Genomic DNA, 72,089 nt, shown 5'->3' with positions numbered 1-72,089 from the left:
ATAACATGAGATTGGCAAAATATAAATAATGCCAATCATTTCAATAAATGCCAATAATGCCAATATAATCAATAAATAAATATTGAAAGCTGATGAAAGTCAAAGAATATTAAGGATCTTGAGTTTTCTTATATTATTTCCACTGCAATTTGCATATTAACATTTAATTTGTTATCAAAATTATTTATTTATTTATTTTAAAATTTGTTATCAAAATTATTTAAATGAATTCCTATAAAACATTTTTTCACATGGAAAGAAAATAAGTGATTTTCCTTAATGAATCTTATAATATTTAGTTCAGGAGATACATACCATACTAAAAATTTCACAGGCTACAAAACAGAGTTTAGAAATAAATCAGTTGAATAATTAGCTAACATAGAGAAGAAGGGTAAAAATGATTATCTATAAGAATTTAGTATTAATAAAATCTATAAAGTAAAATATACACAAGCAACTCAGAACTCTAGTAAATATTGACTGAAGTATGTTCTTTGTACAGGTTATGTAAGCATATCTAAGTTGATAATATCTGAAAATATTCTTTCATCACATACAGATGTATGCATTCACACACACACATAGCATGTACACAAATATACTTATTATGACACCCACTAGTTAGATGATTACTATTTCATACTCTAAACCAATAAATGGCAGTGTCACCTTGCTATACTACACTTTCCTTATTTTGAGGGCTGCTGGACAATCTGTGTGTTCTCACTCATGGTATCTTTTTCTGACTTTAATTTATACTGTAGTAAACAGTGGCTAGAAAAGGTGAAAGTGCTTAAGGTGCTGCAAAAATGCCCAGAGAGAGTATCACACTAAAAATTAAAAATGAGAAGTTTATGTTTGCTTGAAATAGGTAAGTACCTATTTCACCTGAACTATTACAAGTTCAACCAAAGTGATAATATGATAAATCTCAGAAATCAATTAGGAAAGAATTGGTGACAGTATTTTTTTTAACTTTCTATGAATCATTTTTTAAATTTATTTATTTTTAATTGAAGGATAGCTGCTTTACAACATAGTGTTAATATTTGAAAAAGTGATCTGTGGAAGCAAATAGAAGCTACTGTGTTAGAAAGAATATCGGCACTGCAGCCATTTAAAAAAGACCCAGAGGAATCGGGTGGAGAGGGAGGTGGGAGGGGGGATCGGGATTGGGAATACATGTAAATCCATGGCTGATTCATATCAATGTATGACAAAACCCACTGGAAAAAAAAAATAATAATAAAAAAAAAAAAGAGAAAGACCTAAAAAAAAAAAAAAAAAAAAAAAAAGGCCATGGATCACTGTCAGTAATTCACCATGCTAACAGCACATATCCATAGGAGTTATGTGGGATTTCAAGTGTAGCTGAATTTAATTAGCACTTCTTTTAAGTAAGATGACACTCTCACATAACAGAAGGAGCTTTATTTCATAAAATAGGTGCACTATCTTTGAGCGAGAGACAATTATGCTAAACACAATTTATCATTCATAATATTGAAACATGTGGAGATATTTTTCAGAATATATTTAATGTACATTATATCTTATACCCCACTGCTCTCTGTGGTAAATGGCCCGTGTAATCTTTAGAAGCTAAGTATTAACTTTTATATAAGTATTAATTACACTTTGTACTTTTTTATTTACTGTCAACCTCTTCTCTTTTAACTTCTGCGCAGTGACAGTCTTTAGAAACACTATCTGAATCCATAAGCCAAATAAGATGCACTTCCTTTCTGACACTTTTTTTCTTAAACTACTCCAATTATTAGTGATTAGATGATTAGTGACCAGTTCAGAAAATATATTCCTACATTTGTGTAATAAAACAAAAGAAAGTTATCCTTATTATACGTTCCATTTTATGTTTACATATTCAAATTTCTCTGCTCCAGTGCTGAAAAATGTGTCTTACTGTTCATTGTATAAGTGCTGCATACATAGTGTAGATTCACAACTATTTAGCTCAGCAATACTTTAAGGTTCCTTGAAAGGGCCTAATAAAGTATTTGAAGTTGAAGATAATTAGAGAACTTAAATACTGGCAAAATGAGAAACTAAAAAGAATGAGATATGTTTCAGTATCCTGAAAATAATAGCTACCAATAAGTTTTTAGTCTTCAAATTTTGAAAGTTTGTATTTCTTTGATTCATCTCCTTTGGAGAGGAAATTTGAAATTTATTAGTTGAAGCTTAAGAGAAAAAAAGCTAATGGCATACAAGTTTCCCAATATGCAGTAGCCTTTTGACTTTGGCCTGGAAGAACAATCTCTGGGAATTCAGTGAAATGTTAGAACAAGTGGCTCAAAGCAGATGTGCCATCTGTCCTTCCTGGCCAGTCCACATTTCATGGGCTTGTGTCTTATTCTTTTGTTTGTTTGATTCTTTGGTCAGTAATTCAATGCGTCCTTAGATATAGGATTTAGGAGTAGTTGTAAAAAAAATGTTTCATTTTTAGATCCCCTTGATATTTTTAGCAATTAACATTCCATTAATTTTGTGATTCAAGAATTATCCTCACAGGAACTTGCTCAACTTATTTGAGAAGGAAAAGGGAATATGATTTTAAAAATGCAAAGCAAAAAATCAAAACCACACAAAAACACACAAAACTTTACTACTCACATATTTTTCTTAAGCATAATACTTTCACTGAAAAGAGACCATTCAGATATAGGAAAGCAAGACTGACATAGTATAACAGTGGATAAACATAAACAAAAGGGCAGATATTCTAAAATTAAATATAAAATTAAGTGAAATATTAAAAAATTATCTAGAATATGATAAAATTATAGTCCAATAAAATAATACTTTGTGCAGTTATGTGGAATTAGTTTTTATTTCTTATTTGTACAAATGTTTAATCAAAATAGATTTTTGCATAAAATTAAAAATTTGAGGATATGATTTGCACTCAATAAAACTTTTAGATAGTGTTATAGAGCACATTTTCCAGTATCTATGTACCTTTCCTAAAAAATTAAAATTTCAAACCTTTTTATATAGTATAAATTTTCAATCTCTTTGTAAAATAGGAATCCAATGCTCTGTAATTCCCTTTTTTTAGTTAAGAAGTTATATCTGGCATTTTTTTAAAAATTGGCATATACATTTCTAACTCATTTCACTGTAGTTCATTTATAGATGCATCACCAGTTTAATTCAGTTCAGTCACTCAGTCATGTCCAACTCTTTGCAACCCCATGGACTGACTGCAGCATGTAAGGCCTCCCTGTCCATCACCAACTCCTGGAGTTTACACAAACTCACGTCCATTGAGTCAGTGATGCCATCCAACCATCTCATCCTCTGTCGTCCCCTTCTTCCACCCTCAATCTTTCCCAGCATCAGGGTCTTTTCAAATGAGTCAGCTCTTCGCATCAGGTGGCCAAAGTGTTGGAGTTTCAACTTCAACATCAGTACCTCCAATGAACACCCAGGACTGATCTCCTTTAGGATGGACTGGTTAGATCTCCTTGCAGTCCAAGGGACTCTCAAGAGTGAGTCTTCTCCAACACCATAGTTCAAAAGTATCAATTCTTCTGCGCTCAGTTTTCTTTATAGTCCAACTCTCACATCCATTCATGACCACTGGAAAAACCACAGCCTTGACTAGATGGACCCTTGTTGGCAAAGTAATGTCTCTGCTTTTTAATATGCTGTCTAGTTTGGTCATAACTTTCCTTCCAAGGAGTAAACGTCTTTTAATTTCATGACTGCAATCACCATCTGCAGTGATTTTGGAGCCAAAAAAAAAAAAAAATAAAATAAAGTCTGCCACTTCTTACTCATAAATCAATGCATCATCCTCATAAATCAATCCCCCTTTGATGGAAATTCACCTGTTACATATATATCCATGCAAAAGAAAATCCTGTAGAATAAACTGCTAGAATTGTAAGAAAAAATAAAATATATAAAGTAAATAAAGTAAAAAAGAGACTTGATTATCCAATAATTATAAGACTTCAATTTGGAAAATTTGTCAATGTTTGAGGTAGAGATAATTATTACTAAAATTACATATATGGAATCATGTTTATCCCCCTTTCTCTCTCTCTTCCTTTCTTCCTTCATTTCGCCCTCCTTTCTTTCATGTGTCCCACACTTACTTCCTCTCTCCTTCTTTCTGGCTTTCTTTGTCTTTCTCTATTTTTTCTTTCTTTAATATTGTGTATTTTTTTATTTTAATTCAATTTTATAAAATTCCAAATAACTTTCATTTTGTTTCATTTTATATTATAAATACATATTCATGAAATAAATATTATATACAATAGATATATAAATATATGTTTCCCATAACAAAATGATAAATGGTAGTTCTTCCCTGAAGGACAGATGTTACTGCACCCAAATGATGAAATTCAGTTCCAACTTGAAACACTGTCAAAATAAATTAGTAAAGCTATATTTATTCAAATAATTTCATGGTTTTAAGGTACTATAAAAGGGAGCCAACTCATTCATTTTTAAGTAACTGTTGCAGAAATACAATTGTTATGAAAACCACTGGAATGTTATAAAAGATTGAAAATAAGCAAGGAAGTAATTATACACATTATGTATATGGTAAATGCATAATAATACAAAATATAACACATAATATTTGTATTTGTAAATACAAATAATAGATTATGTATATGGTAAATATTATAATAATTCATATGCATAATGATAACAAATTGACATAAATACATGGCATTTCATTGTAGATATTATATTTCATACAATTTGTTGCTCATTTGCTCAATTGTGTTCAACTCTTTGCTACCCCAAAAATTGTATGATATTTCATACAATTATTTTGGTGTAAAAATCTCAGTTGACTTTTGCCATTTCAAAATTTTCTGCTTTGTCATTCTACACATCTTTTGTTATATTTTGCTCTACCTTCATTCCTAATGGTATAAAATCAATGTATTCCCTATACAGGCATAATCCTGCCTATGACATGTGTACTTAAAATTATGAATTCTTTAGATTTTTGTTATATTTACAAATTCATAGTAAGTAACATTTTCTAAGAATCATTATCCCAAAGGCAATGGCAAATTAGGTCATGACCCCATATATTAGAATGGTAGTTGGGATAGTTGCAGGGAAAAACATTTTTTGAAAACACAATTATCCAAGAGAAATCTATTTTTTTTGCACATCACACCATTTATTTAATAATGTATAGATACAGCAGTTACCACAAACTGTTGGAATGAGTTTATTTTATCCAAGAAAAACATAAAGTTGATAATTTTTATGCAAAAGCATATTCCAGGAACATAGAAAACTGTAAGCTTATAAAAATAAACAAGATATGTTTTCTAATATTAGTTACTTGCTGCATGTGGTGTTTTATATTCTGTTACTAAATATCTATAATAGAGATGCTGATTTATACTTGCTAGCTGACTCAACAATGAAAAAAAAAGATCCAGCAATAAATTACATAAGGAGGAGCAACTGTCCTGATAGTTAAACATTTCCTTAAAATAACCTATATTTGGAAGCAATTATATCCCGTAGTAGCTGTACTTTCTTCTTAATTCCTAAAATATCTCCATTAAAGCCTAACTCATTTAAAGACATCTTCCCATAAAAACAGAGGTAAAGCAAATACAGTTTTGGTGGAGAATGAGCCAACCCAAGCAATTTTCTGCAGAGATGTGTTTGTGTTCTGTTTATTTCTTAACTTAACCTCTAGGGAGTAGCTGTAGAAAAGTTGACTCTGAAATTATTCTCTAAGGGTAAATTTTCTTTTGGTCTTCTACTTGGACTGAAATGCTGTTGGGTAAAAGGTCACCTCACCTTACTGACTGCTTGTACTAACACCTTTAAATGGGGTCCTCTTTGGAATAAGTACAGGAAGAATTTCAAGAGCTGAAGAATTATTTCCTTTTTTTTTTTTTCATTTTGTATGTGAATACCGTAGTGATGAACTATTGTAAAGAAAAGTGGAAATTTTAGAACCAAGAAAATATTCAAAATTTTATCTTTGTTTCTGCAAAACTTTTCAGTGCTTCCTCATTATAATAATATTTAAAATATTTTTATTTAGTCTTTGTAAAAATTTTAATAGATTTAAGAGCTTTGATTTAGTGCTCACTTCGGCAGCACATATACTAAAAAAAAAAAAATCTTTGATTTATTGTATTGTAATTAATAAGAGATTGCTTTAACCTCAGAGTCAAATATGATAGTGAAAGTCATGTCACTCAGTCGTGTCCGACTCTGTGACTCCATGGACTGTAGCCCTGCAGGTTCCTCGGTCCATGGGATTTTCCAGGCATGAATACTGGACTGGGTTGCTATTTCCTTCTCCAGGGGATCTTCCCAACCCAGGGATTGAACCCAGGTCTCCTGCATTGTAGGCAGATGCTTTACCATCTGAGCTATCAGGGAAGCTTCAGAACGGTTGCTTACAATGGGAAATCTCCCTTTCCAGTAAAAAAGACCACCCAGAACATTAAAATCACAGTCTATTTCTCATAGTATGTATTCATACTGAAGATTAGAATTAAGTAATCCACAGTATGTTTCTTTCTTCTATTACTATCAGTGATGATGTGATCCAGAGTCATATTACAATTACTTGCTACTAGAACTAAAGATATTCTGTCTCTTACTCATAACAAATATAGTCTGTTATTCTGGTTTCATCAATCTCATGCCCAAATTCCCTTAATGTCTTAAAAAAGGAGCTATTTCCCTAAAATTTGTTGTATTATGCCTTGTAAGAAAAAGAATGATTACTTTCAATTTAGCAAAAAGTATTATAGGCAAACCAAGTGCAAGGCAATCTGTTATGTGCTGAGGATATGAAGATGAATAGAACCAAACTCTAAGAACATTACAGTCAAACCGTAATACAGGGATATACAACAATATAAATCACGCATGCTGAATGCACCACCGATGGGAAAGCTCAACAGGCCCTTGTTGACTATGGCAGAAAAGGATGTCTAAGGTGATGTATAACTGGGGAAAGGACATTTATGCTAAATTCTTGGGAATGTGTGAGAATTCAGATACTGATGTAGAAAATGCATATTCTATAGAAAAGGAACAGGATCAAACATATTCAGTACTGATAGTGCATAACTTATTCATTAACAAAATATTTATTGAGTACCTATTAGTTGTCTGAAAATGGGAAACAGGAATTACAAATTTAAGATACCTTTCTTCCAACGCTTAAAAATCAATTGGGGAATATGGTGGTGTAAGTAGTAAAAAGAAAACTCGCCTGCCAATGCAGCAGACATAAGAGATACGATTGAATCCCTGGGTTGGGAAGATCCCCTGGAATAGGAAATGGCAACCCACTCTAGTATTCTTGCCTGGAGAATTACATAAACAGAGGAGCCTGGTGGGCTGCAGTAGTGTCACAAAGAGTTGGACAAAGCTAAAGCAAATTAACACACACACACACACACACACACACAAAACCAGCTATGATAATCCAAGACAACAGAGTTCAATAAGGTCTTATTAAAGATGGGCACATGAGAATTTTAGAAAAAAATATTTAACCCCTTTGAGTTAATAATATGCAGTTTTCTAAAAGCAAGGGCACCACCAATGTATAAATGAATCTGAAAGTTGCATAGTCGTGTCCTATTCTTTGCTACCCTATACAGTCCACGGAATTCTCCAGGGCAGAATACTGAAATGGGTTGCCTTTCCCTTCTCCAGGGGATCTTCCCAACTCAGGGATCAAACCCAGGTCTCCCACGTAGCTGGCGGATTCTTTACCAGTTTAGCCACCAGGGAAGCCCATAAATTAATCTAAAATTAATCAAAGTGTAGAAACATGGTGAAGATAAGTACAGAAACAAACAACAACAACAACAAAAAGTCTGTTTGAAAATATAACAATGTGTAACAGCATAGCAACTTGGAGAAGGTGAAATTAGGTGAAAGAAAGATACCATGAATTGTCCAACTATTTGAGAAAATTCACTGTTTATGAAAATATTTATAGATTACTATACCATGTGTTAGGTTCTATAGTTAATGTTGGATACACAATTAGCAATATGTTTATTTGTTCCCTTGTATTGGAAAGACAGGTACTCAGGAAAATGCAATTAGAGTAATAATTAAAAGAGTCTTTAGGTATGAGGAAAACATTTGTGCAGATAGAATGTTTTATTTAATCTAGCATGCATGCTCAATCGCTTCAGTCATGACTGACTCTTTGTAACCCCTCCATGCTCCTCTGTCCATGGAATTCTCAGGCAAGAATACTGGAGTCGGTTGTCATGCCCTCCTCCAGGGGATCTTCCTGACACAGGTATCAACTCTGCATCTCTTATATCTCCTGGGCTGGCAGGTGAATTCTTTACCACTAGCTCCACCTGCCAATCCAGGAGATGTAAGTTCACGGATTGTGGAAGCCTCACTTGGAGAATTTTGAGCATTACTTTACTAGTGTGAGATGAGTTAATTGTTTGAGCATTCTTTGGCATCACCTTTCTTTCAGATTGGAATGAAAACTGACCTTTTCCAGTCCTGTGGCCACTGCTGCGTTTTCCAAATTTGCTGGCATATTGAATGCAGCACGTTCACAGCATCATCTTTCAGGATTTGAAAGAATGCCACTGGAATTCCATCACCTTCACTAGCTTTGTTCATAGTGATGTTTCCTAAGGCCTACTTGACTTCACATTCCAGGATGTTTGGCTCAAGATGAGTGATCACACCATCGTGATTATCTGGGTCATGAAGATCTTTTTTGTATAGTTCTTCTGTGTATTCTTGCCACCTCTTCTTAATATCTTTTGCTTCTATTAGACTTCTACCATTTCTGTCCTTTATTGAACCCATCTTTGCATGAAATGTTCTCTTGGTATCTCTAATTTTCTTGAAGAGATCTCTAGTCTTTCCCATTCTATTGTTTTCCTCTATTTCTTTGCATTGATCACTGAGGAAGGCTCTTATCTCTCTTTGCTATTCTTTGGAACTCTGTGTTCAAATGGGTATATCTTTCCTTTTCTCCTTTGCTTTTCACTTCTCTTCTTTTCACAGCTATTTGTAAGGCCTCCTCAGACAGTCATTTTGCTTTTTGGCATTTATTTTTCTTGGGGACGGTCTTGATTCCTCTTTCCTGCACTATGTCATGAACCTCCATCCATAGTTCATCAGGCAGTCTATCAGATGTAGTCCCTTAAATCTATTTCTCACTTCCAGTGTATAGTCATAGGGGATTTGATTTAGGTCATACCTGAATGGTTTAGTGGTTTTCTCCACTTTCTTCAATTTCAGTCTGAATTTGTCAATAAGGAGTTCATGATCTGAGCCACAGTCAGCTTTGGGCCTTGTTTTTGCTGACTGTATAGAGCTTCTCCATCTTTGGCTGCAAAGAATATAATCAATCTGATTTCGGTGTTGAGCATCTGGTGATGTCCATGTGTAGTATCTTCTCTTGTGTTGTTGGAAGAGGGTGTTTGCTATGACCAGTGCGTTCTCTTGGCAGAACTCTATTAACCTTTGCCCTGCTTCATCGTGTACTCTAAGGCCACATTTGCATGTTACTCCAGGTGTTTCTTGACTTCCTACTTTTGCATTCCAGTCCCCTATAAGGAAAAAGACATATTTTTTGGATGTTAGATCTAGAAGGTCTTGTAGGTCTTCATAGAACTGTTCAACTTCAGCTTTTTCAGCGTTACTGGTCGGGGCATAGACTTGGATTACCGTGATATTGAAAGTTTTGCCTTGGAAATGAACAGAGATCATTCTGTCATGTTTGAGATTGCATGCAGGTACTGCATTTTGGACTCTTTTGTTGACTATGATGGCTACTCCATTTCTTCTAAGGGATTCCTGCCCACAGTAGTGGATGTAATGGTCATCTAAGTTAAATTCACCCATTCTAGTCCATTTTAGTTCACTGATTCCGTGAATGTCGACATTCACTCTTGCCATCTCCTGTTTGACCACTTCCAATTTGCCTTGATTCATGGACCTAGCATTCCAGGTTGCTGTGCAATAATGCTCTTTACAGCATTGAACCTTGCTTCTATCACCAGTCCCATCCACAACTGGGTGTTGTTTTGCTTTGGCTGCATCCCTTCATTTTTTCTGGAGTTATTTCTCTACTAATCACCAGCAGCATATTGGGTACCTACCGACCAGGGGAGTTCATCTATCAGTGTCCTATCTTTTTGCCTTTTCATACTATCCATGGGGTTCTCAAGGTAAGAATACTGAAATAGTAATCCAGATTACTATTGTAGTAATCCAGAAAAGAGAAGATGGGAGTCTGGACTAAGGTAATAGGAATTCAGTTATAAATTTACCCCAAAATTGTGGATACTCTTATTTTGCTCAGTTGTTTAAAGAGAAAGATAATATTAAACTGTAATCAGGTTTGGGGCAACTGCATGAAGTGGTGCTAGTAAATAAATATTCAGTACTCAGCAAAGAAAAAGTAAGGAAGGGAAAGTAGTATTTTTAATTTGGATGTGCCATTTGAGAAGAGTAAGAACAAGAGGAGAAGAGTAAGAACAAGAGGAAAATATATACGGAAATAAAAATAAAATGATTTTTTGGAAGTGGAGTGATGTGATCATATGACATTTTAGAATGATAATGAAAATTTAAAAAATTGATTGAAGAAAAACAGTGATGAAAGCAAGAAGTTTTAGTATTATAGATCAAGTTACTATAGATAGTATAAACCAGAAGATCATCTGTATGTGAGGCAAAGAGAGGTTTTAATCTTGGAAGACTTAAGGAGATGACAAAAACGAGGGAGATGAAATGGATAAAAAGAAAGTTTGAGGAAAAATATAGGGAGTTCTCAGTCAGCACACATCAGTTATAGATACCCATATGGCAATAATTAGTACACAATAGTGAATGGCAAGAAAATCTCAGGGCTGGATATTTATTGTGTTTACTTGCTGAAGTCTTGGGGGAAAATGAAGTTAGTCAAAAGCATGTATCAGTCAAAGTCAGAAGACAGCTCACTATTCTGTTGGTTAATGGTCAGGAAAAGAAGAGAACTAGTACCATTGTACTTTAGAAACTAAAGCAGCAGGGAGAGTTTCCAGCAGCAAGATGTGAGCCAAATGCTCATAAAATATTTAAAAAGATTAAGACAAAAAGTAGATCATGGTATTAGACAATTTGGAAGGTTTTGGTGGTTTTGGCAAAGCAGTTCCACTGGAGTCATGGAAGGAGAATTTGCATCGAGGTTTAGTAAAAAATTGTGGCTATAAAGGGAGTAGATAAGAATGAAAAGGTAGGATCTGGTAGAAGGGAAGAAAGAGATGGGAAATATTGCTGGATTCTAAGTGACAGAATGATGAAACATATCTATATTCTAAACAGAGAACATATAAAAGTGAGTAGTTACTTTAGATAATATTGGAGGTTCTGTAGTGCAAAGGTTTCCATTTGTTTTATTTTCACATTCTTTCTATACCAAACTATGCATGAGAGACAATTTATTTTAACACAGTCAATTATTCAGAAGGAAATTAAGCCATTTTAAGTCACATAATTAATATCCTTTGATTGATGAAATCATCTATAAAACTACTCTTTATATTGATGCTTGTTTCTCTCCTACATCCTCAAACATTATCCTGTTTATTCAAGAACCTATAGAATGAGAAGCACATGTACAATACTAGGACATGGCATATTCATAGGTTATAACAATTTTGTAGCTTTCTTCAAAAAGAAAGAATGAGTCCCAATATTATAAGTGATGATTTTTATTTAGAAGTAAATTGTAACTGAATATATTCATAAATCTTTTTTTCTCTAAATAAAAGACTACTACATCATTTGCATTTAAATTGGTTTAATTTATTTTGATAATAGTATCCATCCATGCAATTTTATGCTAAAGAACTATTAAAAATCACTCTCTCCAATGTTATATTCCAGATACTACACCAAATTTAGGATAAGAAAAATACTTTCTCTGAAATAGAAAACTGAATAACTATGATAAACTTTCATATTCAGTAAAACAAAAAAAAAATATGACTTTGAAACTTAAAATTCTACATGTAAACAAAATAGAAAAAAATAAGGCTGCATAGTCACTGTAATACTAGTAATGCTCAAAATTCTCCAAGCCAGGTTTCAACAATACATGAACTGTGAACTTCCAGATGTTCAAGCTGGTTTTAGAAAAGGTAGAGGAACCACAGATCAAATTGGCAACATTCACTGGATCATCAAAGAAGCAAGAGAGTTCCAGAAAAACATCTATTTCTGCTTGATTGACTATGCCAAAGCCTTTGACTGTGTAGATCACAATAAACTGTGGAAAATTCTGAAAGAGATGGGAATACCAGACCACCTGACCTGCCTCTTAAGAAACCTGTATGCAGGTCAGGGAGCAACAGTTAGAACTGGACATGGAACAACAGACTGGTTCAAAAAAGGAAAAGGAGTATGTCAAGGCTGTACATTGTCACCCTGCTTATTTAACTTATATGCAGAGTACATCATGCTAAATGCTGGGCTGGATGAAACACAAGCTGGAATCAAGATTGCCAGGAGAAATATCAATAACCTCAGATATGCAGATGACACCACCCTTATGGCAGAAATTGAAGAAGAACTAAAGAACCTCTTGATGAAAGTGAAAGAAGAGAGTGAAAATTTTGGCTTAAAGCCCAACACTCAGAAAACTAAGATCATGGCATCTGGTTCCATCACTTCATGGCAAATAGATGGGGAAACAGTGGAACCAGTGACAGATTTTATTTTGGGGAGGGGGGTTCCAAAATCACTGCCGATGATAACTGCAGTCATGAAATTAAAAGACACCTACTCCTTGGAAGGAAAGTTATGACCACCTAGACAGCATATTAAAAAGCACAGACATCACTTTGTCAACAAAGTTCCATCTAGTCAAGGCTATGATTTTTCTAGTCATCATGTATGGATATGAGAGTTGGACTATAAAGAAAGCTGAGTGCCAAAGAGTTGATGCTTTTGAACTGCGGTGTTGAAGAAGACTGTTGAGAGTCCTTTGGACTGCAAGGAGATCCAATCAGTTCATCCTAAAGGAGATCAGTCCTGAGTGTTCATTGGAAGGACTGATGTTGAAGCTGAAACTCCAATACTTTGGCCACCTGATGCAAAGAGAAAAGACCCATTGGAGAAGCCCCTGATGTTGGAAAAGATTGAAGGAGGGAGGAGAAGGGAATGACCCAAGATGAGATGGTTGGATGGCATCACCGATTCAACGGACACGAGTTTGAGTAATCTCCAGGGGTTGGTGACAGTCAGGGAAGCCTGGTGTGCTGCAATCCATGGGGTCACAAAGAGTCGGACGTGACTGAGCAACTGAACTGAACTAATGACCCTAGAAAATTCATTATGTTTTTTATGCCTCAATTTCCTCATCTGTAAAATATAGATGATATTAGCACTGATCTTATGGAGTTGTTTTGGAAAATAAGTTTCTCTCTTTCTCAAAGACTTCCTAAATAATTATAAATTCTATAGAATTCTTAAATATAGTATACATGATAGACATGTACTTTAACCAACTAAGCCATAGGTCAACCTAAATACAGTATACTTATAGGTTATTTATTGTTACAACAATTTAATATTAAGCACATTTCAATTAATTTACCTGTATTATATTCAGTTTTATCAATGTCAAAATTAAATTGTTGTTGCTGCTCAGTCATGTGCGACTTTTTGCAACCTCATAGACTGCAGCATGCCAGGCTTCCCAGTCCACAATCTCCTCGAGTTTGCCGAAACTCATGTCTACTGAGTTGGTAATACCATGCAACCATCTCATCCTCGCTCACCCTCTTCTCCTCCTGCCCTCAGTCTTTCCCAGCATAGAGGTCTTTTCCTGTGAGTTGGCTTTTCTCATCATGTGGCTAAATTATTCGAGCTTCAGCTTCAGCATCAGTCCGTCCAATTAATATTTGGGTTGATTTCCTTTAGGATTGACTGGTTTGATCTCCTTGCAGCCCCATGGATGGTAGCTCACCAGGCTTATCTGTCCATGTAAGTTTCCAGGTAAGAATAATGGAGAATCGCCATTTCCTACTCCCAGGGAATCTTCTCGACTCAGGGATTGAACCTGTTTCTCCTTGGTCTCCTGAATTAACAGACAAATTTTTACCACTAGCACCATCTTGGAAGCACTTTATGATATGCATGCTAAAGTATGTAGGGTCATTTTGCCTATAAATATTTTCCCCAAATATATCTGCATTTTTGAACAAATGCCACACATACAAATGCAGGGTAAATCACACGTCTATATGTGTATATTGTTGTTCAGTTGTTCAGTCCTGTCAGACTCTCTGCGACTACATGGACTGTAGCATGCCAGGCTTCCCTGTCCTTCACCATATCCCAGACCTTGCTCAGACTCATGACCATTGAGTCCATGATGCCATCCAAACATCTCATCCTCTGTCATTCCCTTCTCCTCTTGCCTTCAATCTTTCCCAGCATCAGGGTCTTTTCAAATGAATCAACTCTTCACCTCAGGTGGCGGAAGTATTGGAGCTTCAGCTTCAGCATCAGTCTTTCCAATGACTCTTCAGGATCAGTTCCCTTTAGGACTGACCAGTTGGATCTCCTTGCAGTCCAAGGGACTCCCAAGAGTCTTCTCACACCACAGTTCAAAAGCGTCAATTCTTCAGCACTCAGCCCCTTTATGGTCCATCTCTCGCATCTGTACATGCATTGGAAAAACCATAGCTTTCATTATATAGATCTTTGTCAGCAAAATGATGTTCTGTTTTTTAATTAGCCTTTCAATTTAAACGTGCTCTTTTTTCCCCCTTTTGCATATTTATAATGCATATATTATATTATAATATTTACACTTAAATATCACTTCAGTATTACATTTACCACATTTTATAACTTCAAAAGGAAAATGAAATTTGCATGGATTCAATCGACATTAAACCCAATAGATATTTGATTTTATCATGTAAAAATTAATCTTTTTAATTCTGTGACATAATTTTGAATGCTTTTCTTTGGACTAAGCAAGCAAGAATTGAAATGTGAAAATGAAAAGCTGTATACTGAAAACTTTGTTTTGATGTAATTAAGGTTATGAGGTAATTTTGTAATTTAAAATTGTTAAAAAGATATTTAAATGAGTTTTAAATTTCAGTGTCAATTTTAATTTTTATAAATTAAATGTATTGTTTTTTAAGTTGACTATCAATATTTCTGTAATCAAAGTGGTAAAATATACTATTGTACAGAATAATAGTATTCTAGTTTTTCTTAACTTCTGTACATTTAATGAATGAGATCTCAAAAAATTGAATACATATAAGTTAAACTCTAAATCCTAAATCTTGAAGTATCAATGTGTATACATAAACACCTTTACCAGACAAATGTGTCATCATTCCCATTGTATCATTATTCCCATTGCATAGACTAGAAAATTGTAACTTCAAATGGATTTTTAAAAATGTCTGTGGTTATATTATTTATGTATTGTTGAATTACACCAAGTACAGATTAAGTATAATAACTCTGCCTGTTTCACTTCCATGAATATCACATACTCATGAAGTGGATCTGTCTTTTCTTCTCAATCACTATGTATTTTTATATGCTGCACTCCAAACCTGAAATGTTTCCATCTTAATTCCTGGACAAAACTCTTGCAAAACCAGATATTAAAAATGAAAACCCGTGATATGGCAAGAATTTATAAAATATGAGTAAGTGAGAAGAAACATGACACCTGTTTTCACTTCTCAAGAAAGATAAGTGATGACATTTTGGACCAAGTTAAGAATCACCTTGTAAATGTGAGAGTTGTTCAGCATTGCTAGGAGAAACTGTAAAAGGCAGACATCAATGCTGACTTTTGATAAGAGAGAATTAAGCCATGGACTTCCAGCAATTGATGATTTCCAAAATGTTTGCATTTTCCATTGGTCATTTCAGTGACTTGAAAAAAATATCAAAAACACATTGTTTCTTCAAGGAAATCACAAACAATGAAACAATGAAGCAACACATATAAGTGAAAGGTAAAAATAGGGATATGTAAAAAAATAGAACAAATACTAAACAAAGAGGGCTTGTATTATAGTATTAGTACCAGACAGAATTTAGGACATAAGTATTATAAAAGGTCTGTCTATAATGATAAAAGGACCAATTCAACAGAAAAGGAGCTCAACAAAGAGACTAAGAAAGACGGAGCAGAATACTTAGGGTAGTCAATTCCAGGTGAAAAAGAAAAGACATGTAAAAGGAAAATCACTCCAATATATAAAGAAACTTAAAAAGTCAATTACAAGTAAGCCTGACAGGATAGGATCTTCTAGCTTTTATTTTTCTTACTTATCAACTTTCATCTCTTTCTCTCTCTACATAGATAGATAGATAGATAGATAAATAGATAGTTAGATACAGATTTCTAACAGAATATTGATAGAATATAACAGTTGATATTAAAAGAGTTAATTAAGAACATTGTAATATAGTTTTAATATGAGATATAGCAATATTGTGCTTCCCTTGTGGCACAGACAGTATAAAATCTGCCTGTAATGCAAAAAAGCTGTATTCTATCACTGGGTCAGGAAGATTCCCTGGAGAAGGGAATGGCTACCCACTCCAGTATTCTTGACTGGAGAATTCCATGGACAGAAGACCCTAACTGGCTGCAGTCCATGGTGTCTCAAAGAATTGGACACAACTGAGTGACTAACACTTTCACTTTATTATTAACATTAATTAAAAAAATAAAACACCTATGTCACCAAAACAAGTTGTATTAAAAACATTAAAAATCATAACCTGATTTTGTTTATTGATTTACTCCATTTCATAGATCTGCCAAGGAGAAGGAAATGGCAACCCACTCCAGTATTCTTGCCTGGAGAACCCCGTGGACATGGGAGCCTGGTTGACTGCTGTCCATGGAGTTGCACAGTCAGACACGACTGAAGTGACTTAGCAGCAGCAGCAGCAGTAGCATAGATCTACCAAAACATCAGTGCTTTCAAAATATGTAAGTGAAATTGCAAAATATTTGACAAAGTATCCATTATTTTACCAGTAAAAGATCAAAGTAGGAAAGTGAGGTCAAGATATTTATTTTCTAAGCTCTCTGCTTGCTGCTTTGCAATGGGTTGACTGTCTTCCTCTATAAAAGTCATAGATCCATTCCCAGAACTATGTTTCCATGTTACCATCTTTTTTTTTTTTTTTTCAAATTGAGATTTTGTATCTTCAGGCCTTACATTGGGAATGTCCCCCTTCATATTGCTAGCTTCAGGGTATGTAATGTTTCTTGCCGGTTTCCTTAAACCCTGACCACATTTGTATGGTAGTCAGTTTATTAAAATTACAAATTACACAGTTTGGGAAAGCCATTTTATTTGTCGGCTGGAATCTAACTGATACAGTTAAAGAGTCTATGTTGGAATGACATGGAAATATAACTCAAAAATAATAATACTAGATTTAACTTAGTTTTATTGTTGATTTCTTTCTAGTTGTTTAATGTATAATACAATGCTCTACATAACTACTGACCAGAGCACTATCCTTTTAACCTTATAAAATTTAATCTTTAACATTTTATTTTTTAATATTTATAGCAACATTGATAGTTTATATAAAATAATATTAAAGTCTGATAGTAATTATTGAGAAATGACAATATTAACATCAGATTAGGTTCTCTTTTCATTAGAATAAGTTTTACACATAGGTAACACTTGACTCTTATGGAAAAAAAAAAAGAAACTGCTAGGTTACTATGCAGATTTTTCTGCCTTGGAGAAATGTACTTTATGAAAATTATAGTTGGAAAAAAAGTAGGCATCCATGATGACAGGAGGAGGAACAATGCTTGCTGTTGACAAATTGTTTTCCATTCATGTTAAACTAATCTCTTAAATTGTTAAGATGTTTTTAAAAAACTCAATCACCATCAAGCCACCATGATTATCTCATTTGTTATATAACTAAAACATTCTGTATGAAAAAGTGAAGTTATCTAAATTTTTAGCTTGGATCTTATATGAAAGAAAAAAAAGTGCAATTCTTAGGACGTTGTAAGTTTTCATAGGTAAAACAACTATGCAGCTGTGATTAGTCATGGGCTAAATGCCTCCTCAGAAGGGTCACATAAGAAGCCTTTTATTCCTCCTGTTTGAATCATGAATATTCTGTTGAACGCCTTCATTGTGTGAGGAAATTTACAAAGTAATGGATAGATTATTTCATGCTATATAAACTTTCCTCGTGTGGTAAGTACTGAGAACTGCATTCTCAGAGTTTTAACAACTTGCAGAAAAGTGAATTGAATTTCTGAAGCCTGGGAAATGATAAGAGAGAGGTGAAAGAGAGATAGTGTGCTAATGACCCTAGAGAGTTTGAAAATGTTATGGTCATGTCTTTGGAGAGAATCTCCTAAAAGGAGATAATGGGCATGGCTGAATCTGTAAAGAAAAGATCTTGCTATCAAGTTCCTGAGAGCGTGGCAATCAAGAGCCAGGGGCAGTCAGCCAGAACCTGAGTAAGTTATTCAATTCCTTCAGAGTTGAAGCTGTGCCTACACTACCAGAAACGAATTAACCACTGCCACTTTTTCCCCCTCCACGCTAAAATTAACAGACTATTCTTTTTTTTTTCCTTTGTTCATTTTATTGTAACGTGTGTTAAACTCATGCATCATGAAAGATATATAAAGGATATTTCATGAGATTATCTGACGGTATTTGGGAAATGAAACCTAAGATTTGTAATTCTTTAATATTGTAAATTCACAAATCTTTTTCCTGTTCAGTTAATAGCTTTAAACCAATGTATTTTCTTCTTTATTATTTCAGTCTTGCAGTAAAACATGTACCTTGTGAACACTACTATCACCCAGAATTTTGTCACACTTGGTTTCTCAAACTCTTGAATTAATCAGTTACAGTATTCCAATATTTCCTGACTTTTTACACACTTATATTCCACTATGTTTACCTCCAAAATTTAACTTTTCCATGTAATTGTATTCTCTCTATATAGACCAAATTTAGGCAATCAACCATACTTTTTGAAGTGCTGAACATAAACATCTCATTTCTTTTTTTTTCCCTCTGAATGGATTTTAGTTCCCAGTCCAGGAATCAAATCTGTGTCCCTGCAGTGGAAGCCTGGAATCCTAGCCATTGGACTGCCAATCAATTTCAATCACCTCATTTCTTAATCCATGGCTTTAGTTTCTATTATGGTACTAAAAAGAGCTTCTCAGGTGGTGCTAGTGATAAAGAACTGCCTATCAATGCAGGAGAAGTAGGAGATGCAGGTTCGATCCCTGGGTCAGGAAGATCCCCTGGAGAGGTGAATGGCTACCCACTCCAGTATTCTTGCCTGGAGAATCCCATGGACAGAGGAGCCTAGTGAACTATATAGTCCAAGGGGCCAAAAAGAGTCAGACATGACTAAGGCGACTTAGCATGCATGCACACAGATGGTATTAAAATAGAGGCAACGAAATGTGAGAGTCTTGAATATTACTTCTCTCATCTAAATGGCAAGACATTTTTTTCATAACTAATTGTATTGTCTTTGCCTCAAGATAAAAATGTACTATTTATTTATGAGTTCTAACAGTTGTCAGTGTTGAGGACTGGAGAGGTGAAAGCCCTGTAGACTTGTAAACAACTGGTATCCTTTCTTTCTTTAAACCCTGAAATAGGCCTGTGGCACATGTTTTATTTGTAGCAGCTTGCAGACGCCAATCTCTGGGTGAGTGAGGAAAGTCTTGGACCCACAAGGACAAATAGACTTCCTGTTCTGGGTCACTGACTAAAATTTGATCTCTTTTTTCTGTTCTGCTTGCCTATCCCAAGGTGTCTGTGTGGAAAGCGAGCCTGGTTCATAGAGTCTAGAATCTTCCTGGAGTGTGCCTCCTGCTGTAGCTCTGCTTGTCTTATTATTCTGACTCAGAAGACCTCAGTATCTCTTGGCAGAACATGGCCATTTCATGTTTCGTAGGGGAGGGTATTATTTCACCTGGGCATTTATTTTTGGTGGAGTATCCAATTCCATCTAGCTTATGGTGTTGGCCTCATGCAACATTGCTAGAGAGACATTTCAATCCAGGGAAGGAATAAGCCTACAGAGGCTACCTTCTCTTGCTAGGACAGAAATTGGGAAACACTGACTTTGGATGGGCTTTTCTCTTGGACGAGGAGAGACGAGATGTTGTACCTAGCTGTCTTTGGGTCTGCAACCAGTCTACTTTCTCCATAACATTTTATAGCTTTCCTATAATTCTTATACCATTTTCTGGATTTATAAGTTGACTAGCATGTGAGAGCTAGGAAAATGGGTATACATCACAGATTTGGTCTAATCATTATTTTTTTAATTTTAAATAGCTCTTTTAAGTCAGATATTTTAAACACATTGTGCATTGTATAAAAATGACTAGTCTTATATGAAATACTTGTTTTTCTTATTTCTGTAGTGCTGAAGTATACTGTTTTAAAAAATACTTTCTTCAAAATAATCTTTTACCTTCTTAGACAGTCATCCTGTGCTCAATATTTAAATACAGGTACTCAAAAAAGAATTGTTTTTGTCTATTTCCTAAAATCATGCTACATTTTATCTCCTGATTTGCTATATATTTTGCTCAGTTTTTAACTATTATCACAGTTTGTAATAATTTAGGGACACCTTTTTTTTTTCTGATCCTCAATCTTATATTTACAGTCTGTTGTCAGACATAGTTACATGAATGTATCGAGAATTTGACCAAAACAAATGCTTAATATTCCATTCAACAGCTGTCCAACTGCTGTGTTTCCTCTAATATTTCCTAATGTAAATTCTCAAGATTCAAGACCTGAATAATGTTCTTTGTCTTTTGGTTGCTACTTCTAAAAATGAAATTTATTCACTGGAACAAGCTAGGCCATCATTACCTTGCTCATAGAATATTAGGACAGTATCTTCCTCACTGTTCTTCTTATATCCACTCTCATCCTCTTATAAGTCTTTCATCATTCGACCACCACAGCTAAACACGAAATATTTTTCCAGGGAAACTGAACTAGTCTCAAATCCCCATACACGACTCAACTCTTCCTGTCTTTACACTATACTCAAAGTATTTCTAGGTCTTTTCTAGTTTCATACATATTTATTTATAATATATTATTATATTTAAATATAAATATATTGTGACAGCTCAACAACATTAGATATTATAATAAAAATATTACTTTCCCAAAACTGTCTAAATGCCAACTTTTAATCTGAATAGATGAGCCATACCTAACACAAGCACAGTTTAATTCATGTTTGGGAAACTGGAAAAATAGTGGTCTCTTACTTAAGAAGCTTAAGCTTATATTTTGTTAAATATACATATATATAATTTTATTTAAGATTAAAATATTACTATCACATTCTGCTAAATATAATAAGGAAGAAAAATAAGCAAAATTGAGTTTTTTTACATAAATAAATGCCAACTTTTCATACAAGTGGTTTTTATGCAATTAAAGAAAATTTAGATCAAGAATGAAAGAAATGAAACTAATTTTTACTATTCTGATACATGAATACAAAGATGATTTACTGTTAACGTGTTTTATTTAGTATCTCTATATTGGTACAAGAGAACATGATATATAATTCAGAAGGAACAAACTGCTAATTTAATTTATTTTTTCCTTAAAAGAGTATATTGTTCCTAACTTTTTTTACTTCCTTTTAAGACACAGTTTGCAAAATGGAAGCGTGCATATTTATGTATTTCGCTCTCTTATTTTGTTTACACATATGGCATCAATGTTACAAAATGTTTTTGTCTTATTTCTTAAAATAAAAATCTTGTGAATTGTTCCATATCAGTAAATGTAGGGCTAGCTTTATTTTCATCAGCTTAATATTGTTTGGTTATATATATTTTATATATCTAATACACACACCTATATATATATTTTTTTTTATTTGACTTGTACATTATGCTGGATATATAGGTTTCAATGTAATTTTGATATTGCAAACAATAATGCATTGACTACTCCCATCAACACCGAGAATAGTCTGAAAGTTTTCTCTACTTTCAAATTGAAAATTTATCATGCCACGGTTTTGTGGATGCCCCCAAAAGATATGAGACACTTCAAATTTTGTCCTCATAAAGAAAAGTACATTATCCAAAGGCAGAGTATAGTATTTGCTCTGATTCCTGGTGCCCCAGTTTCCACTGGGTGATGTGACAAGATCTAGGTGATACATGCACACTGAGTGTAAAAAGAGGAACTCTGAATTTAGAAAACCCAGGGCAGGAAGTCCTCCAGCCAGACTTTGTCCCAGAGGGAGGCATCATCTTTATTATACTGAGCAATAAACAAAACCGATGCTTGCTCTGAACAGAACATTATCCATATTTTCCAAAGATATTCAATACACTAACTTCCTTAAAGAGATAGTCTAGACTATCAGTGACAGCTCACAAGACATGTGGAAATGTGAAAGACTTATTGGGGACTGTTTCCCAATATATCTTTATTTAAATGTCACATATGTGTTTTTAACTGGAGGTTACACTGCCAATAACAAAATTGCTGAGCTTTTTCTGAAGCATTTTTAATTCGGACCAACATTTCAAACCATTCTATAGCAATGTGTAGTTTCCAGTTTCTCCAGCAGTATTGAAGAGTGTCCACTTTGTGAAACCCACTCTAACTCAATGATTTATCAAAAATATTTAAAAATTGTTTAGATATAATTAACATATATTAGTTTCAGATGTGTAACATAATGATTCAATATTTGATATATATTGTGAAATATTCACCAAAATAAGTCTAGTTGACATCCATCACTACACATAGTTACAAACTTTTATGCCTATGATGAAAACTTCTAAGAATTACTCTCTTTGAAACTTTCAAATGTATAATACAACATTATTAACTGTAATCATCATGCTGTACATTACATCCCCATGACATACTCATTTTTATAGCTAGATGTTTGTACCTTTTGACTCCTTTCACTCATTTCACGTATCCCTCTAACTTATGGCAGTAGTCTGCTCTATCTGTGAATTCATTTTTATTTTCTTAGTTCTATTTATTATTTTTTTAAGATTTAATATATAAGTGAGATCATACAGTATTTGTCTTTCTCTGCTTGACTTATTTCACTTAGAATAGTGCCCTCCAGGTATGGTAGTTCTAGTTTTAATTTTTTTGAGAAACCACCATATGGTTTTTCACAGTGGTTGCACCAATTTACATTCCCAATAACAGTGCACAAGGTTTCCCTTTTCTCCAAGTCCTTCTCAACAGCTATTTCTTGTCTTTTCCATAATAATCATTCTGACAGGTGTGAAGCAGTATCTGATTGTGGTTTTGATTTACCTTTCCCATATGATCAATAGCATTGAGCACTTTCTCATATACCTCTTATATTTATATCTTCTAAGGAAAATACTTATTCAGATCCCCTGCATATTTTTAATCAGATTATTTTTTTTGCTACTGAGTTGCCCAAGTGTTTTTAATATATTTTGAATATTAACCACTAATCAGATATATATTCTGAAAATATTTTAGCACATTTGGTAGGTGGCCCTTTTATTTTGTTGATTATTTCCTTTGCTATGCAGAAGCTTTATAGTTTGATGTAGTCCACTTGTAATTTTTGCTTAAACTTTTTAATATTTTTACATTTTATGGATGAAATACTATTTTCATAATGTTAAGGAAGAAAATGATTTGCTTTGAATAGCTAGTATGAACTATAAATTATTTTAGCATAACTATCTGAGATTATTCTTATTTATCATCACCTATAAATGTATGCAAATTTTCTGGAAAGCCTTGGGCACACAGAGCAGTGTTTCAGTGATACTTATACTGATGAAATTTTTGTAGAAACTTCAAAATTTATCCCTTCCCTTTAACTTATGGATTATAAGAATGCAATTGAAATAGCATATTACTGAATTCTACCGTGGTAGAATGAATATCCATAACTTTTCTTAGCAAAAAGATGGAATTTTGTCCTTCTGTTTTATTTTTTATAAATATATTTATTATATTCTATTATACATGCCTTTTATTATCATTGATTGCTTTATTGCACTATTTAGAACCTCGAATACAATACAAGGCTGAAAGGAAGAGATAAGAGTGTATATCTCCAGGCCTGATTGCCAATCCCAAGTGTAAAATATTCATGCTTTCACCATTAAATATCTTAGCTGAAATCATTAATTTCATTAGTGTCTTCTTTCAGTTGAAAAGGTGGTTTACTTCCTTCTTGGTTTAACTAAAGTTTTCTTTATTCATGAATATATATTTAATTGTATCAAATAGTTCATCTTTTGAGATAACCATATATTTTTATTGTTTATAAGCAAATATATTGGTTGATTTTCCATTATTGGATCAAATTGAATTTCTGTAATAAAACACATTTGGTCATGTGGCATTAAATGTATTATTTATTTTTATTGAATTTATTAATTAAAATTTTGTTGAAAAAGTATGTATCTTGTATTCATAAAGGATATCTATGTATAGATTTATTTGTAATATCTAGGTCTGACCATGGTGTCAGAGTAAAGTTAATCACACATTATGCAGTGAGAAACTTTTCAGTCATTTCAGTTCAGTTCAGCCACTCAGTCATGTCCGACTCCAGAACCTCATGGACTGTACCATGCCAGGCCTCCCTGTCCATCACCAACTCCCAGAGTTTACTCAAACTCATGTCCGTTGAGTCGGTGATGCCAGTCAACATCTCATCCTATGTAGTCCGCTTCTCCTACCACTTCAGCTTCAGGGTCTTTTCAAATGAGTCAGTACTTCACTTTAGGTGGCCAAAGTATTAGTTTCAGCTTCAGCATCAGTCCTTCCAATGAACACTCAGGACTGATCTCATTTAGGATGGACTAGTTGGATTTCCTTACAGTCCAAGGGACACTCAAGAGTCTTCTCCAACACTACAGCTCAAAAGGATCAATTCTTTGGAGCTCAGCTTTCTTTAGAGTCCAATTCGCACATCCATACCTGACAACTGGAAAAACCATAGCATGGACTAGACAGACCTTTGTTGGCAAAGTAATGTCTCTGCTTTTTAATATGCTATCTAGGTTGGTCATAACTTTCCTTCCAAGGAGTAAGCGTCTTTTAATTTCATGGCTGCAGTCACCATCTGCAGTAATTTTGGAGCCCAGAAAAATAAAGTCAGTCACTGTTTCCAGTTTCCCCATCTATTTGCCATGAAGTGATGGGACCAGATGCCATGATCTTAGTTTTCCAAATGTTGAATTTTAAGCCAACTTTTTCACTCTCCTCTTTCACTTTCATCAAGAAGTTCTTTAGTTCTTTGCTTTCTGCCATAAGGGTGGTGTCATCTGCGTATCTGAGATTATTGATATTTCTCCCAGCAATCTTGATTCCAGCTTGTGCTTCACCAGCCCAGTGTTTCTCATGATATATTCTGCATATAGGTTAAATAAGCAGGGTGACAATGTACAGCCTTGATTTACTCCTTTTCCTATTTGGAACCAGTCTATTCCATATCCAGTTCTAACTGTTGCTTCCTGACCTGCATTCAGGTTTCTCAAGAGGCAGGTTAGATGGTCTGGTATTCCCATCTCTTTCAGAATTTTCCACAGTTTATTGTGATCCACATAATCAAAGGCTTTGGCATAATCAATCAAGCAGAAATAGATGTTTTTTCTGGAAATCTCTTGCTTTTTTGATGATCCAGTGGATGTTGCCAATTTGATCTCTGGTTCCTCTGCCTTTTCTAAAACCAGCTTGAACATCTGGAAGTTCATGGTTCATGTATTGCTGAAGCCTGGCTCAGAGAATTGTGAGAATTACTCTACTAGCGTGTTAGATGAGTGCAATTGTGTGGTAGTTTAAGCATTCTTTGGCATTGCCTTTCTTTGGGATTGGAATGAAAACTGACCTTTTCCCGTCCTGTGGTCACTACTGAGTTTTCCGAATTTGTTGCCATATTGAGTGCAACAATGTAATGGCATCATCTTTTAGGATTTGAAATAGCTCAACTGGAATTCTATCACCTCCACTAGCTTTGTTCACAGTGATGTTTCCTACGGCCCACTTGACTTCACATTCTAGGATGTCTGGTTCTAGGTGAGTGATCACACCATTGTGATAATTTAGTCTCGAAGATCTTTTTTGTGCATTTCTGTGTATTCTTGCCACCTCTTTTTAATATGTTCTGCTTCTGTTATGTCCATGCCATTTCTGTCCTTTATTGAGCCCATCTTTGCATGAAATGTTCCCTTGATATCTCTAATTTTCTTGAAGAGATCTCTAGTCTCTCTCACTCTATTGTTTTCCTCTATTTCTTTGCAAGAAGAAATTTTTACTCTTTGTTTATTTTCACGTAAAATTGCAATTTAGTTCTTCCTTAAACTTTTCATAGAATTCACCAGGAAAGCCTACTGAGACCAGAGTTTCCATTTTGTGGGAAAATGTTTAAACAAAAATTCACTGTCTCAGTAAATACAGAGTCATTCTTCTTATTCTCAAAGGAGTTTCAGTATCTTTCCAACAAAGTCGTTGTTTCATTGAAGTAGTCAAATATACTGGCATCGAATGTGTATGTTACCTGCTCAGTCACTCAGTCATGTCCAACTCTTTGTGGCCACATGGACTGTAGCCTGCCAGGCTTCTCTGACCAGGCATTATCCAGGCAAGAATACTGGAATGGGTTGCCATTTCCCACTCCAGGGGATCTTCTCAACACGGGGATCAAACCCACATCTCTTGCATCTCCTGCATTGGCAGGTGGATTCTTTACCACTGTGCCACATGAGAAGCCATGCTGTGTGCGTGTGTGTGTGTGTGTGTGTGTGTGTGTGTGTGTGTGTGACTAGCAGAGGAGATCTGAATATTTTATTTTTACACAGGGACAAATAGAATGAGTCAGTCTAAGAAAAAATAACATTTTTCCAGATTTTTGATTTGTGCTTGTGGGTTTGAAAAACAGTTGCATCCCTTTCATAAATGTCTTAAGTTCCTCTTTCTATTTACATAAGTTTCTTGTATTTAACATAGCTAGTTTTTTGCTTGTTTTGGCAAGGATATGAAACCTAATTCAAAAATAAATGCTATAACATAGAGGAGAGAAAAAGTAGTTTAAGACATTTCACACTGGTTGAAGAAAAATTGCTTTTCCATTAAGAAAAATATAAATATATCTTAATATATAATGTGGCAATTATATAGTGAATTTTAAAGCTTACTGACAATATAGGAGAGTGTTTGGGTCACTGATTTATATTTTATTTCAGTTAAGGAGAAAAGTACAGATGCTTTGGACCTTAGTTCAGAGCTCAATTAACTTTGAAAGATTCGAAAGTAATTTACAAGACCATACAAGTATTTAATGAATCAAGTGCCAAGGGAGGTGAAAGTGCTTGAGCAAGTGATAATAATAAACCTCCCCCTTTTTGACCCACAAATCATGGATGACTTTCCGTAGCCTGGTAAGTAGGAAAACAGATTTTTCATGCTCAGGATGAAGTAAATCAAATAAATATAAAATAAAATAAGGGTACTCTTTATAAAGTAAACAAATAGAACTTAAATATAATAAATATATTTTGATAATTAAAGGTATTATTCATCAAACACCTTTGCCCTGGAATTCCCTTATATCTTTGTAGACTATGAAATTGTTGAAGGATCAATTTTCTTTCTTTCTTTCTTTTTTTTTTTTCCTGTAGCTCTACCTCTTCCCAGAAAGTCTGAGTGTCTATCAAAAAATTACTTGTTTTTATTATTTTGATGCTTTTTTTAGGTGGTTTGACAATAGTATCCTACTAACTTAGGGTCATTTAAACAAATCATGTGTGTTCTCTCTCTTCTCTGTTTGGTTTTTACTAAAATCCTCTGTAGTCTTATTATGAAAATAATTTTAAAAAGGCCACTTTTACTACATACTGTGAGAGCATCCCAGTATGAATACTCATGAGCCCATATACCACAGTTTTCATGGTATCTAAAGTTTTCTAGCATTTTGCATATTGCAATTGCTTGTAACACTGATAACTTGTGCTGCTAAAAGCCACTTGTACTAGAATATAAAATAGGAGAATAAGAGTGAATTTTTAAATTCTAACGTAGTACATTAGTTGATATACTAAACACTAGTTAGAATTAAAAATTATTTGAAAATTGCTTACATTGACATATATAATAGAAAATAAGCAGACTTTTTCCCACAATAATACATAATTAATGAATTAATCAATAGTTATGTGTAAGGTCAAAGAGCTCCATATATTTTGAGTCTTATTTAGAAATAATCAAATGTATGTCTAAGTAATTGATAGTGGGAATCCAATGCTTCATCTTAATGTTGAAATAGTGCATCAGAAGAGCTATTCAAATCATATTAAATACACATATATTTTACAAAATATTTAACTTTGCTAATTCAGTCCTATACTGTAATTATTTCTAAGTCCTTTTAGCATTGTGCTATCCAAGTGCATAATGTTTAATCACAAAAAAAGCATGGAAAGAATCTCCATAACTTACTAGTATGCAATCTCACATAGCCAATATGCAATTTACCTTTAGAATTTATTCTAGACCCAAATTACCTATTACCTTGCAGTTAAAAATATCTAGTTTATCATATTGTGTCCAAGATTATTAAAATTGCTAAATATTTCTCAACTTAATTGAAATTGAAGTGATCTCTATGTTAAAAAAAAATCCTTATAGTTCAAGAAATCTTCCTATCTAGTGTCAGAATAAACTCCCTTTGAAATTCTTTCCTTCATGTTTTACTTCACCTGCGTAGATTTTTTTCTTTTTGTTACTTACACTTTTTCAGCTAAAATAATATGAATTTTAAAGTACCATTGACCTGTTATTTTATTGCCCTTCAGTCAAACTTAAGCACATTAAAAACAAACTTCTTTGTTAATCTGTAGTTAATGAAAAACATTGCAAAATGGCCAAAAATCTAAAAATTCATATGGGATTCCTATGTGGTCTATCCATCATTCAATGAAGCATCAACATACACAAATAAGAAATATATGATTAGAATCATCAAAAGTATATGAATGGGAGATATTTACAGTTTCCTTTAAAATAATGAAGCAGAATATTGCTTCTTTAGAAGACATTTCATTTGAGGAAAATTAAAAAAAAATTTTCTATGTTATAGACTATAGAAAATAAAGTCTATATTATAAAGTTAAGGAAAATTGGTATTTAATTCTTATTAAATTTGTAATATCAAACTAGAAACTTCACTGAATAAGTGAATCAATTAAAACAGGTTTGAATACAATATTTTTATAAGAAAGCTGAAATTACATATATTTTTTAATAAAACTTTCTTTTTGATGTATCTCCAAATGAGACCTCAGAGGCTTATTTCAGAAGTTGAGGCCCATTCTTTTCATTAACATTCATAAATCATCAGTTATTAAAAATCTAAGCTTGCTATTAATACCTTGCAATTTAATTCACAAGTATGAAATTTTCTCACATTTGAAGAGCTGCATGTATGAAATCTCAAGTTCTTTAAGCAATGGCTTTAGGGATTTACTATATTATTAACATATTTATTGGTAGGTATTTATAGCTAAAGTTTTATATCTGTTAGCTGCATATATGAATATAACTGTAACACTAATTATCACTGTTAAATGTTTCTTTTATTGAGCTTGTAGATAATTACACTGAGAGTTAACTTAAACAAAATATCTTAACCAAACTGGTAAAAGGAAATTTGGCTGCAAGACCCTAGTAGTAAATTACTCAATGTTTAATTTAGAGACCCAAATTGAATCTTTGACATGTTTGATGACTGCTAGTCATATTTTATGCAGATAAACGCAATAACCTTTTCCAAGACTTGGGCAGTAAATAAAAGAGGCACTGATTTTATTGACAGCCCATGAGATGTGTTGTTACACGTGTCAGTTTCTAGAAAACCTGTTTATTAAAAATTTATAAGGTAGTATGTAGATAATCACATTGGGAAACAAAATTTGCTCAAGATTATGAAGACTAGTGTTTATTTATTTTTGCATTGTGCAGTCACTTTTTGAAATCCATCTTTAATTTGTGACTTCTCCAGGTCTTTGTTGCTGCATTCAGGCTTCCTCTAGTTACAAAGAGCAGGGACTACTCTCTAGTTGTGATGCGTGGGCTTCTCATTGTGGTGACTTCTCTTATTGTGGAGTACCGGCTGTAGGTGTGAGCCAAGGTGTGCAAGCTTCAGCAGTTGTGACATGGGGTCCCAGGTGTTCTGTGGCATGTGGGATGTTAATTCCCCATCTGGGACTGAAGGCATCTTCCCTGCATTGGCAGGCAGATTCTTAACCCCTGGACTACCAGAAAAGTCCTATGCAATAAATTTTTTATTTCTACACTTCACCTCATTAGCTACCCTATTTTATTTTTGATGTTGGAAAATAGAATATACATGTCACAATACAGATAATAAACCAAGTCATTTTTAGCTATTATAGTTAGAAATGTTTGGGGAATTCCCTGGTGGTCCAGTGGGTAGGACTCACAATTTTACTGACTAGGGCACAAATTCATTCCCTGGTTAGGGAGCTAAGACCTTGCAGGCTGCATGATGAAGGCAAAAAATAAAGGAAAAAAAAAAAAAAGAAAGAAATTAGAAACATATCTATAGTAAGTAAACACTACTTGCTTAATAGTCTGTAATAAATAGAAGGTATCCTTATACTTAGTATGTTAGACATCTAAAAGCAATGAGAGAAGTATAATTATGATATTACCAAGGTGTCTGATATATGGGAATCTAAATCCATATCAAGGTGAATATATAGTGTTATGGGTAAACCAGTATAAGGGGAAAAATTAGTGCCTTGTTGATAGATTTATTTAAATACTCCTGACAGAATGGTATCATACCAAATCACTGCTTAAAATGCTTTTAATGATACTGGTAATCTGGGGAGGAAAACAAAGCAATCAAAATTACTGTTGTGAGGTATATATTTTTTTAAAGATTCTTATCTTGCATCAGTACTTCACTTTGCATTTGAAAATATGACTCGCATGTACAAAATATTTTTTAAATAGAAAAAATGTTCAAATGTATAGCAATTACCATCAGCACTGAACATGAGTCTCAATATATTGTAGATGTTACTATTTAAAGCTCTACAAATTACATGATAGATTATATAATAAATAAAAATAATTGCTAGGAAATAAATTTACATGGAGATAAAGCTACATTTTCTAATTACTAGGTGAAATAAACTGCCTATTCTATTTCTTCAAATTCATTTGACAATTTTGCTAGTGTTCTGGAAGATATGTCTCTGTCTTTTACTCTGGATTAGTCTACAATAAGCAGAATTATAGCTAAATTTCATGTCATATTTTATTTAATTTAACTATTGGTAAAGTAAGAGATGATCAATTACTGTTTATTATACATAGAGATTTGAGTTTTATAAATATGCTCAATATTGGCTGGTGATATGAATAGTAGCTATTAATGTCATTGTCTTCCTTTTACTGGAAATTAGATGAGAAGGCCTGTATGATTATATGTATGAGTCCATTAAGGCTGTTATAACAAAATACCACAGGTTGAGTAGTTTATAAACTGTAGACATTTATTTCTCACATTTCTCAAAACTCAAAGTCTGAGATTAGGGCACCAGTTTGGTCCATTAAGGGTCCTGTTCCAGATTGCAGACTTTTTGTACCCTCCGTGTGGTAGAAGTGTCTGTGTTGTTTTCTGGGATCTCTTCTAAAATAGCATTCACCCACTTTCATGACTTTGCAGTAGTAATGAAAGTGATAGTTGCTCAGTCATGTCTGACTCTTTGAGACCCCATGGACTATAAGCTGTCAGGCTCCTCTGTTCATGGGGTTTTCCAGCAGGAATACTAGAGTGGGTAGCCATTCCCTTCTCCAGGGGATCTTCCTGACCCAAAGATTGAGCCTGGGTCTCTTGGATTGTGGACAGATTCTTTACCATCTCAGGCACCATGGAAAGCCCCTTCATTACTTAAGCATCTCTCAAAGGCTCTACTTCTTAATATTATCACCACTCCTTTTTGTAATCACCTCCTTTATAACGAGGTTAAAACATCTGCCTGCAATGCAGGAGGCCTGAATTCGATCCCTGGGTTGGGAAGATCCCCTGGAGAAGGAAATGGCAACCCACTCCAGTATTCTTGCCTGGAGAATCCTGTGGACGGAGGAGCCTGGTGGGCTACAGTCCACGGGGTTGCAAAGAGTCAGACATGACTGAGCGATTTCACTTTCACTTTCCTTTATAACCTTAGGATTTCAGTATAAATGAATTCAGGAGGAAACACATTCAGACATTCACATCATAGAAGCAGCTTAAACAATGCACTTAGTCATTTAGTATGCATGTGTCCAACTCTTTGCGATCCCTTAGACGTTAGCCTGCCAGGCTCCTCTGTCCATGGAATTCTCTAGGCAAGAAAACTGGAGTGGGTAGTCATGCCTTTCTCCAGGGTATCTTCCCAACCCAGGGATCAAACCTGGGTCTCCTGCATTGCAGGCAGATTCTTTACCATCTAAATTACCAGGTATTTACACTTTATCAATCCAAATTTAGATAGGTTTGACAGATGATTACTCATAAGTGGTTCCAATAATAGATAATCTAAATGTCCAATTTAATTGAACAATAACTTGTGAAGTGTCATAACACAGTTTATAAGCATGTTGAGCAGAACAATGGTCAAATATCACAAATTACAGCTTTTCTTACCAATATAATCTATTGTTTATGCTGTTATTTTCACTCCTACCAGCATGTTTAAAGCACAAATCCATAATATAATAAAGAAAAATAGTAAGTTCATATTAGGCTGGCACTTTAGATGATGAAATCCCTACTAAAATATTCAGAATAATTGGCATTTAGAGTTACTTGCTTAAAAGTATCACCAGGATATTTAAACTAGTTCCACATAGTTATTGATAAGAGATACAGAAATGCCATTTTCCTGCTAATAACTATTTCAAATATGGAGATGCAACACATGTGGTTTGAGATGAGCACATTTACAGCATTGTAGATAGGAATTAACTTATAAATAAGAAATACATTTTTATTTTTCAAACATTTAAAATTTAGCTTTTGTATCTGGATAAAGTTTCAAATCAAGAACTTGAGTGAAATTCACATTTATTTTATCAACTAATTTCCATAAGACTGTTTGTATTTCACACAGTGTGAATCACATAATGATTCACATATTGCACAACCTACTTTCAGGGATAGTAATATCATGCATCCAACAGTGTGCATTTATTTAAACTGGAATTGAGAAGATTTAAAAAACAATTTGTTTTAGAATCACATGCACATTTCCGTGTTGAAAACTTTTATTCATAGGAAAATGTATACTTCATAGGGCCCCTGCTTTAAATAAAGAAAGAAAATTTCAGAAACCAGATGTAGGCAGTCCCAAGATGGTTGAGGAATAGGACAGGGAGACCACTTTCTCCCCCACAAATTCATTGAAAGGTCATTTGAACACTGAGCAAATTCCACAAAACAACTTCTGAACTCTGGCAGAGGACACCAGGCACCTAGAAAGGCAGCCCATTGTCTTCAAATGGAGGTGGGACAAAATATAAAAGATAGAAACAGAGACAAAAGAGTTAGGGATGGAGACCCATCCTGGGGAGGGAATCGTGAAAGAGAAGTTTCCAAACACAAGGAAACCCTCTCACCAGCGGGTCAGTGGGGAGTTTTGGAATCTCAGAGGGCAACATAACCAGGAGGAAAAAATAAATAGATAAAACCCATAGATAATGCACCTAACCTCAACTCCTATCAGAGAAGTAGCCAAGACACCCGCGTCCACCACCAGCAAGTGGGGGCTGAACAGGAAGGCACAGGTTGCATTGCTTAGGGTAAGGACCAAGTCTGAAAGCCCTGAGGACAATCTGAGGGAGCTAGCCTGAGACAGCAACCCAAACTGTGGGACAGCCAGAGAGAAAAAAAAAGAGAGAGAGAGAGAGAAAACCTTCCTGTGAAAATCTCTAACCTAAGGCAGTGCCGGGCCACTCACAGAAAAAAAGGACTGAGCAAATACCAGAGGAGAGCTAGCCAGCTGTGTACTGGACCATCCCCCACCGGAGGCAGAGAGGCCGGCAGGCGACAGCCAGAGCTGGAGAGAGAGGGGCAATCATGGCCCCAGAGATGGCATCCTCCATCAAACTGTGAGCAGGCCCCCAGTTGCTAACCAAGTCGTCCTGGGATCCTGGATGGTTGACATATGCCAGGAAGGTCGCAGCCAGAGATCAGCCCCCCAGAGGAGACACACAGCACATCTGAGATGGAGCTACCACTGCACACCCAGGAAACTGAATGGCTGGGACAAGGGAGGTGATGAGACACACCACCCTTATCACCAAGACAGTGTGCTCAACAAGCACCGGGTCGCCTGAGCTGCTCGGACCTGGGAAGGGCACAAAACGCAGGCCCAACTGAGTCTGTGCCTTTGTAGAGTACCCGAGAATCTGAACCTGAGTGGCTTAGACCTGGGAAGTACACGCAACCCACGGCCCACTTTAGACAGTTCCCCTGCAGAGCAACCTGGAGCCTGAGCAGTGTAGACCAGGAAAATACACACTCTGCGTTTGTGTGTTTGGGGGGGGGAGTGCAAACCCAGTGTGGCCCAAACACCGCGAGCACTCCCCATACACAATAGTGATATCTGTTTGTGGTGTTCCTCCCATCCCAAAGCACAACTGAACAAGTGAGCCTAAATAAGTGACGACCTCTGCTGCCTTGCATCAGGGAAGCAATTAGACACTGAAGAGACTTGCAGACAGAAGAAACAAAAATAAACAGAGGGAACCACTTTGTAAGTCACAGGTCCAACAAATTAAAACCCTGTAGTTAGCATCAACTACATAGGAAGGGGCCTATCGACCTTGAGAAGAAGTATAAGCTGGAACAAGGAACTATCTGAAACTGAACTGACCCCACACTGCTTGCAACAGCTCCAGAGAAATTCCTAGATATAGTTTACCATTATCATTTTTTAAATTTTTATTTGTAAGTCCATTATAACTCCTTTAATTTTCATTTTTATAACCTACTATTACCTTGCAAAAAAAAAGACCTTATTTTTAAAGCAAATTTCGTATAATTTTTTTAAATAATTTTGTGATTTTCTTTCTTTTTTTTTTTTAATATTGTATTTTTGAGAGTCTAACATCTACTCTAGATTTTTAACCTTTGCTTTTTGGTATTTGTTGTCACTTTTGTACCTTTAAGAATCCAATCTACAGTATTCATTTTTACTTAGGAGTGTGATTACTGGCTTGATTGCTCTCTCTCCCTTTTGACTCTCCTTTTTCTCCCCCAGGTCACCTCTATCTGCTCTCTCCCCCTTCTCTTATCTACTCAACACTGTGAATCTCTTTGGGTATTCCAGGCTGTGGAGAAGACTTAGGGAACTCATTACTTCCTAGATCTGTCTCCTTTTAATGGCCCCTCTTCTCCTCCTGGGCCCCTCTATCTCCTTCCATCTGCTTCTCTTCTCTATGTAACTCTGTGAACCTCTCTGGGTGTCCCAGGCTGTGGAGAGCACATAGGGAACTGATTATTGGCTAGATTGCCCTCTCCCCTTTGGATTCCCTCTCTTCTCCTCCTGGTCACCTCTATCTCCCTCCTCCCTCTTCTCTTCCCCATGTAACTCTGTGATCCTCTCTGGGTGTCCCTCACTGTGGAGAATCCCTCACTGTGGAGAATCTTTTGCCATTAACCTAGACATTTTAATCATCAGTGTGGTATGGACAGAGAAGTCTTGAGACTCCTGTAAGAATAAGACTGAAAACCAGAGGCAGGAGGATTAAATCCAAGACTTGAGAATACCAGAAAACTCCTGACTCCAGGGAACATGAATTGACAAGAGCTCATCCAAAAGCCTCCATACCTACACTGAAACCAAGTTCCACCCAAGAGCCAACAAGTTCCAGAGCAAAACATACTATGCTAATTCTCCAGAAACACAGGATCATAGTCCTGCACATTAATATACAGACTGCCCAAAGTCACACCAAATCCTTAGACACCTCAAAACTCACTACTTGACACTTCATTGCACTCCAGAGAGAAGAGATCCAGCTCCACCCACCAGAACACCAACACAAGTCTCCCTAATCAGGAAAACTTGACAAGCCACTCATCCAACCCCACCATAGGGAGAAATCTCCAAAATAAAGAGGAACCACAAACTTCCAGCATACAGAAAGGCCACACCAAACATAACAATCTAAACAAGATGAAAAAGCAGAGAAATATTGAGCAGGTAAAGGAACATGATAAATGCCAACCAAACCAAACCAAAGAGGAGGTGGTAGGGAGTCTATCTGAAAAAGAATTCAGAATAATGTTAGTCAAAATGATCCAAAATCTTGAAAACAAAATGGAGTTACAGATAAATAGTCTGGAGACAAGGATTGAGAAGATGCAAGAAATGTTTAACAAGGACCTAGAAGAAATAAAAAAGAGTACATCAATAATGAATAACGCAATACCTGAGATTAAAAACACTCTGGAGGGAACCAACAGTAGAATAACTGAAGCAGAAGATAGGATAAGTGAGGTGAAAGATAGAATGGTGGAAATAAAGGAAGCAGAGAGGAAAAAAGAATTTAAGAAATGAGGACAACCTCAGAGACCTCTGGGGCACTGCCAAACACCCCATCATTCATATCATAGGAGTCCCAGAAGAGGAAGACAGAAAGAAAAGCCATGAGAAAATACTTGAGGAGATAATAGTTTAAAACTTTCCTAAAAAAGGGAAGGAAATAGCCACCCAAGTCCAAGAAACCCAGAGAATCCCACAGGATAAAACCAAGGCAAAACACCCCAAGACACATATTAATCAAATTAATGAAGAACAAACACAAAGAACAAATAATAAAGGCAGCAACAGAAAAACAACAAATAACACACAAGGGGATCCCCATAAGAATAACAACTGGTCTTTCAATAGAAACCCTTCAGGCCAGAAGTGAATGGCAGGACTTAATTAAAGTGATGAAAGAGAAAAACCCACAACCCAGATTATTATACCCAGCACGGATCTCATTCAAACATGAAGGAGAAATCAAAAGCATTACAGACAAGCAAAAGCTGAGAGAATTCAGCACCACCAAACTGGCTCTTCAACAAATGCTAAAGGATCCTCTCTAGATGGGAAACGCAGAAAAGCTTTATAAACTCGAACCCAAAGTAACAAAGTAAATGGCAATGGGATCATACTTATCAATAATTACCTTAAATATAAATGGGTTGAATGCCCCAACCAAAAGGCAAACACTGGCTGAATGGATACAAAATCAGGACCCTTATATATGCTGTCTACAAGAGACCCACCTAAAACCTAGGGACACATACAGACTGAAACTGAAGGGCTGGAAGAAGATATTTCATGCAAATGGAAACCAAAAGAAAGCAGGAGTAGCAATACTTATATCAGATGAAAAAGACTTTGAAATAAACGCTGTGAAAAGAGACAAAGAAAGACAATACATAATGATCAAGTGATCAATCCAAGAAGAATATATAAAAATTATAAAAACTATATGCACCCAATACAGGAGCACTGCAATATATAAGGCCAATGCTAACAAGTATGAAAGAGGAAATTAACAATAATGCAATAATGGTGGGAGACTTTAATGCCCCACTCACACCTATGGACAGATCAAGCAAACAGCAAATTAGCAAGGAAACACAAACTTTAAATGAAATAATAGACCAGATAGACATAATTGATATCTATAAGACATTTCACCCCAAAACAATGAATTTAACCTTTTTCTCAAGTGCACATGGAAACATCTCAAGGATAGATCACATCCTGGGCCATAAATTTAGCCTTGGTAAATTAAAAAAAAAAAAAAAAAATTGAAATCATACCAAGCATCTTTTCTGATACAATCAGTAAGATTAGATGTCAACTACAGGGGAAAAAAAAAAAAAAAAGATTAAAAATACAAACAGATGGAGGCTAAACAACACGCCTCTGAATAACCAACAAATCACAGAAGAAAACAAAAAAGCAATCAAAATATGTATAGAAATGATGAAAATGAAAACACAACAACCCAAAACCCACTGGACTCAGTAAAAGCAGTGCTAAGTGGAAGTTTCATAGCAATACAACTTTAAGCTTACTTCAAGAAACAAGAGAACAGTCAAATAAATAACCTAGTTCTATACCTAAAGCAACTAGAAAAACAAGAAATGAAGAACCCTAGGGTTAGTAAAAGGAAAGAAATCATAAAAATTACTGCAGGAAATAAATGAAAAAGAAATAAAGGAAACCATAGCAAAAATCAACAAAGCTAAAAGCCGGTTGTTAGAGAAGACAAATAAAATAGACAAACCATTAGCCACACTCATCAAGAAAAAGAGGGAGAAGAATCAACTCGACAAAATTAGAAATGAAAAATGAGAAATCACAACAGACAACACAGAAATGCAAAGGATCATAAGAGACTACTATCAGCAACTATATGCCAATAAAATGGACAACTTGGAAGAAATGGAAAAATTCTTGAGAAAGAAGAGTGGAACTGGAGGAATCAACATGCCTGATCTCAGACTATACTACAAAGCTACAGTCATCAAGACAGTATGGTACTGGCACAAAGACAGAAATATAGATCAATGAAACTAAATCAAAAGCCCAGAGATAAATCCACACACCTATGGACACCTTATCCTTGAAAAAGGAGGCAAGGATATACAATGGAGAGAAGAAAATCTCTTTAAAAAGTGGTGCTGGGAAAACGGGTCAACCGCTTGTAAAAGAATGAAACTAGAACACTTTCTAACACCATACACAAAAATAAATTCAAAATGGATTAAAGATCTAAATGTAAGACCAGAAACTATAAAACTCTTAGAGGAAAACATAGGCAAAACACTCTCCAACATAAATCACAGCAAGATCCTCTATGACCCACCTCCCAGAGTAATGGAAATAAAAGCAAAAATAAACAAATGGGAACTTATTAAACTTAAAAGCTTTTGCACAACAAAGGAAACTATCAGCAAGGTGAAAAGACAGCCTTCAGAATGAATGAAAACAACAGCAAACAAAGAAACTGACAAAGATTTAATCCCCAAAATATACAAGCAACACCTGTAGCACAATTCCAGAAAAATAAATGACCCAATTAAAAATTAGGCCAAAGAAATAAGCAGGCATTTCTCCAAAGAAGACAGATGGCTAACAAAGACATGAAAAGATGCTCGACATCACTCATTATCACAGAAATGCAAATCAAAATCACAATGAGATACCATCTCACACCAGTCAGAAAGGCTGCTATCAAAATGTCTGCAAGCAATAAATGTTGGAGAGAGTGTGGAGAAAAAGGAACCCTCATACACTGTTGGTGGGAACAGAAGCTAGTTAAGCCACTACAGAGAACAGTGTGGAGATTCCTTAAAAAACTGGAAATAGAACTGCCATAAAATCCAGCAATCCCACACCTGGGCATACATTCCCAGGAAACCAGAATTGAAAGAGACACTTGTACCCCAATGTACATCACAGCACTGTTTACAATAGCCAGGAAATGGAAGCAACCTAGATGTCCATAGGTAGAAGAATAGATCAGAAAGCCATAGTACATATACACAATGGAATATTCCTCAGCCATTAAAAAGAATGCATTTGAATCCATTCTAATGAGGTGGATGAAACTGAAGCCTACTATACAGAGTGAAGTAAGTCAGAAAGAAAACACCAATACAGTATACTAATGTATATATATGGAATTTAAAAAGATGATAACAATGATCCTATATGCAAGATAGCAAAAGAGACACAGATGTAAAGTCCCAAAGTCCCACAGTTTTTTGGACTCTGTGGGAGAAGGTGAGGGTGGGATGATTTGAGAGGGTAGTGTTGAAATATGTAAATTATCATATGTGAAGTGGATTGCCAGTCCAGGTTTGATGCATGAGACAGGGTGGTCAGGGCTGGTGCACTGGGATGACCCTGGGGGATGGATGGGAAGGGAGGTGGGAGGGGGTTCTGGATGGGGATCACATGTGTGCCCATGGCTAATTCATGTCAATGTTTGGCAAAAACCACTACAATATTGTAAAGTAATTAGCCTCCAGTTAAAATTAATTAATTAATTAAAAAATAAGAGAAAGAAACTAGATGTAAGTACTGGTAAGTACATCATGTGTCACTTCTATGAACTTGTTATTTATGTCACTAAAATTTGTCCTTTTGTTATAAAAGAAAGACAAGATAGGAAGTAATGTTCTATAACATTTAAATTTAAACAAAGTTCATTGGAAATGACCATGAAATTGAGGCACAAATGATATTTTAATTCTTTAACTTTGAAAAGTTTGAATTATTTCATTTCTAACAGAAATTTATGAAAGAGTATCAGAAACAGATTTTATTTTGCCTCTGTGCATTAAGATAGTAATGAATATCAAGCATTCAGATATTCATATGTTTATTTATCAACACATATTTTGTACATTTATTATATACAAAATAATTTTTTGGCTACTATTAGGATTAAAAAACTCAACTAGAATAGGGATTATAACTGAGTTAGGTAGGATATAAACCTAAGTAAGTATAATAAATAATATAAACCTAGATACAAAAGAGGAAATAAAAGTATCTTAAACAAAGCTCACTGATAGATAAAATGCTGCAAAATTTCAGAGAAAAGAGAAACATCTGTATCTGAGGGACCAAGGAAGAGTTCACACTTGAACCAGGAAGCAGAATTCTTTGTGGGGAAATGGGAATTTGAAATTACTCAAGTCTATGAGATGATTGTTAGAAAATATATAGAAATATATTTAGAAAGTTGAGTATAGTTCCCTGAGCTACACAGTAAGTCCTTATTAGTTATCTGTTCTATATATAGTAGTGTGCATAAATCAGTCCCAATCTCACGATTTATCCCTTCCCTCCCCTTATGTTATGGTAACCATAAGTTTGTTTTATGCATTGTAACTTTATTTTTGCTTTGTGGATAAATTCATTTTTACCCTTTGTTTAGATAATTAGTAATTTCAAATTCCCATTTTCCCACAAAGAATTCTGCTTCCTGGTTCAAGTGTGAACTCTTCCTTCCACACATAAGTAATATCATATAATATTTGTTTTTATCAGACTTCATTCAGTATGACAATCTCTAGATCCATCCATGTTATGGCAAGTAGCATTATTGCATTATTTTTTATGGATGAGTAATATTCCATTGTATATGTGTACCACATAATTTTCATCCACTCATTCAGTGATTGGACATTCAGGTTGTTTCCACGTCCTGACTATTGTTAACAGTGTTAACAGTGAACATTGGGGTGCATGTATGATTTTGAATTCTGGTTTTCTGCAGATGTATATCCAGGAGTGAAATTGCTGGCTAATTTGACATCTCTATATTTACTTTTTTAAGGAACCTCCATACTGTTCTCCATAGAGACAGTATCAATTTACAGTCCCATCAACAATGTACTTATTGTCAAAACAGAGAGAGATTCACAGGTGTAGAAAACAAATGTATGGTTACCAGTGAGAAAAACAAGGGGTGAGGAGAAGTATAAATTGGGGAATTGGAATTGGCATATACACACTGGTGTGTTCATGCTCAGTCGTGTCCAACTCTTTGCGACCTCATGGACTGTAGCCCACTAGGTTCCTCTGTACATGGAATTTTCCAGGCAAGCATACTGAAGTGGGTTGCCATTTCCTCCTCCAGGGGATCTTCTTGACCTAGGGATCTAACCCATGTGTCCTGTGTCTCCTGCATTGGCAGGTGGATTCTTTACCACTGTGACACATGGGGAGTCTATGTACATACTATTATATACAAAATACGTAACTAATAAGGACTAACTGTATAGAACAGGGAACTCTTCTCACTATCTGAAATGACCTACACGGGAAAATAATATAAAAAGGAGTGGATATATGTATATGTATAACTGTTTTACATTTCTGTACAACAGAAATTAAAACAACATTGTAAATCAACTATTTTCCAATAAGTTAGAAAAACATAAAAACAAACCTATGCTAAATGAAATGTCAGACAGAGAAAGACAAATACTGTATAATATCACTCTTATATGAGGAATGTAAAAATGTACAACTAGTGAATGTAACAAAAAGGGAAATAGACTCATAGATACAGAGAACAGACTAGTGGTTATGGGGAGGGGAGGGTGATGAGTGGGAGGAGGGGCAAGATAGTAGTAAGAGATTAAGAGATACACTTTATTGTGTATAGATATGAAGATATATTGTACAACAGAGAATATAGTCAGTATTTTATAAAAAATATAAATGGAGTATAAACTTTAACCCATAACCCAATAATGTACATCAACTATATCTCAATTAAAAATTGTTAAAAGGAAATATATAGAAAGTATATAGCAACAAGAAAATATTTGGCCCAGAAAAAGAAATATACTCCTATATTTTAATACTGGAATATATATTCTTTTTCCAGTGGATTATTAATATCTTCAGTTTCAGAGCATACTTTGCAGTTTATATCCTAAAATCATTCATTTTAACAAAATAACTCATATTTTTAAAATTGATTTTAGAAAGGTAAAGGATATGACATTTGCTTAATGAGAATCTAAGTCCCCTAGTATGAGTTTTGTACATTCTCTCGTTGTGCATTAAAAATTAGCAAAGCATGTCTGACCACAAATAGCAGGATATTTTAAAGTATTACAAATATGGCAATTTATTTTTCCTTTCAGGGCATATACTTTCTTATTGCTATATACAGTGAGAGAAAGAGAGAGATTGCAGAAAAGATTTTAACAACAATTTCACATACTTTTTACTGATGGAAAAATAATTGGATATTTTCCTTAAATGTTAAGGTTTCATAAATAAAAACAAATATAACTGAATTTTTAGATCTATTTTTTCTATTCTATATTCAAACTGTATAGATAAGTATCTCAAATTAATTCTGTGTTTTGTGATATGAATATGTACATTCATATTCCTGTGTATTTATAGTTCTTTATCATTTGAATCAAGTCTTGAAGGAAAAGCAAATGGTTAATTATATCATTGAATTTCTTGAGAGATGATTCCATAATAACTTAAGTTTGTTAGTAAAACAAAATGTAAAATTCATTTTTAAATACTGTAGTCATATGAAAATCTTTGATTAAGAAGAAACATGCAGAATTTGTTGCTTTGTTTATTAACACCTTAGAAAATCCTATCTAAAAAATGTATTTACTAACTAGTGATTCTAAAAATAATTGCATTAAATTTGATCTCATGAAGAATTCATAAGATTTAATTTAACATTATTCCTGTTTTTTAAATGCAAGTTTTTTTCATGTTGGCTTATAATGAGTTTGCAAAATAAGAATAATAAACTAATACAAATTCACATTTGAAACTGAAGTTTGAAACAATGATTTTGAATAGTAAAACTACAACATTTTATAACCACTTTGCAAGAGATACGATACTTTTTTTTTTTGGCTTTTTTTTCTTTTGGTTTTCTTGTTCTGTGCTGAATCATGCACTAAATCTGAAAACATATAGCTTAGATTGATTATATTCTTTGCCGCCAAAGATGGAGAAGCTCTATACAGTCAGCAAAAACAAGACCAGGAGTGGACTGTGGCTCAGATCACGAACTCCGTATTGCCAAATTCAGACTTAAACTGAAGAAAGTAGGGAAAACTACTAGACTATTCAGGTATCACCTAAACCAAATCCCTTATGACTATACAGTGGAAGTGAGAAATAGATTTAAGGGAATAGATCTGATAGACAGAAAGCCTGATGAACTGTGGATGGAGGTTCGTGACATTGTATAGGAGACAGGGATCAAGACCATCCCCATGGAAAAGAAATGCAAAAAAGGCAAAATGGTTGTCTGAGGAGGCCTTACAAATAGCTGTGAAAAGAAGAGAAGTGAAAAGCAAAGGAGAAAAGGAAAGATACTCCCATTTGAATGCAGAGTTCCAAAGAATAGCCAGGAGAGATAAGAAAGTCTTCCTCAGCGATCAATGCAAAGAAATAGAGGAAAACAACAGAATGGGAAAGACTAGAGATCTCTTCAAGAAAATTAGAGATAGCAAGGGAACATTTCAGGCAATGATGGGTTCGATAAAGGACAGAAATGGTATGGACATAACAGAAGCAGAACATATTAAAAAGAGGTGGCAAGAATACACAGAAGAACTGTACAAAAAAGATCTTCATGACCCAGATAATCACAATGGTGTGATCACTCACCTAGAGCCAGACATCCTGGAATGTGAAGTCAAGTGGGCCTTAGAAAGCATCACTATGAACAAAGCTACTGGATGTGATGGAATTCCAGTTGAGCTATTTCAAATCCTGAAAGATGATGCTATGAAAGTGCTGCACTCAATATGCTAGCAAATTTGGAAAACTCAGCAGTGGCCACAGGACTGGAAAAGGTAAATTTTCATTCCAATCCCTAAGAAAAGCAATCCCAAAGAATGCTCAAACTACCACACAATTGCACTTATATCACACGCTAAAAAAGTAATGCTCAAAATTCTCCAAGCCAGGCTTCAGCAATACATGAACCAAGAACTTCCAGATGTTCAAGCTGGTTTTAGAAAAGGCAGAGGAACCAGAGATCAAATTGCCAATAGCCTCTGGATCATCAAGAAAGCAAGAGAGTTTCAGAAAAACATCTATTCCTACTTTTGACTGTGTGGATCAAAATAAACTGTGGAAAATTCTGAAAGAGATGGGAATACCAGACCACCTGACCTGCCTCTTGAGAAACCTGTATGCAGGTCAGGAAGCAACAGTTACAACTGGACATGGAACAACAGACTGGTTCCAAATAGGAAAAGGAGTACCTCAAGGCTGTATATTGTCACCCTGCTTATTTAACTTATATGCAGAGTACACCATCAGAAACGCTGGGCTGGAATAAGCACAAGCTGGAATCAAGATTGCCAGGAGAAATATCAATAACCTCAGATATGCAGATGACACCACCCTTATGGCAGAGAGTGAAGAGGAACTGAAAAGCCTCTTGATGAAAGTGAAAGAGGAGAGTGTAAAAGTTGGCTTAAGGCTTAATATTCAGAAAACTAAGATCATGGGATTTGGTCCCATCACCTCATGGGAAATAGATGGGAAGACAGTGGAAACAGTGTCAGACTTTATTTTTGGGGGCTCCAAAATCACTGCAGATGGTGACTGCAGCCATGAAATTAAAAGACGCTTACTCCTTGGAAGGAAAGTTATGGCCAAACTAGATAGCATATTAAAAAGCAGAGACATTACTTTGCCAACCAAGGCCTGTCTGGTCAAGGCTATGGTTTTTCCAGTGGTTATGTATGGATGTGAGAGTTGGACTGTGAAGAAAGCTGAGCGCCAAAAAATGGATGCTTTTGAACTGTGTTGTTGGAGAAGACTCTTGAGAGTCTCTTGGACTGCAAGGAAATCCAACCAATCCATCCTAAAGGATATCAGTATTGGATGTTCATTGGACGGACTGATGCTGAAGCTGAAACTCTAATACTTTGGCCACCTCATGCGAAGAGTTGACTCATTGGAGAAGATCCTGATGCTGGGAAGGATTCAGGGCAGGAGGCGAAGGGGACGGCAGACGATGAGGTGGCTGGATGCTTCACCGACTCGATGGGCATGAGTTTGAATAAACTCCAGGAGTTTGTGATGGACAGGGAGGCCTGGCATGCTGCGATTCATGGGGTCACAAAGAGTCGGACTCAACTGAGCAACTGAACTGAACTGGACTAGTTTCCTTGGGGAGATATGTATTTAGTTTCCTTGCTATTTTATAATGATATTTAATTTTTTTTAATAGCATGACCTTTTTAAGAAGCCATGAGAGACAAAATTACTACTTTAACATTTCTACATTAATTTTACAACAAAAATTTCCCTTCCAAAATCAAAGATATTACTTTATTTTTTTTTTCCCAAATCAAATTATTCTTATTTTCTCCTAGGTCCTAGTCTTGAATTCTCAGATCACTTACAAGTGTCCAAAGGGCCCAGATGAAAAACACCTCACTTCCTTGTTCTGCAGTAAGAGAGTTTTTGTACTGCCTTTCTATGCTGATTAAAAATATTTTTCTTCCTACCTGATTCTCTAACCTTTCTATCTTGATGACTCCTTTTTATTTGGACCTGTTGGTTTAGATTAAAAATCAGAGCTTAGGACATTTTAGTGACTTATCATCTATTCAGGAAACTACTCTGAAGCCCTATACTATGTGCACACCTGAAAGATGTTGCATAATTGCCCATTGGAGGTTTTTAAGATAATTATGCCACTGTTTCTCACAAAAAGTCACCAATATTTGCTCACACCCACCAGCACATCTCCAATGCCACCACTCTCCTATATGGGAGAGGCATCATTCATTTATAAATATAATCACACATTTTTTATCCTTTGTATGCTTGTATGGATAAAATAACTTTTCATAGTCCCTAGATGGGGAAAAGAGCTCTAGTAAATGACGTAAAGAAGTCATACTATATGAAAATTTTAACATACCACCAGAAATCACCTTAAAAGTCTTTAGGTGCAATCAGTCTTCTTCTCTGTAATTTTCTTAGGTTCAACATTGATTTCTATGACCTTTTTTAGTAGACAATCAATTTTAAATGTGTGCCAATAGTAGTTGGCACAGAGTTTCATGAAATGGATGGATGCTTTCACATTTTTGACTTAAACTCTCATTGCCCCTTTCCTAAACTGCATTTTTCTTTTTTGGTTAGAAAACCAAAAGATCTAGTTCTCAAGTTTTGTTTCGATCTTTGTATTTCTCCTCTCTTGAGGATATGGTGATGAGTTCTGTCACCTTGTAAGTGTTGAGGAAACCAAAATTAAATGATCCTTTAAGATATGTTTCAGACTGTCCCCATGTTCCTTAGAGACTCCAGGTCTAAGGTGAAGATTCAAATTCAAAATTGTTAAAAGTTTCATAACATCATAAAATACTAAAGCTGGAAGGTATAGGAAAAATAATCCTATTCTGATTCCCTTGTTTTATGTGAAAGGAAACAGTTTAAAAGTGTTAAAGTCTATCCCAAAGTCAAAGAGTTTGTTAGCAACTGAAGATGGACAGAAACCTAGACCTCCTGATCTAACATAAACTTCTGTAGCTAACTGGATATGGAAGTTTTTATACATCAAAGTAGTGATGGTGTGACAATACATCATTCTTCTTGATTAATGACCATAATGAAAGGCTTGCTTAACACAATCAAAGTTAATTTACCAAGCAGATTTATTGAATTTTAAAAGCTGTGATATCTTTCTGTCTGTGGTCTGCTTGTATTTCAACCACAGTCTTTTAAATCTGCTTACATTATATTATAGTTACCAGGTCTATAATACCTGGTTATTCAGGAGGCCATGAGGAAGAAAAATCAAGAACCTCAAAGATGAGTAAATATGTTGGAAAGGATATAGTTAGGAAAAATTCACTCATATGTTAGAGGAAACTGTGTTGTGTTCATGTATGTGTTAAATTTGTACATGCAACAAAGGAAAATTATCCTATATGTTCAGTTGGAAATATTTAAAGAATACAAAGTAAAGGGGAACTGAAAAGAAAAAAAAAAAACTACTATTTAAAAATTAAATATTAATTTCAGACATTTATGAGAGCTCATTAGCATTTACAACTAGTGAGAAAAGCAGCTAATTTTTTATTAGAACTTTTGTTTTACAAAAGCCTTTATAATCACCATCTTAACTTGGCCCATAATAACTGGGACAAAGGCAAGGGAAATTTTGTTTTCTTCATATTACTAGTGAGTCAGCTTGGTTAAATGATTTGTCCAAGATGAATAAACTAAGCTGTTTAAGTCTTAGACCAGTAATCATCTATTATATGTCAAATTAACACTTTCACTCACTTTCAGTATCAAATTGTTTATAAAAATACAATGATCTGTAACACACACAGTATGATTATCTCTGTACTGTTGTTTATTGTTTGTTTCATTTCCTCTTTCACAGAAATCTTCCTTAAGAAGAAACTATTACCATTAACTCTCACCAAATTCATCACAATAGCACACTTCTGTCTGTAAAGTATAGCTCAAACAACCTAAGGTCCTCCATACAGTCTGAGATCCAGCGTGACCTGATCTAGAACTGATCTTAGAAGCAGGAAGTATCAGTTTATACCCAGGTCTACCAAGTATGGAAGAATGTGCCAACCCTAATATGTGTTACCAATAATTTCTAAAAAGGGTGATTTTATTTCAAAGGCTAATCCCTGCCATATTCCAAATTGGTTTGCACTCAGACAGAGTTCATGGTGAACATGGGGTAGTCATGATGCATTAATCTCAGTTTACACTGTGAGTGCTTCCCTAATAGCTCAGTTGCTAAAGAATCTGCCTCTAATGCAGGAGACCCCAGTTTAACTCCTGGGTCAATTCCTGAGTCAGAAAGATCCACTGGAGAAGGGATAGGCTACCTATTCCAGTATTCTTGGGCTTCCCTTGGGGCTCAGCTGGTAAACAAACTGCCTGCAATGTGGGAGACCTGGGTTTGACCCCTGTGTTGGGACAATGCCCTGGAGAAGGGAAAGGTTCCACTTCAGTATTCTGGATGGGAGAATACCATGGACTGTATAGGCCAAGAGTCACAAAGAGTCAGACATGACTGAGTGACTTTCACTTTCACTGTGAGTGCAAGACACTGCTTTCACTAAGATATGAACATTCACTATGTTCAATCATTCTGCCTGAGGGGGCATGATATTGTCAAGACTCAACAAATTTTATGTTGCTGCTTTCCAATTTATGGAATCATTGTGGCTAGAGATTATGGCTTCCTTTTCTCTCTACCTTATTGAGACCTAGTTTTCACTATGGAACTTGTGATTTGAATAGTTGAGGCCCTTGACCTAGTATTAGTCCTCTCCTTTTCAGCATTTATATTCTCCAAACCACCTCCCTTCCTCTAGAATATTTTCATTTAGTATGTTCATTGAAAGTGTTGAATTCAGTAGGGTGCATTTCTTAGGGCACAATACTTTCACAGCTTTTGCATTTATCTTTGGACTTTGGTATAGTTTTGTTTTCAGATGTTAAATTTCCATCTACATTAAATCATTTATTTAAAAATCTAAGTTAATCTGTATATCCTACCTGCAGTTTAGACCTGTCTGGTAAAACACTGAAAATATTTAGAGAATCATTACTGACCACAGTGTTACTAACCAGAAACTTAAGAACAATAAGAAAATTAGAAAATATCCAATTTCATGGAAAAATTTTTAAAAATATAAATAGTGTATGATTAACAGCCAAAATTGATTTCATTATAATAAGGTTAGTAACAATACATGGAATAACTACTTGGCTGTGCCAGGAGATGGCCACTGAGGTTTACATACCTCAAATCTCTTAACCTTCACAATAAATTATGAAATTACACAAAATAATGCTCTTGATGCCACTCTTTACAGTCCTACTAATTTATTCCTAACTCTTATGCCCCGTCAAAATGTTTTATATTTATTTATGTTCTTGAAACAAAAGCCAAATTCCTTGTATTTCTCCCTTCAATCAAGTCATCCTCCATCAAATCCATTATTAAGTAAAACTGGTTCTGCTTCCAACATATATTTCAAATCTATCCTGTCCTTTTCTATTCTTTTTTCCATTCCAATTCTACTGCAAGTCAATGTTATATCTGGCCAGGAATACTGCATTTGTCACTTCTTTATAGAATTATTCTTCAGAGAGTATGTCAAAATTATTTTTTACAAGGAAATTTGGTCTTATTTTTCCTCTGTTTTTGGGGCTTTCCTGGTGGCTCAGATGGTTAAGAATCTGCCTGCAATGTGGGAGATCCAGGTTCAATCCCTGTGTTGGGGAGATCCCCTGGAGAAGGGAATGTCTACCCATTCCAGTATTCTTGCCTGAAGAATTCCATGGACAGAGGAGCCTGGTGGGCTAGAGTCCATGGGGTTACAAAGAGTTGGACACAAATGAGCAACTAACACTTTCCTCTATTCAAATCCTTCAACATATTCTCACTGAACTTCAAATAAAGTGTAAACTGTGATGTTGCCTTCCAAATCTTACAGAACGGGTATGTGTTAGTGACTGTCTTGTCCAACTCTTTGCGATCCTGTGAACTATAGCCCACCAGAATGGGGTTCTTGCCTATAATAATGGTGTCACTTTATAGAACTATCCCACAGCCACAATGGCCTTCTTCCTACTCCTCACTGTGAGTCTGTGTGTATGTGTGTTTGTGTGTGTGCGTGTGTGCTCAGTTGTGTCCAACTTTTTGCAACCTCATGGACTCTAGCCCACCAGGCTCCTGTGTCCATGGGATTTGCTGGGCAAGAATATTGGAGTGGTTGCCATTTCCTTCTCCACTCCTCACTGTAATAACAATTTTTCTCCGTTACTTTCTCTTTGCTGGTTCCTCACCTGAAAAGCAATCTCCAAGATGTCTCAATTGGCCAACAGATTCCAATTTTTAAGTTTCTGTTCAAATGTAATTTCCACAGAAAAGTTTATCCCGAAGTAGTTCATCTAATGCTTCATTACCAACTACTATGTCTTTCTATTTCCTGTACAATATATTTACAAACCGAAATTATTTTTGTTTTATGAATTTTTCTATTTCTTATCTATTCCAAATAGAACTAAAATCCTTGATGGATCTGATATTGCCTATCTTTGTTCACTGTCTTCTGGGCCTGAAACAGTCTTATATATAGAAAAAAAAAATAAGCAAATAAAATGTCATTTTGTGTTGAGATTACGTAAATGGTGAGTTGCATCTTACACAGAGTAGGATTCTAATGTCAAACAGGAAACCAAAATTACATATAGTCAATGGTGATTTCAAATTACATTAAAAAAATAATTGAATGATAATTGCTTTGCAGAATTTTGTTGTTTTCTGTCAAAACTCAACATGAATCAGTCATAGGTATACATTTATCTCTTCCCTTTTGAATCTCCCTCCCATGTCCCTCCCCTTCCCACACCTCTAGATTGATACAGAAACCCCGTTTCCTGAGCCATACAGTAAATTCCCGTTGGCTATCTATTTTACATATGGTGAGGTAAGTTTCCATGTTACTCTTTCCATACATCTTACCCTCTCTATCTCTCTCCCTGTGTCCACAAGTCTATTCTCTATGTCTGTTTCTCCATTGCTGCCCTGTAAGTAAATTCTTCAGTACCATTTTTCTAGAGCCCATATATGTGCATTATAATGTAATATATATCTCTCTCTTTCTGACTTACTTCACTCTGTATAATAGGTTCTAGTTTTGTCCACCTCATTAGAACTGACTTGAAGGTATTCCTTTTTGTGGCTAATATTCCATTGTGTACATGCACCACAACTTCTTTATCCATTCATCTGTCAGTGGACATCTAGGTTGCTTCCATATTCTAGCTATTATAAATACTGCTTCAATGAACAATGGGATACATGTGTCTTTTTCAATTTTGGCTTCCTCAGAGTTCATGACTAGGAGTGGGATTGCTGAGTCATATGGTGGTTTAATTCCTAGTTTTTAAAGAATCTCAATACCATCTTCCATAGTGTCTGTATCAATTTACATTCCCACCGACAATACAAGAGCATTTCCTTTTCTCCATACCCTCTCCAGCATTTACTGTTTTTAGACTTTTTGATGATGCCCATTCTGACCAGTGGGAAGTGATATCTCATTGTAGTTTTGATTTACATTTCTCTAATAATGAGTGATGTTGATCATCTTCTCATGTGTTGTTAGCCATCTGTATGTCTTCTTTAGACAAATATCTATATAGGTCTTTTCCCCACATTTTGATTGGGTTGTTTGCTTCTTTAGCATTGAGTTGTATGAGCTGCTTTAATATTTTGAAAATTAATCCTTTGTCAGTTGTTTCACTTGCTATTATTGTCTTCCATTCTGTGGGTTGTCTTTTAACCTTGCTTATAGTTTTCTTTGCTGCGCAAAAGCTTTTAATCAGGTCTCACTTCTTTACCTTCATTTTTATTTCCATTGCTCCAGGATGTGGGTCATAGAGGATCTTGCTTTGATTTATATCATTGAGTGTTCTGCCTATGTTTTCTTCTAAGAGTTTTATAGCTTCTCGTCTTCCATTTAGGTCTTTAATCCATTTTGAGTTTATCTTTGTGTATGGTGCTAGGAAGTGTTCTAATTTCATTCTTTTACAAGTTTTCCCAGTTTTCCCAACACCATTTACTGAAGAGGCTGTCTTTGCCCTGTTGTATATTCTTGCCTCCTTTGTAAAAAATAAATTATCCATAGGTGAATGGGTTTCTCTCTGGGCTTTATATGTTGTTCCATTGGTCTATATTTCTGTTTTTTTGTGCCAGTACCATAGTGTCTTGATGACTGTAGTGTTGTAGTATAATCTGAAGTCAGGAAGGTTGATTCCTCCAGCTCCATTCTTCTTTCTCAAGATTGCTTTGGTTATTCTGGGTCTTTTGTGTTTCCATATGAATTGTGATTTTTTTTGTTCTACTTCTATGAAAATTGTCATTGGTAATTTGATAGAGATCCCACTGAATCTGTAGATTGTGTTTGGTAGCATAGTCATTTTCACAATATTGATTCTTCTTACCGAGGAACATGGACTATCTCTCTATCTATTTATTTCCTCTTTGATTACTTTCATTAGTGTCTTATAATTTTTTGTGTACAGTTATTTTGTCTCCTTAGGTGTGTCTGTTCCTAGATATTTAATTCTTTTTGTTGCAGTGGTAAATGGGATTGATTCCTTAATTTCTGTTTCTGATTTTTTATTGTTAGTATATAGAAATAAAAATGATTTCTGTGTATTGATTTTGTATCACACAATGTTGCTAAATTCACTGATTCAGTTTGGTTCAGTTCAGTCGCTTGATCGTGTTTGACTCTTTGCAACCCCGTGGACTGCAGTATGCCAGGCTTCCCTGTCCATTATCAACTCAGGAGCTTACTCAAACTCATGTCCATTGAGTCGGTGATGCCATCCACCCATCTCAACCTCAGTCGTCCCCTTCTCCTCCCACCTTCAATCTTTCCCATCATCAGAGTCTTTTCAATGAGTCAGTTCTTTGCATTAGGTGACTGAAGTATTGGAGTTTCAGCTTCAGCATCAGTCTTTCCAATGAATATTCAGAATTGATTTCCTTTAGGATTGACTGATTGGATCTCCTTGCAATCCAAGGGACTCTCAAGAGTCTTCTCCAACACCACAGTACAAAAACATCAATTCTTTGGTGCTTAGCTTTCTTTATAGTTCAACTCTTCCATCCATACATGACTACTGGAAAAACCATGGCTCTAACTGAACAGACTTTTGTTGGCAAAGTAATGTCTCTGTCTTTTAATATGTTGCCTAGGTTGGTCATAGCTTTTCTTCTAAGGACCAAACGTCTTTTAATTTCATGGCTGCAGTCATCATCTGCAGTGATTTTGGAGCCCCCCCAAAATAAAGTATGTCACTGTTTCCACTGTTTCCCCATCTATTTGCCATGAAGTGATGGGGCCAGATGCCATGATGTTAGCTTTTTAAGTGCTGTATTAAGCCAACTTTTGCACTCTCTTCTTTCATTTTCATCAAGAGGCTCTTTAGTTCTTCACTTTCTGCCATAAGGGTAGCATCATCTGCATATATGATGTAATTGATATTTCTACAAGCAACCTTGATTCCAGCTTGAGCTTCATCCAGCTTGGCATTTCACATGATGTACTCTGCATATAAGTTAAATAAGCAGGATGACAATATACAGTCTTGACGTGCTCCTTTCCCAATTTGGAACCAGTCTGTTGTTCCATGTCCAATTCTCACTGTTTTAGTCCAGTTCTAACTAAATTCACTGATCAGCTCTGGTGATTTTCTGATACCATCTTTAGGGTTTACTATGTACAGTATCCTGTCATCTGCAAATAGTGAGAGCTTTACTTCTTCTTTTGTCTTCTGATTTCCTTTTATTCCTTTTTCTTCTCTGATTGTTATAGCTAAGGCTTCTAGAACTATGTTGAATAATTTGTGGTGAAAGTGGACGCCCTTGTCTTATTCCTGATCTTAGGGGGAATGCTTTCAATTTTTCATCTTTGAGAATAATATTTCCTGTAGGCTTATCATATTTGGCCTTTACTATGTTGAGGTAGGTCCCATCTATACCCATTTTTTGAAGAGTTTTAATCATAAATGGGTGCTGCATTTTGTCATAGGATTTTTCTGCATCTATTTAGATTATCAATTTTTTTGTATCTTTCAATTTGCTAATATGGTGTATCATATTGATTGATTTTCATATATGAAGAATCTTTGCATCCCTGGGAAAAAACCCAACTTGATCATGCTGTATGAGCTTTCTGATGTGTTGCTGAATTCTGTTTGCTAAAATTTTGTTGAGGATTTTTGCATCTGTGTTCATCAGTGATATTGGCCTGTAGTTTCCTTTTGTTGTGTTGTCTTTGTCTAGTTTTGGTATCATGGTTTTGGTGGCCTTGTAGAATTAGTTTGGAAGTGTTCCTTTCTCTCCAAATTTTTGAAAGAGTTTTACAAGGATAGGCATTAGTGCTTCACTAAATGTTTGATGGAATTCTCATGTGAAGCCATCTGGTCTTGAGCTTTTGTGTTTGGGGAGATTTTTCATCACAGCTTTAATTTCAAATCTTGTAATTGGGTTGTTCATACTTTCTATTTCTTCCCTGTTCAGTCTTGAAAGAGTGAACTTTTCTAAGAATCTGTCCACTTCTTCCTGGTTATCCATTTTGTTGCCATGTAGTTGTTCATAATAGTCTCTTACACTCCTTTATGTTTTTGCATTGTCTGTTGTAACTTCTTTTTCATTTCTAATTTTGTTAATTTGATTCTTCTCTCTTTTGTTCTTGATGAATCTGGCTAAAAGTTTGTCAGTTTTGTTTATCTTCTCAAAGAACCAGCTTTGAGTTTTATTAATCTTTACTATTTTTTCTTTCATTTATTTTTCATTTATTTCTGCTTGGATCATTATGGTTTATTTCCTTCTACTAATTTTAGCTTCTTTTTTCCTTCTTTTTCCAGTTGTTTTAAGGGTAAAGTTCTGTTGTCTATTCTATTTTTTCTTGTTTCCTGAGGCAGGATTGTATTGCTATAAAATTCCACCTTAGTATTGCTTATGCTGCATCCCATAGGTTTTAATTTGTCGTGTTTTCATTGGCATTTGTTTCTAGAATTTTTTTTTTTCATTTTGATTTCTTCAGTGACATGTTGATTATTTAGAAACATGTTGTTTAATCTCCATGTGTTTGTGTTTCTTACAGTTTGTTTTTTTTTTCCTTGTAATTGATATCTAGTCTCATAGCATTGTTGGAGAAGATGCTTGATATGATTTCAATTTTCTTAAATTACTGAGGTTTGATTTGTGACCCAAGATGTAGCCCATCCTGGAGAATGTTCCATGTGCCCTTGAGAAGAGATGCTTTATTCTGCATTTGGAAGAAATGTCCTAAAGATATTAATGACATCCATCTCATCTAATGTATCATTTAAGACTGGTGTTTCCTTCTTAATTTTTTGATTTGATGATCTGTCCATTGGTGTGAATGGGGTGTTAAAGTCTCCTACTATTACTGTGTTACTGTCAATTTCTCCTTTTATGTCTGTTAGTGTTTGTCATGTATTGAGGTGTTCCTATGTTGGGTGCATAGCTATTTAAAATTGTTGTGTCTTCCTGTTGAATTGATCCCTTGATAATTATATAGTGTTCTTCTTTATCTCTTGTAATCTTTATTTTAAGTTCTATTTTGTCTGATATGAGATTGCTACTCCAGCTTCCTTTTGCTTTCCATTTGCAAGGAATTTATTTTCCACCCTCTCACTTTCAGTCTATATGTGTTTTTGGCCTTTAGTTTCCTTTGTTGTGTGGGTTGAGTGGATTTCTTGTAGACAGCATATATATAGGTCTTGTTTTTATATCCATTCAGCCAGTCTGTGTATTTTGGTTGGAGCATTTATTCAATTTGCATTTAAACTAATCATTGATATATATGTTCCTATTGCCATTTCTTAATTGTTTTGGGTTGATTTTAAAGATATTTTTTATTGTCTTGTATTTCTTGACTATATAAGTCCCTTTAAAGTTTGTTGTAGAGCTGGTTTTGTGGTACTGAATTCTCTTCACTTTGGTTTGAAAAGCTTTTTATTTCTCCATCAACTTTGAATGAGATCCTTGCCAGTAATCGTGGCTGTAGATTTTTCCCTTTCAGTACTTTAAATATATCCTGCCATTCCCTTCTGGCCTGCAGAGTTTTGCTGAAAGATCAGCTGTTAAACATATGGGTTTTCCCTTGTATGTTACTTTTTGCTTTTCCCTCGCTGCTTTTAATATTCTTTCTTAGTGTTTAGTCTTTGTTAGTTTAATTAGTATATGTCTTGGCCTGTCTCTTCTTGGGTTTATCCTGTATGGGACTCTGTAGCACTTGAACTTGATTGACTATTTCCTTTTCCATGTTTGGGAAATTTTCAACTGTAATCTCTTCAAAAATTTTCTCATATATTTTTTAAAACTTTTTTGCTCTTTCGGGACTCCTATAATTCAAATGTTGGTGTGTTTGATATTGTCCCAGACATCTCTGATACTATCTTCAGATCTTTTCTTTCTTTTTATTTTATTCAGCTCTTCAGAATTTATTTCCACCATTTCATCTTACAGCTCACAGATTTGTTCTAATGCTTCAGATATTCTGCTATTGATTCCTTCCAGAGTATTTTTAATTTCAGTAATTGTGTTGTTTGTCTGCATGTTTATTCTTTCATTCTCCTAGGTCTTTGTTAATTGATTCTTCAATTTCTTCATTTTGTTTTCAAGGTTTTTTATTATCACTACTATCATTATTCTGAATTCTTTTTCAGGTCATTTGCCTAGTTCCTCTTCATTTATTTGGACTTCTGTGTTTCTAATTTGTTCCTTCATTGGTATAGTATTTCTCTGCCTTTTCATTGTGTGTGTGTGTGTGTGTGTGTGTGTGTTTAACTAATTTTGTTTGAAGTCTCCTATTCCCAGGCTTCAAGGTTGAATTCTTTCTTCCTTGGTTTCTGCCCTCCCAAGTTAAGTCCAGTGTTTTGTGTATAAGGTGAGATTTGTGCTGAGATATTTTTGTTTGATTTCCTTTGATGGGCAAGGCTGAGTGAGGTGGTAATCCTGTCTGCTGATGATTGGCTTATATTTTCATTTTGTTTGTTGTTTAAAGGAGGCATCCTGCACAGGGTTGAGTGATGCCTGGTCTTGTATTCCAGTGGTTTCTGTTGTGTGAGTTCTCACAATTTGATATCCCCTATGGTTAGTCCTCTGGTGGTCTTGGGTCTTAGAGTCAGTGCTCCCATTCCAAAGGCTTAGGGCTTCTTCTCTGGTCAGGGGCAAGGATTCCACAAGTTTTTTGTTATGACATTAAATGAGATTCCTATTAACACTCCTGCTTTACCCCTTAGTTCCTTCATCCTACTGAGTTTTGAGTGGTTCTATATATTCTTTTCTGCTGGGAAGGTATTCCTGCCTGCTCTCAGCTGGTGTTCTGCATGCACTTCTGTGTCTGAAGGTGTATTCCTGATGTATCCATGGAGAGAGATGTACTCCATATCCACGGATTCCTGCGCCATCTTGTTCTCTGCAAATGTACTGTTAATTATCAGTAATTACAGACTTTGGAGGCAAGTGGGATTTGATTACAGAACTTGGAAAACAAACTCTTTCAGGGCACAAAGAAAACATTGTATGCGCCAGAACAGAGAAAGGAGCAGTGACCCCAAAAGAGACTGAACCAGACTTTCATGTGAATGTCCAGTAGTCTCCAGCAGAGGCGTGGGCTGGTGGTGGCCTTCTTCAGGGTCAGGAGCACTGAGTGCAGCAGCTAGGGACTTTTGAAGGAGGTTGCCATTATCTTCATTACCTCCACCATAATTTGTTCTCAGGTAAAACAACAGGGAGGGAACACAGCCCCACCCATCAACAGAAAATTGGATTAAGGATTTACTAAGCATGGCCCACCCATTAGAAAAAGACCCAGTTTCCCCATGGTCAGTCTCTCCTATTAGGAAGCTTCTATAAGCCTTTCATCCTTATCCCTTAGAGGGCATAAACAATGAAAACCACAATCACAGAAAACAGTATCAAAATGATCACATGGACCACAGCCTTGTCTAACTTAATGAACTATGAGCCATGCCATGTAGGGCCTCCCAAGACAGATGGGTCATGACAGAGAGTTCTGACAAAATGTGGTCCACTGGAGAAGGGAATGGGACACCACTTCAGTATTCTTGCCATGAGAACTCCATGAACAGTATGTGAAGACAAAATATAGGACACTGAAAGATGAACACATCAGGGTGGTAGGTGCCCAATATGTTTCTGGAGAAGAATAAAGAAATAACTCCAGAAAGAATGAAGAGATGGAGACAAAGTGAAAGCAATGCTCAGTTGTGGATGTGATTGGTGATGGAAGTACAATGCTGTGAAGAGTAATACTACATAGGAACCCGGAATGTTAAGACTATGAATCAAGGTAAATGAGAAGTGGTCAAGCAGCAGGTGGCAAGTGTGAACATCAACATTTTAAGAGTCAGCGAACTAAAATGGACTGGAATGGGCAAATTTAATTCTGATGATCATTATATCTAATTGTGTGGGCAAGAATCCCTTAGAAGAAATGAAGTAGCCCTCATAGTCAACAAAAGAGTTGAAATGCAGCACTTGGGTAAATCTCGAAAGTGACAGAGTAATCTCTGCTTGTCTCCAAGGCAAACCATTCAATATCACAGTAATCCAAGTCTATGCCCCAATCAGTAATGCTGAAGAAACTGAAGTTGCACAGTTCTATGAACACTCACAGGACGTTCTAGAATTAATACACACAAAAAAACAATATCCTCTTCATCCTAGGAAACTGGAATGCAAATGTAGGAAGTCAAGAGATACCTTGAGTAACAGGAAAATTTGGCCTTAGGGCACAAAATGAAGCAGGGCAAAGACTAAGAGAGTTTTGCCAAGAGAATTTACTGGTCATAGCAAACACCCTCTTCCAAAAACACAATAGATTCTACACATAGGCATCACCAGATGGTCAATACTGAAATCAAATTGATTATATTAATTGCAGCCAAAGATGGAGGATCTCTATACAGTCAGCAATAACAAAACTGTGGTAGGAGCTGACTGTAGTTCAGATCATGAACACCTTATTGTCAAATTCAGATTTAAACTGAAGAAAATAGGGAATACCACTAGACCATTCAGGTACAACCTAAATGAAATCCCTTATGATTATACAATGGAAGTGACAAATAGATTCAAGGGATTAGATCTGATAGACAGAGTGCCTGAAGAACTATGAACAGAGGATCATGACATTGTATAAGAGGCAGTGACCAAGACCATCTGCAAGATAAAGAAATGAAAAAGGCAAAATGGTTATCTGAGGAGGCCTTGAAAATAACTGAGGAAAGAAGAGAAACTAAAGGCAGAGGAGAAAAGGAAAGATATACCCATTTGAATGCAGAGTTCCAAAGAATAGCAAGGAGAGATAAGAAAGCCTTCCTTAGTGATCAGTGCAAAGAAATAGAGGAAAACAATAGGATGGGAAAGGCTAGCAATCTCTTCAAGAAAATTAGAGATACCAAGGGAATATTTCATGCAAAGATGGGCACAATAATGGGCAGAAACAGTATGGACCTAACCAAAGCAACAGATAATAAGAAGAGGTGGCAAGAATACACACAAAAACTATACAAAAAAGATAAAAATGATGATGTGATCACTCACCTAGAGCCAAACATCCTGGAATGCAAAGTCAAGTGGGCCTTAGGAAACATCACTATGAAAACAAAGCTAGGGCAGGTGACGAAATTCCAGTTGAGCTATTTTAAATCCTAAAATATGATGCAGTGAAGGTGCCACAATTAATATGCCAGCAAATTTGGAAAACTCATCAGTGACCACAGGACTGGAAAGGTCAGTTTTCATTCCAATCCCAAAGAAAGGCGATGCCAAAGAATGTTTAAACTGCTGCACAATTGACCTCATCTCACATGCTAGCAAAGTAATGCTCCAAATTCTCCAAGCAGGGCTTGAAAAGTATGTGAACTGTGAACTTTCAGATGTTCAATCTGGATTTAGAAAAGGCAGAGGAACCAGAGATCAAATTGCCAGCATCTGTTGGATTATTGAAAAAGCAAGAGAATTCTAGAAAAGCCATCTACTTCTGCTTAATTGACTATGCCAAAGCCGTTAACTGTGTGGATTGTGACAACCTGTGGAAAATTCTTAGAGAGACGAGAATACCAGATGACCTTACATGCCTTCTGAGAAATCTGTGTGCAGATCAAGAAGAAAGAGTTAGAACCGGACATGAAACAATGGACTGGTTCCAAATTAGGAAAGGAGTACATCAAGGCTGTATATTGTCTCCCTGCTTATTTAACTTTTATGCAGAGTATCTCATGAGAAATACTGGACTGGGTGAAACACAAGCTGGAATCAAGATTGCTCAGAGATATTTCAATAACCTTAGACACACAGATGATACCACATTTGTGACTTAAAGTGAAGAGGATCTAAAAAGTCTCTTGATGAAAGTGAAAGAGGAGACTTAAAATGCTGGCTTAAAATGCAACACTCAAAAAACTAAGATGGTGGCATCAAATACCATCACTTCATGGCAAATAGATGGAGAAACAATGGAAACAGTGACAGACTTTATTTTCTTGGGCTCCAAATCACTGCAGATGGTGCAGCCATGAAATTAAAAGATACTTGCTCTTTTGAAGAAAAGCTATGACCAACATAGACAGCATAGTAAAAAGCAGAGACATTACTTTGCCAACAAAGGCCAGTCTAGTCAAAGCTATGGTTTTTCCATTAATTATGTATGGATGTGAGAGTTGGATTCTAAAAAAGCTGAACACCAATGAATCCATTCTTTTAAACTGTGGTGTTGTTGAAGACTCTCCAGAGTCGCTTGGACTGCAAGGAGATCCTACCAGTTAATCCTAAAGGAATTCAGTCCTGAATATTTGATGATGCTGAATCTGAAGCTCCAATACTTTGGCCACCTGATGTGATGAACTGACTCATTGGAAAAGACCCTACTGTGGGAGAAAATTGAAGGCAGGAGGAGAAGAGGACAACAGAGGATGAGATGGTTGAATGGTAGCACTGACTCAATAAGTATGAGTTTGAGCAAGCTCTGGGAGTTGGTGATGGACAGGGAAGCCTAGCGTGCTGTAGTCCATGGGGTTACAAAGAGTTGAACACGACTGAGCAACTGAACTGAACTGAATTGAATCACAGAGTAGATATTTTGCATGTAGAATATTATTTTCTGTAGCTGATATTACTAACACCTCTAAATCTTTTTAGTCATGATTTCTCCATAGAAGTCAATTAAATATTTGATAATTTTTTCCTGGTCTATTCACAATTTTTTCCAAGAAAAATTGAAAATTTAAAGTTTACTTGAAAAATAAAAGTAAGGTTTATTTCTGAGCTGTCTTGCAGTGCTTTCTTGTTCTTCCTTCTCTCCTTCTTTCCCTCCATACCACCTCTTCTTCTTTTTTTTTTTTTAATTGAGAAAAAGTGATTGACTTTTCCAAATGGCTGTTAAGCATTTTTCAAATTATCACCTCATTTATGATGTGTATAATTAATGAAACTGGAAATCTTGACAGTTTCCTCAAAAGCAAATTATCCTACTCATTTTCTGACAATGTTGCAACAATTCAAAAAATATACTTATGACAAGATTAAAGATTCTAAATCTCAGATATTAAAAAAATTCTGTTAACTTTTGAGTCAGATAAGAATTTTTTGGATGGAATAACTTAATGAGTGGTGATTTCAGTTAAGGATATGGGGAAAGATCAGGTAGTGCATTATAAAACAAAACTGCTTTCTGTTTTGAACAGTTCAGATTTAAAATTTCTTTTTTTTTTTCTTTTCAGAGCCAGATTTTTATTTATTTTTTAAATTTTTTTGTAATTATTTATTTATTTTACTTTACAACATTGTATTGGTTTTGCCATACATTGACTTGAATCTGCCATGGGTGTACATGTGTTCCCCATCCTGAACCCCCCTCCCAACTCCCTCTTCATCCCATCCCTCTGGGTCATCCCAGTGCACCAGCCCCGAGCATCCTGTATCATGCATCAAACCTGAACTGGAAAAATTTAAATACATCACATAGAATATTATAAATATAGTTCTATATCATAGTGTGAAATCTCTCTCAGGAGAGAGATTCGGCTGGAGGTTAAAGTTTTGTAGTCATCCCTGTAGAGGCAGTATATAAAATGTGGCCATGAATGAGATTACTAAGGGGCTGAGCACAGAGAAAGTGTGAATTGACACTGAACCCTGGACAATTCAAAACTCAGTATTTAAAAAAAAAACAAAAAAAACAAAACTCAGTATTTTGTGAATGAGAAAATCTAGTAAAAGAGGACAAGAAAGAGAAGGAATAAAACCAGGAGAGTATGACATAATTTCTAATTTAATGCTATACTTCTGGAGCTTTCCTTGATGGACATAATGAAACCAAGTATTTAATATCTCTCTTTCTCTTTCTCCATATGTGTCTGTGTACATGAGTGTATTTATGTGTGCTGAAATAGTAATATAAATGTTAACTGTCACAGTAAAAACTGTTTTATAATTACTCTATAGCGTTATTTCCTAAATCTTAGGTATTTTTCCAGTCAGCATGGAAATTTTATGTCTCTAATGAGCTAAACACATTATTTTTAAAAATTATTTTATGCTCAGTTTTCCACTTACTAGATCTTCAAGTAAATGAATATTGTTGGGTAATTTTGATGCACCATGGATCTCTTAATTTTCATCTAATAAATGGTCATAAATCTATTAAAAAATTTGTTTTTGTGTGTTTGTCATTCTTCATTTTTTTATGCCAGAGGCCAGTGTGCTTCAAGGTACACTTTTCTTTTTCCTTTTGTGTACCATGGAGTAAACATCAAATGGTATGTATATATTGTTTTCACTTTTGTGTCTAAATGGATAACATTTTCCAGAAAAGATAATTTAAGTGTAAAAGTAATTTTAATGTTTTTATACAAAATATATGCTAATGTGTCTTTTGGTACAAGAAGCTACACACACACACACACACACACACACACACACACACACACACACACATACAAACACATATATAGGCGCCTCAGTCCATGAGATGTTCCAGGTGAGAATACTGGAGTGGGCTGCCATTTTCCATTTCCTCCTCCAAGGAATCTTTCTGATCCAGTGATTGAACCCATGTCCCTACATCTCCTGCATTGGCAGGCAGATTCTTTACCATTGAGCCACCAGGAAAACCCTATATCAGATATATTTATAAATAAATCACACACTTCATAATTGATTATTGAGACATAAGTTATAATATCAAAATATTCAAAATCTTTTAAAAGTAATATGAGAGCTTTAGCAGATCATGCCACAGTCATAAACATGCTAACTAATATTCTTATATTATCAGTATTTCTCAAAGGATATCACAAAGTTCATTTTAGGGAAAATCAATAGCAGAAAAGTATGTCTCAAGGAAAAAAAGTATTTTCTAACAGTTTCTTTTCTGCAGCTTACAGGTATTAATATTACTCAAAGTAAAACATGACATAATCTTACAAATTTTATATGAGTAATCTACAAGCATATTATTTATAATTAAGATTGAAGTAAATTTTTATCTGAACTTTTTAAATTTTGCACATAATTTTCTTTATCATGGTGATTTTTATAACTATGGGTATCTCTTTTATACATTTAACATTAAAATATTTCATATAGATGACAGGTAAGTATCAAATTGAAATAAGATCAGAAATCACCAGTTCCTAATTTCTCTTATATATATATATACATACATAGATACATACATACATACATACATACATACATACATATATATTCTTCTACAAAATTCCAGATGATTTTTTGTTACAGTGAGGCAGGAATATGGATTAGTTAAATTACAAACATATGGCTACTTTATTATTTTTAAAATAAAATTGTCATTCAATAGATTATTATATATGTGTAAGCCACAGTATATTTTGCTGAGAATACATATATGAGTAAAATATGGCCCCTGATCCCAAGGACAATAAATTTATGTAACTAACTATATTCACAATTATTAGGGCTGTTCTAATGATTTGGACAAAGTGTTATGGGCATACAGAGAGCAAAAACAATTAGTTCTCTTTTTTTTGTCATTGGAAATGCCTTTCAAGAAAAAGCAGATCATGAAACATGAGTATCATTTCATTAGTATGAGAAAGACAGAAGAAAATTTGTGGAAGATTAGGAGTCAGTCAGATAGGCAAATAAATAGGGACTGTGCCTTAGTAATTATATTTGCCTCATCATGGGCTGGTATAGATTGGAGCAAAAACACAAATATTAAATAAAAATTCAGTGTATTGAAGTTGTGGATTCACTGAAATAGACATAGAAAAAAGACATTGGGTGCAGAATTGATAGAGAGAGTGTTGAAGTGACTGACAGAAGGCCTAAGAAAGTAAACTAGGGTGAGGATTTTGTTGTCTATATTCCTCTATTAAGGAATATAGACTTTTTCCTGTAGTCAATGTGAAGTTCTAGAAAGTTCTTACACTGTCTCTAAAATGTTTAAATCAATGAAAGATTTAGGAACAAAAAGTGGCAACATGGCTTATGTGCTACAAAAGAGCTTGAGGTGTGAAGAAATGTATTATTTTTATTTCCAGTATAAGAGTGGACAAGAGGAAGATGAGGAAAGTAAACATTTTGAAAGAAAAGCAATATCTTTTTGTCCAAAATATTGAATTTATCTATTTAACAAATATTTTGCCTTATAAATAATATGAAATAAATTATAGTGTACAGTGGATATACAAGATTCAAACACTATCCTCCCAGAACTAACAATCTGTTACAAATTTATAAATCAATAACCTTAAATTATCTTGGAGAAGGGAATGGCAACCTATTCCAGTTTTCTTGCCTAAGAATCCCATGGACAGAGGAGCCTGGAGGGCTACAGTCCATGGGGTCACAAAGAGTCAGACACGACTGAGCAACTGACACATAACCACAAATTATACCCTAAATTAACTTCAAGCAGCGATATTTTGAACTTTGAACACTACACATTTCCATTTTAAGGACTTTTCAAATAAAGATACATCTTTGTATGATAGTTCCTTTATATACCTGATATTTAAATGATATCTGGAACCTTTTACAAATGTAGAGGCATAAGAATAAATATTTCCTCATCCTGTAGCATCAGTTAAGTTCAGTCATTCAGTCATGTCTGACTCTTTGTGACCCCCATGGACTGTAGCATGCTAGGCTTCCCTGTCCATCACCAACTCCCAAAGCTTGCTCAAACTCATGTCCATTGAGTTGGTGATTGGTTGGATCTCCTTGTTATCCAAGGGACTCTCAAGAGGCTTCTCCAACAACACAGTTCAAAAGCATCACTTCTTCAGCGTCCAGCTTTCTTTATAGTCCAACTATAACATCCATACATGACTACTGGAAAAAAAACATAGCTTTGACTAGATGGACCTTTGTCGGCAAAATAATGTCTCTGTTTTTTAATATGCTGTGTAGGTTGGGCAAAACTTTTCTTCCAAGGAGCAAGTGTCTTAATTTCATGGCTGTAGTCACCGTCTGCAGTGATTTTGGAGCCCCCCCTCCCCCAAATAAAGTCTGCCACTGTTTCCACCATTTCTCCATCTATTTTCCACGAAGTGATGGGATCAGATGCCATGGTCTTAGTTTTCTGAAGTGATGGGACTAAACACCATGATTTTAGCTTTCTGAATGTTGAGTTTTAAGCCAACTTTATATATATATACACCAACTTTTATAAATATATGTATATATATATTTCTGTGTATGTGTAAACACATATATAAGACTTCCTAGGTGTTGCCAATGTTAAACAACCTGCCTGCCAATGCAGGAGACATAAGAGGCAAGGGTTCAATCCCTGGGTAGGGAAGATCCCCTGGAATAGAACATGGTGATCCACTCCAGTATTCTTGCTTGGACAATCCCATGGACAGATGCGCCCAGTGGGCTACAGTCCATAGGATCACAAAGAGTCAGACACAACTGAAGCTATGTAGCAGGCATGCACATGCATATGTGTGGGCTTCACTGGTAGCTCAGTAGTAAAGAATCAGCCTGCCAATGTAGGAGGTGTGGATTCAACCCCTGGGTTGAAGAGATCTCTCAGAGAAGGAAATGGCAACCTTATCCAGTGTTCTTGCCTGGAAAATCTCATTGTCAGAGGAGTCTGGTGGACTACAGTCCCAGGGATCACAAAGAGCCAGACACGGCTTAGTGAATAAACAAAACATACATATGTATACAGAAGCAACAGTTAAAATTGGACGTGGAATAACTGGTTCAAAAGTGGGAAAGGAGTACAACAAGGGCGTATATTTTCATAGTACTTATTTAACTTATATGCAGGGTACATCATGTGAAATGCCAGGGTGGATGAATCACAGGTGGAATCAAGACTGCCAGGAGAAATATCAACAACCTCAGATATGCAGATGATACCTCTCTAAAGGCAGAAAATGAAGAGAAATTAAGGAGCCTCTTAATGAGGGTGAAAAAGAGAGCGAAAAAGCTGGCTTGAAGCTCAACATTCAAAAAACTAAGATCATGGCACTCGGTTCCATCACTTCATGGCAAATAGAAGGGGAAAAACTGGAAGCAGTGACATAGTTTCTTCTCTTGGTCTCCAAAATCACCATAGATGGTGACTGCAGCCATGAAATTAAAAGATGCTTGCTCCTTGGAAGGAAAGCTATGACAAACTTCATATATTAAAAAGCAGAGACATCACTCTGCCAACATAGGTCCATATAGTCAAAGCCACGGTTTTTCCAGTAGTTATGTACAGATGTGAAAGTTGGTCCATAAAGAAAGCTGAGTGCCAAAGAATTGATGCTTTTGAACTGTGGTGCTGGAGAAGACTCTTGAGGGTCCCTTGGAAAGCAAGGAGATCAAACCAGTCAGTCCTAAAGGAAATCAACCCTGAATATTGGAAGGATTGATGCTGAAGCTAAAGCTCCGATACCTTGGCCACACGTTGAGAAGAACCGATTCATTGGAAAAGACACTGATGCTTGGAAAGCATCAGGCAAAGGAGAAGGGGGTGACAGGGGATGGTTAGATAGCATCACTGAATCAGTGGACATGAATTTGAGCAATGTCTGGGAGAATGTTGAGGACAGAGAATCTCGGCGTTCTATAGTCCATAGGGTTGCAAAGAGTTGGACATGACTTAGCAACTGATAAACAACAACAGCAACACACATAAATATTCAACCAAAATATTGTAAAATATTAGTTTCTCTTACTATAGTATTTTCAGTTCCCTGTGACCAAGAAAATGTGAACTTACAAATATGGAAGTTGGGAAATTTCTAGTTTGAAGTTGGGAAATTTCTAGTTCTTTTTGATAATTTATATCTACATATCTAGATAATTTGTTGTGTGTACCACTGCTTTGTATAGTGAATAATGTGTTGGCATTTGTAACTTTTTAACATGTTATTTATTTATTGCTTCTAGTATAAGCTTTTTATACATATTTCTCCAGACCTGTAGTTTAAATGTAAAGACATTAAAATTTGATTATATAGAAATAAGATTTTTATATTTTTATTGTATATTTGTTAAATCTAAAAATATATACAGTGTTAAAAATAGTGTACTTCTTTATATTCTCTACTACACAAAACTGTCAGTGATTTTGTCTTTCTTTCTAAGGATTTGCATTGCAGTGCTTCTATAAATCTTTCTTAACTCCTGCAAGGATGGTTGATCTTTAGAATGCCATTGAAAATGAACTTGTGGGACAGGTAATTCCTATGTGGCAAACCTATTTGCACACTGCCATCAGCATGTGATGACAAGATATAAAAACTGTCAGAGCAATTCGTGTGAAGAACATCACACCAAATAACATCATAGAGGACCCATGTAACCAATGATAACACCTTTTTCCTAATCTTGTTAATGCTATACATGAAGTAAATTATTAATCTGATTACATATTATAAAATCTACATTTCATTCAAACTATGTCACATGTTCCTGTACACAATAACCACATAGACATGCACCAGTTTCCAGGGCATTAAGTTCCACTGAGAAGAAATGAGACATAGGCAGAACTGGAGAGCTTCTGATAGAAGCAAACCTTTATTAACCCATGGCACCAGTGTAGTAGTTCTAGCCAGCAATTCTACAGACACTTAAATCTAAATTAGTTAATGGTCCTTGTCAGTAGGCTGTAGTTCTAGGGAGGCTGCAAAGTATTTGTTACTTTCAGACACAGAGGGCCTAGAGTGAAGGATATTGAAGAAGTAAGGCATAATTCATCAATGAAATATATTGGATCAGTAATGTACATCTCCTAGAAACTGTTATTAACCCCGTTTCTCAGCCTGGAAGTCTAGCAACTGCCAAAGGAAGCATTAGTAGTGGCAGTTAGAAAAACTGAGGCTTAAAATGTATATGTCTTCCAGGCATGGACAATTGAGTGCTAGAGCTCAAACAAAAACTTCTGCATCTAAATATAAACTTACGTGTGGGAAGTGGGAAGGGGTTTCAAGAGGGAGGGGACATATATTTGCCTATGGCTGATTCATGTTGATGTAAGGCATAAACCAACTCAATATTGTAAAGAAATTATCCTCCAATTAAAAATAAATAAATTTTAAAAACTAAAATAAATCCCCAAATATATGACTTTATTGCATTTCAGAATTTAGTTACATATCTGCATCTACTGAAAAGTAAGTATTCATAGGCTGTGTGATCTTGAGCAAGTTACTGAACATTTTTGGCTCCAGTTTCCTCCCCTCTGAAATGAAAATGGCAATGCATAACTTGTAGGGTTGTTGCGAGTAAAATATATATATATATATCCCTTAGGACAGCGTCTGGAACCTCGTGGGCATGATGTAAGTGCATGGTAAATAAATCAAAGAGAGAGTTGAGAAAACTAATCAAGAGAGTTCAAATCAAATAGACTGACTGTTTCACTAAGGAGATGGCATGAGGCAGATATCAACTCTGCCATTTACAAGCTCAAAGTTCTTGAACAAATTGCTTAACCTTGCTAAACCTCATCTGTGAAATGGAAATACCACTCGGTTCTGAAAGCTATCTCAGAATTAAAGGAGCAAGTGCTTGTAACCTAGTAGATTGAATCAAATAGATGTTCAGCACGGAAGAGGTAATATTATCCAGCCACTCTTGTTACTAATTAGTGCTGGGCTTATCTCTGGGTTACTTTCCACTTGTCATCCTTGTGACCTATGCTGAACCTGATTCAAGCTTCTATCAATGTTTTGATAGCAAAAACACTTCTAGGCAGCTCTTCTGTAGTGCAAGCCTAGAGGAAATGAAATTGTTAAAAAGGAAAACCTTGGAATTCTATAGCCAGAGGCATGTCTGAAAGTATAACCTAGGATGTGACTTGGAATGAGGGTTTTTTTAAAAATGGAGAAGACTTGTTCTGGTCAAATTCAACTTAGAAGTTATTTCTTTTTATATTAAAAGCAGGAGCTAAAGAAGAATTGACATTCTTTAGAATGAATACGGTGTAGTTCTATATAGCACAGAGGAACACTTGATGAAACCTCTACACTTAAGTTTCAAGAGAGAGCAAATGCAAATGGAGAGAATTTAGTTACTACTCAAGAAGCAACATAAGAAAATGACTATTTTGACTGAGATTAGATTACAATAGGAAAAAGCTCAGTTGATGACAGAGCATGAAAGGAAAATAAGATATTATGTAGAAGACTAGGTAAAAACATAGATTTTAACAACATCTAACTGAAAGGTATCAGTTTTTGTTTTTTTGGGTTTTTTTTTTTTTTAAGTGTAAAAAGCTACACACTAACATGACAGCCATGCTGAATATTATGTGCTATTGTTTGAGTGAAAATGTTTTTACCATGTAAATATGTATAGTATGTATGTGAACTTCAAGAAACTAATAGAGAGGCAAGAAAAGATGAAGCAATGCATAAATAGAAATAGTTTTGAAGTGTTAATGAGGAAAAGGAAATAAAACAACTAATTGAAGGGATTGTTTTGGAATTTCACAGGAAAAGGAAAAATAGAAGAAAGTATGATGACTACAGGAAAGTTAACTAGTTTTCCTGTTCCTCCTTCAATGGACTACAGAATAAGTTTGGAAATAAACAAAATAAAATTCTGGATAAACAGAAGTGGGACCATAGATGCAGAGACAACTATAGTAGTAACCATAATCAAGTGCAATGTAACCTGCAGAGTTCTACTTAGGAATGTAATTTGCTATTGGAAAAATATCAATCTTGAAATTAGTAGATTAGCCATGGGGAAATTAGATGACCCAGAGTAGCCTTTGGAGATATAAAACCTGTAATGATCTTCAGCTTCAAACAAGATTATTTGTCTAAACATAAACACTTGAGACAATCCCAAATTACTAATAAAATGAGACACACAATTTCAAATATTCTAGTGCAATAATCCAAAGACCTTGTTAGAGTAAAATAAAAAGGTGTGGCATTAGAATATGATGGAACTGAATTTAAAATATGATAGTACATTCTGTTTTTCTTACTTTGATTATCATAAGTTTAGCCTCATTAATTCAAATATTTCAGAACAGTTCAGTTGTTCAGTCGTGTCTGACTCTTTGTGACCCCATGGACTGCAACACACCAGGCCTCCCGGTCCATCACCAGCTCCCAAAGTCCACCCAAACTCATGTCCATTGAGTTGGTGATGCCATCCAACCATCTCATCCTCTGTCATCCCCTTCTCCACCTGCCTTCAATCTTTCCCAGCATCAGAGTCTTTTCAAATGAGTCAGCTCTTCGCATCAGGTGGCCAAAGTATTGGAGTTTCAGTTTCAGCATCAGTCCTTCCAATAAAAATTCAGGACAGACTTCCTTTAGGATAGACTGGTTGGCTCTCTTTGCTGTCCAAGGGACTCTCAAGAGTCTTCCCCAAACCCACAGTTCAAAAGCATCAATTCTTCAGTGCTCAGCTTTCTTTATAGTCCAACTCCCACAGCCATACATGACTACTGGAAAAACCATAGCCTTGACTAGATGGACTTTTGTTGGCAAAGTAATGTGTCTGCTTTTTAATATGCTGTCTAGGTTGGTCATAACTTTCCTTTCAAGGAGTAAACATTTTTTTAATTTCATGGCTGCAATAACTATCTGCATTGATTTTCAGTTCAGTTCAGTGATTTTGGAGCCCCCCAAAAATAAAGTCAACCACTCGTTCCCCATCTATTTTCCATTAGGAAAAAGTATATTCAGTGCTTATCATATGTTAAGACATATGATAAAAACATGAGAGTCGCAGTGTCTGTTCTTAAAGAAATCCCTTTTTAGAGAGGTGAAAGAAGAGTGAGCAGATGCTTATAGTAGAGTATTATACATGCTGGGAATGTGCATACGCAGGCCTATGCTGAAGGCATGGGTCTAGGGAATTGAGGCTGTGAAGGAGGAAGTGAAATTTTAGCTAGACCAGAAAGGCTGATATTAAGATGAATCCATTCTTCCAAAAAGTGTACATATATGTATAGAGGATAGCATTTTTAAATTTATAAATAGATCCATGACACCACACTTATGGCAGAAAGGGAAAAAGAACTAGAGAGCTTCTTGATGAAAATGAAATAAGAGAGTAAAAATGTTGGCTTAAAACTCAACATTCAGAAAGCTAAGATCATGGCATCTGGTCCCATCACTTCATGGCAAATAGATGGGGAAACAGTGGAAACAGTGTCAGACTTTATTTCTTGGGGCTCTAAAATCACTGCAGATGATGACTGCAGCCATGAAATTAAAAGATGCTAGCTCCCTGGAAGAAGAGTTATGACCAACCTAGACAGCATATTAAAAAGAAAAGACATTACTTTGCCAACAAAGGTTAATCTAGTCAAAG

This window comes from Cervus elaphus, chromosome 31, assembly GCF_910594005.1.
Source record: "Cervus elaphus chromosome 31, mCerEla1.1, whole genome shotgun sequence".
Lineage (NCBI taxonomy): Eukaryota > Metazoa > Chordata > Mammalia > Artiodactyla > Cervidae > Cervus > Cervus elaphus.
The sequence above is the reverse complement of the archived record's forward strand: the minus strand, read 5'-3'. Positions refer to the sequence as shown.